The sequence below is a fragment of the Vigna unguiculata genome, chromosome 9, assembly GCF_037176805.1.
Source record: "Vigna unguiculata cultivar grain cowpea cultivar isolate G323 ecotype 2 chromosome 9, ASM3717680v1, whole genome shotgun sequence".
Lineage (NCBI taxonomy): Eukaryota > Viridiplantae > Streptophyta > Magnoliopsida > Fabales > Fabaceae > Vigna > Vigna unguiculata.
In genome coordinates, this window is record NC_140800.1 from 6,610,518 (window position 1) to 6,682,606 (window position 72,089).

Below are 72,089 nucleotides of genomic sequence, written 5' to 3' on the forward strand. Positions count from 1 at the left end.
TTTTCGTAGTGTTTGTTGCGGATGGTCCTCATTTTTATCAAATGTTTAAAATGGTCATCATTTTTGCAATTCGTGTTTAATTTAGTTCTTTTGTGTGACGCCGTTTAAATCAGTAACAGAGCGTTGTACATGTGACATTGTTTGTATTACGTTAAATTGTTGTTTATTAGGTGTACAGTATAGTTGGATTAATAACGTTAAAATTCAAATTTGAGGCAAACACTGTAATTAGGGATTCACGCTACAATTAATCGCACCTTGTAATTGGGATAACCCCAAATTTTTTTACCAATATTCTTTGGAGTTCTTGCCATCCTCAAAGTTGCCATCTCTCCACAGTTACAAATCATGGTTAATCCATTTCTCGTTGAACCACTAACATTGCAGGAAGTGCCACAATATTGTTGCCCCCAACGATTACAACCAGAGGTAAAAGAAGAAGATTGAGACCGTTACATACCTAGATAATAGGATTGTAGGAAGGCACCAACACGAATTGGGAATGGAGGAAGGAATACTGTCAAAATTTCTTCTTCCCAACAATTCATTTTCAAAACCCTAGCTCACATATTTATCCCTAACTATATAATTACTACAACTGTACTGTACACGTAAAAAACCACAATTCAACGTAATACAAACAATGTCATCTGTACAGTGCTTTGTTAGTGATTTAAATTGTGTCACACAAAAGGACTAAATTAAACACGAATTACGAAAATGAAGACCATTTTAAACATTTGATAAAAATGAGGACCATCCTCAACAAACACTACGAAAGTGAGAACGAAAAAGGTATTTAAGCCTAAAATTAAAGAACCAAAAATATATTTATCTTTTTTTTCTCTCTTAGATTTGCAAGAAAAAACAATCACCAATCACGGAGAAAAAATGTGACATATACTTAAATAGATAAAGTCTATAAACATGCCAACATATAATTAATAACAAACAATCTCGTAGTCAAAACAAGTGGTTGTTTTCTACATAATTTCAATAACACAACCTTCAAAAAAAAAAATAGTGTGGTTAACACAACCTTCTCCTATAAACATTATTGTTTTTTTGTTCCACTTTTCCTCATTCCCCTGTTTTTTCATTGTTCAAAATTTTTCGCTATTTTGTTCCTTCTGCTGTCTAGCTTCTTCCATTTTTTGACTCTGCCCATTGCTCTACTCCTCTCATAGTTTCATTTCTACAAGTATTACTCTTTTACTAAGTGTGTGATCATTGTAGGAGAAGCACAAAGGAACCATTACCACCTATTTTTGTTCAATTCATGGTTAAAAAGAAACTAAATTTAAAAGTTTGACATGTTCAACCTGATCTGATTCATAGTAAAATCCAAACACAAATTTAACACAATTCAGGACACGATACACATTAAGATCAGGATTCAAATAATTTTAAGAAGATTCTAATGATACAAGAGCAATTTGAATGTGAAAACGAGTGTTTTAACAATTTATGGTGTGGGCAAAGAATTGGATCACATTGTACAATTTAGATTGTGTATCGCATATAAAAATGTCAAATAAATCCCTTTCTTGTAGTTATCGTTCAAACTCCTTCCCTGTTTTGAAAGAAATTATTGTATTAAGTGGATATAGATACGAATATAAATAATATTCAATTTTTTCAATTGAATATAGATGATGATAGATTTGTACTATCCACTATGTCCTCGTCTTTATCCTCACCCTAATACTCATATTTTCCCTGTCCCAATTTAATTACTAAAATACTCATAATTTATTAGATAATATAACACACACACATCGTAGTCTTTAATTTTATACCCTTTCTTTCCTTTTAGCTACACATTTTTTCTTCTTTTTTAATTGTTTGGCTTATCATAATTTCAATTCAAATATTCAAGATACTTTCAATCTTATACCTTGGTGCACTTATGGTTAAATGATATATATAAACTAAGTATTTTTTATGTCTCAAATTTGAATATTTTTACTTCTTTTTTAATATTTTTTATTGTTTTTTTTTCTCATTAAAATGTTTAACTTTTAATTAAGTGCTCAATAGCTAAAATGGTTTATTTACTATTTTATTTATTGTTTATCTTTTTTCACATGAGAATGTTTAACATTTAAGTAAGTGTTCAATAGCTTAAATCGTTTATTTATTAGATAATATAAAAATTTTATTTTTTATTCTCTCACTTATACTTAATTTGTTTCATTTGATTTTTTTTTAAAGCAATTTTCATTATCTCTCGACACTTTGACTGGTTTGATATCTGAAAAGTTTTCTTAAATCTTTAAGGTATTTTTTATCTTATAATAATTTTAATTATACATTTGTTATCCTTTATACAATCTCAGGTATGGAATGATAAGTGCAAAAAATGAGTAATTTTCATATGAAATGAGGGCATTTATGTTCTTAATTTGTGTTTATATCATGATTGATTCTTCCTAAATCTAGAAAAGAATGAGCTTCCAAGTTTTTGTTGAAAAGAAGTCACTTGATCTCTGTTTTGTGTAAATTTCAGGTACAATAGAGTAGAGAGAGGAAAGAACTTAAGAGGAACAAAGGAGAAAGCAAGAAACAGAGAAAATAGGGAAGAAATGCTGTCAAGGTCGCTCAAACCAAAACATGCTCGCCCAAGCTAAAGCCATTGCCACCATTCTCGCCTAAGCGACGCAGGACCTCGCTTAAGCGAGCGTTCGTGCAGTGGAGACCATATTTTGCCGCCAATCTCGCCCAAGCGAGATCTGATGCTGTCAATCTCGCCTAAGCGAGATCCTTTCTTCAGCTCGAAGTACTCTTGCTCGCTTAAGCGAGATCTTGGCTTCAACACGTCTCGCCCAAGCGAGAGGCTTTCTTTACCATGAAGAATGTTGTCTCGCTCAAGCGAGACTCAGGTAGCTTGAGCGAGACCTTCGTGGAGTATAAATACTCCGTGAATCAGAAAGTGAAGAGCAACTTGGAATGTTGGAGAAGAAACTCACACTTGAAGATCTGGAGAGCTGCAACCACGAAAGCAGAACACAGTTTCTCATTTTCTTCTTCTTCTTCTTAGCTCATAGGATTTTGTTGGCTACCATGAGTGGCTAATCTCTTTCCTTGGGATTGAATGTAATCTACTCAAACTTGGATGTAATCTGGTGATATTTATATATATCATTTCTGTTTTACTCAATATTGGTATTATTGTTCTGCTCTTAATGCTTACTTCTATCTGATCAATAGAAGGTATTTTTGAATGATACTTGATATACTATGATGCTAGGAATAGATCTCAATATATCAATTGCTTTTAACAGTTGACTGTAATGCTGGATAGTTTGTTGAATATGTGAGGAATGACTAGTCTTATGAATTTTATACGCGAGGGATCGGTATAAATGATTTTTGAGTGTGCATCAATATTGATATTTTCAGATGTTATGTATTATATTCATCCAGATTACAGACAAGGGAGATAGGTGAAATTCAATCCCAGTTTTTCTTATTGATCTTTTATCTAATTTTCTTTTACTATATTTTGTTTATGCAATTTAATTTAACTATCCATGATCTATCAAATTAAAATTTCTGTATATATATGCTGATTGAGATAATTATTTATTTCAACTGACTCCGTTCCTCGTGGGTTCGACACTCTACTTTAAATCATTATACTACAGTTGACTTTTGGTACGCTTGCCAAGAGACCAACAAGTATTTTTGGCACCGTTGCCGGGGAACGGTGTTTTTTTGAAATTTTTAGTTATCTCATCCAGTTTTGTGTATATTTTTCTTTATTAGATAGCTTATTAAATTTCTCCTTTGTACTAATCCTTGCTTGAGCTGTTTTGATTTATGCTCTTAAGAGGTCAGATTCTTGAAGATCAATTAGCATTTGACCCGGAGATAGAAAAGACAGCTAGAAGGAATAGAGGTAGAAACAAAAAGAAGCAAGGAAAGACAAGGGAAGAATCTTCCAGTACTTCCATCACACCTCAATCAGAAAACATGGAGAATCAAAGACCAACTCCAACCAGAAAGACACTTGGATACTATGCTATGCAACAAGGGCCAAGATATTTTTCTAGCATAGCAATACCACCCACCACCAAAACTTTGGAGATGAAGCCAGCTTTCCTCAACTTAATCAGTTCTCATCAATTCACTGGAATGGATAATGAAGATCCATATACTCATCTTTCTACATTCTATGAATTGATAGGAACCATAGGCTTTCAAGAAGGAGATTTTGAGCATGTATACATGCGTTTATTACCTTTTTCTTTGGCAGGTAAAGCAAAGGAATGACTTAAGTCACATCCAAACCAGAGTTTGAATAGTTGGAAGGATGTTGAGGAGAAATTCTTGAACAGATTCTTTCCACCATCTCGCTACATCAAAGCCAAAGTTGATATTTCGACGTTTAGACAAGGACCAGATGAGCCATTCTGTGAAGCTTGGGAGTGGCTCAATTCTTTATTGTGGAAATGCCCAAATCACAGATTTGAAGATATTGCCCAGCTGAACATATTCTGTAACGGTCTGAGGCCTGATACCAAGATGATATTAGATGCAGCAGCAGGTGGAACAATGATGAGTGTAGATGCGGAGCAAGCAACAAGAATCATTGAGGCATTAGCATCCACAGATCATCAAGCTCAGCATAATAGGCAAACTGTTTAGAGGAAATGAGTGCTTGATCTTAGTACTAAAGATGCAATCTTAGCTCAAAATAAAATTTTGACTCAATAGATTGAAGCATTGACGAAGCAGATGTCTAAATTACCCAAGCAGTTGCAAGTTGTGCAATCATCTCCCAGTCAATAACCCATGAGATGTGACTTCTGTGGAGGCGATCATTCAAATGGTCATTGTTCATATCAGAGTAGCTCACAAGGAGAAGTTCAATATGTGAGTAACCAAGGAAGACCAGGAAATTTCTCCAACAATAATAACTTTTCACAGGGGTGGAGAAATAATCAAAATCAGAATTTTGGATGGAAGCAAGATGTTGGTCCTTCAAACAGACAACCTCCTTACCAACAACAACAATAGTATCCTTATGTGCATGACAGAACAACTAAACTGGAGGATACTCTAGAAAAGTTTATGCAAGCTTCTTTGACCAATCAGAAAAATACAGAAGCTTCAATCAGAAATCTTGAAACACAGGTTGGATAGTTGGCGAAATAATTATCAAATCAGCAGGCAGGTCAATTTTCAGCCAACACACAAACTAATCCCAAGGAGCATTGTAAATCAATTACCACCATAAGTGGTAAAGTTGTGGGAAGAGGGATTGGAGACAACCTGGGTGTAGAGGAGGAGGTGTTGGAGAAAAAAGAGAGAGAGAATGAAAAAAATGAGTGTGAGGGAGAGGAAGAACAAAATAAAAGAGAGTTTGTAAATAAAAGAGAAGAAAAAGAAGAAAAAAAATACAAGTGAGGATAAAAAGAGGGAGAAGGGTGAGAAACAGGTACCTCAGTTGAAGAGTCTACCATACCCTCAAAATCCCTCCAAAAAAGACAAGGAAAGGCAGTTTGCAAGATTCATGGACATTTTCAAGCGATTGCAGATTAATATTCCTTTTGTGGAGGCTATGGAGCAGATGTCGACATATGCAAAATTCATGAAAGAGCTCCTAACAAAAAAGAGAAGATTTTCTGAAGAGACAATGGAGCTTGAAGCAGGGTGCAGTGCTATAATTCAGAAATCATTACCTCAGAAATCCAAAGACCCTGGGAGCTTCACAATTCCAGTTACAATCGGAACATTACCAGTGGGAAAAGCATTGCTTGATCTGGGTGCCAGTATAAATTTGATGCCTTTGTCTATGCTACAAAGAATAGGAGATCTGGAAGTAAGGCCCACTATCGCAACCGGAATCGCAATGGGAAGGCGAACCGAAAAAGAAAACGGGTTTAAAAAAGATTTGGGAGTCGCCACCATAGTTATTCTGGAAAACTATGGAAAACCATAAAAATAAAACAAGTCTGCGAAAAACTAGATTTTGGATCCAGGAGTCGGTTACGCGTAGGGAAGGTGTTAGCACCCTACCGCGCCCGCCCGAGGGCGGTACCTTTAATTAAAAATGCAAAGTTGATGTGATTTTCAAAATATTAATTTTCCCCCAAAATAATAAGACAAAAATGCTAAAAGAAACAATATATTTTTTTTAATTTTTTGGGCCCGACAAGGATTGACCTTGGTCCTACGTATTCTCATTTAAAGTGAGAAATCAGGGTTATGTAGTTCTTGAAAAGATATTTGAAAAACAAATGAGAAAAAGATTTGATTTTTTTTAGAGGTGAACCTGACAAGGACTGGCCTTGCTCCTACGTATCTCACGGTGGAGAATCAAGGATCACGCAGTTCTATTCAAGGACTCTTTGTTTGAAAATGGTGATGTTTTTTTTTATATTTTGAAAATTTTATATTTTTTGTATTTTTTTGAATTACTTGAAAATACGTGTCACACGACGCGGGCGGTCGGATAAACATTAAAAGGGAAAGAAAACTATTTTTGGTATTTTTAAAAATGAGTGTCACACGGTGCGAGCAACTGAACAGACACAATAAAGTGAAAGAGAACATTTTTCATTTTTTAGATTTTTTCTATTTTTTTTTTTGTAATTCTTAATAATTTTCGAACATTTGGTTTTTTAGGAATAAAAAAATAAAATAAAAAAAAAACGAAAATAAATAAATAATAAAACAAAAATAAAACAAAATATAAATAAATAAATAAATAAATAAAAAGAAACAATTTAATTAAGAAGGATGAAAGTGGAAAGCAAAAATATGAGGGTACATGAGTAGTTAGTGGGGGTGCACAAAATAGATACAACAACGGGCCCAAAGACAATAAACAAAGACGAAGGAGGTGCAGGATTATCACATGTGGGAGTGCACAAAGTAAAAAAAAAAGGAAAAGTATGATGAGGTGTGTTTAGTAGAGATGGGAGTGCAACAAGTAGAATATAAAACAAGCCCAAAAGTGACAATAAAAATGCAGAGAGAGAGAGTGAGGTCAGCAAACATGATGGTGCAGGAAGTAAACAAAACTCAACAAAAAAAAGCGCACAATGACATAGGAGTGTGGGTTAGTAAAAATAGTGATGCCATCAGCAAGGAGGTGTATGTATAATAAAACAAGGGCTGAAAAAGTAACAACAGGGGTGTGAGAACATTAAAACAGTGGTGTAGAAAGTTAATAGAGTGTCCAACCCAAAATAACACTTAAACACAAAAAGCAAAACCCTAAAGAGAGTTTTTTCTCCTTCACACCACTCTCACTCACGGCCAGAGAGCCTCACCCACTCACAGCACCGACACCCACGTGCGCTACACCGTTCCGGCGGGCCAGGGACGCCGGCGACGACGCCGACCATCACTCATCGGCGACACATCTCTTTCTCCCTCTCCAACACGCACAAGACCCTTCCTTCTCGTCATCGCCCCCCATCTCTGCTTCAACACACCGTCGCGCAGCTGGCTTGCCGGTGACGCCAACCGGTGCCGGAGACGTTGACCTCCTTCGCGAGACGCAACGACTCCGTTCTCGCGCTCCACAGAACTAATCGGCTACTGCGACTTTCGCGGCTCTGACGATCAACCAACATCACTGCTACCAACTCCGTTCCACACCGGAGCCATCGCTGAACCGGCCACCGTGATTGGGACACGCGAGCACCATGGTAACCCAACCCCCTGGCCTTCGCGACCCTAATCGCCTCCGCTACGCCCCAAGCCTCTCGTTCTTCTTCTTGCGCGAGTCACCAAGGTTTGGAATCCGCATCACAGAGCCCCACTACAGTGCTCCCAACCGTGACGGAGCTGCCCTCATTCAGCCCATTCAAAGTCCGACTCTTTCTTCTCTGTTTCTCTGTTCTGGAATTTGGATTTTTTGGGTCTTAAGACGCAAGGGTTTGGTGTGTTGTGAAAACGTTGGAGCGATGGCTAAGGATAATGAATCTATTTTTTATTTTGGTTTTTTATGCAGGTGAATGCGAAAATGATGATGGAGGAATCTTGTGTTTGTGTTAAGTGCGATGGGAAGAAGGTGGTGATAAGTTTTCTGGTGAATTAATGATCCAAACTGTTTTAGGATGAACGAGTAAAAATGGTGAGAATCTGTTTGGTTATGTGGTGATGAATGATGGTGAAACAGAGAGGATGAAGGGGTAGTGGATGAAACTAGTTTGGAGATTATGCGTGCACAGTTGAGGGAGAATGGAGTGGTGAGAGCGTGAAGGTGGTGGATGAATGATGGTGAAAGGTGGTGACAAACCTTGTTAAAGGCTAGAGGTATGATGAGGGTGTGAGGATGACGAGGGTGATAATGGAGGATTCTTCAACAGTAATGTAGTAATGCCCACAACAGATTCAATGATTCAAATAAATGACACGCAAAATGCAATATACACAACTACATTTTATTCATTCTCAAGCACAACACAACATCATCAGTTTCATCTCAAACATTCAAGTATTCATATGGAAAACTTACCTCTTGCAGTCCCTATTGTCAAACGAAAGTTCCTTGATCAAATGGCTCTCTTCTGTTGTTTTTACTCTCTGTAATGCAATCTATTTTTTTTTCAGCATATGAATCTCCCCTTTTTGTTATGTAACTATCTCCTTTATTCTGTTCACTTTTCTCTACATCTCCAATCTCGAAATTTGGGATAAGGCTGAGAGCAGATGTTGCTTCCTGCTCCTTCAGTCCTCATGACCATGTTACAGGTCATTCCCAATACCAAACCATGATAGCATAGCAGGCATGGGTCTGATAACACAGAGACCTTACGTTACCTCTCTCTTTCCCTTTTTCCTTTTCTTTTTTTTGTTGTTTTCTTTTTGTTTCATTTTTTTTACATTTTTTTTATATACATATTTTTTTGAAAAAGGAATAAAACAAAATAAAATAAATAAAAATAAAAAATAAACAAAATATGATTAAAATCAAAATTAAAAAAATTAAATTTAAAAACAAAAATAAAAATAAAATAATAATAAGAATAAAACAAAATAAAAATAAAAATAAAAGCAAAATAAGATGAAATGACAAATCAAAATAAAAGTAAAATAAGATAAGAAGAAAAAGAAAAAAAAAAGGTATTATCCGAACAAAATTGGGTGTTGACACCTACACGGATGACATTACAACTAGCTGACAGATCCATGAAGTATCCCTATGGTGTGGCAGAGGATGTCTTAGTTAAGGTTGACAAATTTATGTTCCCAGTTGATTTTGTGGTGATGGATATTGAGGAAGACACTGAAGTTCCTCTAATACTGGGAAGACCTTTCATGAAGACAGCCAAGGTCATTATTGACATTGATGATGGCAAATTGAAAGTCAGGGTGCAAGATGATGAAGTCAACTTTAATGTATTTGAAGCAATGCAGCACCTAAAGGACAATCAACAATGCTTCAGGATGGATGTGATAGATGAAATTTTTTTGTCATCCAGAAAGCAATTGACAAAGGCAAGCCCATTGGAAAAAGCTTTGATTGGTGCTTGTGATGATCTGGAGGATGATGAAGAAAAGAAAGTTGATGAATACTTGACACATCTGAATTCAGCAAAAGAAATTGCATCAAATGATATACAACTTGAGAAATTGCAACAAGAAAATAGAACTGAAAGTCAGAAGCTGGAGCTAAAGGTATTACCTCCTCATTTAAAATATTTTTTTCTTGCAGATAGAGGTAACAAACCAGTGGTGATCAGTAGTGCTTTAACGGCTTTTGAAGAGGAAAAGTTGATTTCAGTTCTTAAGGCCAATAAAGGTGCAATAGGTTGGACTTTATCTGATCTCAAAGGAATTAGTCCATCCTACTGTATGCACAAAATTCACATGGAGCAAGATTACAAGCCTGTAGCACAACCTCAGTGGCGATTGAATCCAACCATGAAAGAGGTGGTCAAGAAAGAAGTAATGAAATTGCTTGATGCAGGTATGATCTATCCAATCTCTAACAGTGCCTGGGTCAGCCCGGTCCAGGTAGTTCCAAAAAAGGGAGGTATGATTGTTATTTGTAATGATAAAAATGAATTAATTCCTACTAGAATAGTCACAGGTTGGAGAATGTGTATAGATTATAGAAAATTAAATCAGGCCACTAGGAAAGGAAAATGATCTTTCTGGATGGATATTCTGGTTATAATCAAATTGCAGTAGATCCAGAAGACCAAGAAAAAATTGCTTTTACTTGTCCCTTTGGTGTGTTTTCTTACAGGAAAATGCCGTTTGGATTGTGTAATGCACCAGCAACTTTTCAATGATGTATGCTTGCAATTTTCTCTGACTTGGTGGAAAAATGCATAGAAGTCTTTATGGATGACTTCTCTGTATTTGAGGCTTCATTTGATCAATGCCTGGAAAACTTAAACATCTTACTGAAGCAGTGTGTTGATACCAATCTGGTTTTGAATTGGGAAAAGTGTCATTTTATGGTTACTAAAGGTGTGGTGTTGGGCCACAAAATCTCTGCTAAAGGTATTGAAGTTGACAAAGCTAAAGTGGAGATCATTGAAAAGCTACCACCACCCAAAAATGTGAAGGGTATCAGGAGTTTTCTAGGCCATGCTGGGTTCTACGATTCATCAAAGATTTCTCCAGAATTTCCAAACCACTCAGCAATCTGCTCAACAAGGATACACCTTTTAATTTTGATATTGAATGTTTGCATGCATTTGAATTGTTAAAACAGAAATTGGTTTTAGCTCCTGTGATAATTGCTCCTGATTGGAATTTAGGCTTTGAGTTAATGTGTGATGCAAGTGACTATGTCATAGGAGCAGTTTTAGGACAGAGAAAATCCAAATTTTTCCATGCTATACACTATGCTAGCAAAGTCCTTAATGAAGCTCAAATTAATTATGCAACAATTGAAAAGGAATTGCTAGCTATAGTTTATGCATTGGAAAAATTTAGAGCATATTTGATTGGTTCATCTGTCACTGTATATATTGATCATGCTGCAATTAAATATTTGTTAACCAAATCTGATTCAAAACCAAGACTAATTAGATGGATCTTATTGTTGCAGGAATTTGATTTGGTGATCAAGGACAAAAAGGGAAGTGAAAACTTTGTAGCTGATCATTTGTCTAGACTGGTGAATACTGAGGTGACCAACACTCAATCAGAGGTGTAGGAAGAGTTTCCTGATGAAAAATTGATGATGGTGCAAGAAAGGCCATGGTTTGCTAATATGGCCAATTTCAAAGCTGCAGGGGTCATACCTGAAGATTTTAATTGGCACCAGAAGAAGAAATTCCTGAGAGATGCACACCAATATGTGTGGGATGATCCTCATTCGTCAAAATTAGAGTTGAAAAACTATTGAGAAGGTATGTATCCAATGAAGAGGCAAAGAGCATTATGTGGCATTGTCATAGTTCCCCATATGGAGGGCATTTTAATGAAGAGATGACAGCTGCAAAAGTCCTCCAATCTAGATTTTATTGGCCCACCTTATTCAAAGGCGCACACAAATATGTGCAACACTGCAATAGCTGTCATAGAATAGGGGGAATCTCAAAAAGACATGAAATGCCACTGAATATCATTTTAGAGGTTGAGGTCTTTGATTGTTGGGGAATCGACTTTGTGGGACCACTGCCATCTTCTTTCTCAAATGAATACATTTTGGTGGCAGTTGATTATGTGACAAAGTGGGTGGAAGCAGTAGCAGCTCCTAAGGCCGATGCCAAAACCGTAATCAAATTTCTCAAGCGGAACATCTTTTGCAAGTTTGGTACTCCAAAAGTGTTGATTAGTGATGGTGGTTCACACTTTTGCAATGCTCAACTTCAGAAATGTGTGGAACATTATGGAGTGCGGCATAAAATTGCATCACCTTATCATCCACAGACCAATGGACAAGCGGAGGTGTCAAACAGGGAAATCAAGCGTATTCTAGAAAAGATAGTGGCATCTTCAAGAAAAGATTGGTCAATGAAGTTAGATGACGCACTCTGGGCCTACAGAACTGCTTATAAGTCTCCCACAAGTTTATCCCCATTCCAGCTGGTATATGGTAAGTCATGTCACTTACCGGTTGAACTAGAACACAAGGCATTCTAGGCCTTGAAATTTTTGAATTTTGATCCAAAGGCAGCAACATAAAAGAAAAAACTATAGCTGCAAGAATTGGAGGAAATGAGACTCAGCGTTTATGAGTCCTCTAAGCTCTACAAGGAAAAGATGAAAGCTTATCATGACAAGAAAATTCTCAAAAGAGAATTTTATCCTGGTCAATCAATGCTATTGTTCAACTCCAGGTTGAGATTATTCCCTGGAAAGCTAAAATCAAAGTGGTCAGGACCATTTCTTGTCAAAAATGTGAAACCTTATGGAGCGATTGAGTTAGAGGATCCTGAATCACAAAGAAGCTGGGTTGTAAATGGGCAAAGGTTGAAGCCCTATCTTAGTGGTGAGATTGATAGGCTCGCCACAATCATTCAACTGGACGAACCTTAAATGAAACAGGCGTCAGGCTTGTGACGTTAAACAAGCGCTTCCTGGGAGGCAACCCAGTGTTTTAATTATGTTTTTGCACTTCAAGTTCATCTATGTGATTAAATGTGTTTGTGTATGTAATTATGTGTTTGTGTTTATAGTTCTATGTTTGTGTGTAAAAAAGTAAGTTTTTAGCATCCAATCATCTCAATAAGGCAAACCATGCACTTTTGGTGTTTTCAAACAAAACTGGTATTTTAAGCATGGGAAGGAGTTTTGGTGCCAGAATTGAGATCATCAAATGCTAAAAATTGCCTTGTTTTAGCCAAATTGTGAAATTTGAGTTTGATAGCTTGATTTTTAGTTTAATGATATGAAACCTTTTGGAATGGTAGAGAATTGATTGAAGTATGGTTTGGTGTGTGTTTCTGAGTTATTTGAACTAAAAGGATCATGAATTGAGTGAGGTGCAACAAAGACAACATCTAGACTTCCCGCTACTGAACCTAACAAAGGGAAGAGGAGAAGATGTGCAAGTAGCCCTTCTCCTGAAAGGCCAAACAACAACCTGTTTAGAGACCCCGAAAGAGAAGAAAGATATGAAAAGATAAAGCACTGGGTCTTTATCAAAGAAAGAAAGGTGGTCCTACTCCCGGCCATTCTTGAATGGCCTTATCAAGAGGAATTGGATGAAGTTGGCTGACCCACTTCCCAAATTTGATCCAGAGATTGTCAGAGAGTTCTATGCGAATGCCTATTCTAAGGATAATGCTGGTGAAAAGAGGTCTAAAGTTAGGGGGAGGTCGGTAAATTATGATCGAGCAGCCATCAGTGAATTCCTTGGTAATCCACTACCTCTAGAACCAGGGCAACGCTGTGATTTCACAAGAAAAATGAGGAGTCATGAACCTTATGATGAAAATAAAGTGGCACTCCTTATATGCGCTGCCAACCGATCTTATCAAGTTGGACCCACTGGAAATCCTCTCAAAATTCTAAGAGGGGATATGAAGACCTTAGCCCAAGTCTGGACCACATTCTTACTTGCAAACATAGTGCCCATTGGCCACGTGTCAGACTTGAACGTCCCTAGATGTCATCTCCTTTATTGCATAATGAGGGAGGATCTTACTGTTGACATAGCCACCATTATCTCTGAAGAAATCCATAAATTTGTGAGGTATGAAGTCAACACTAGAAATGACAAGGCAAAAGGTGCTTTGGGTTTTTCGGCTTTAATCACAGCTCTTTGCCAAGATCAAAGGGTGGAGGTGGAGTTAACTGAAAAGATACGACCTTCAATTACCAAGAGATTCATTGAACATTTTTGTACCCACCCAGAGGACTTGAGCAACAAGAAGAGCCCCAACTGGACCAACAAGCTGAAGACCAACCAGCAATGGAAGAACAACAAACAGGACCCACACAGCAACCTCAGCTCAACATGAATAATGAATTGCTTGAGCAGATGAGATATCTGAGATTGCAGATGGAGCACACCCACCAGCAAAATGCTTCCATTCATAGAGGACAACTCCACCTTCAGGAGTACCTCTATCAGAATGTCCGCGGACCATACCCAGGCATGACTCCATCAGACTTCTTGACTTATCTACAGTGGCCTAGAGACAGTCCTATTTTCCCGGGGGTAAGTGGACCTACTGCAGGTGAGGGACCATCAGGAGCTGCGAACAGAGATGACTTTGTTGCTGACACAGATGGAGCAAACATTGAGGAGGAGATTGATTTTGGATTTTATGTGGTATAAACTTCACTTGGTTGGATTTTATGCATCAAATCAATATGAAAACACTAACAATATATTTTTAATTTCTGACTCTACATTCACACCACCATGTAATAAGTCCTAATATTTTAGAGATAAGTCTAAACTTATTAATAAGAACTCTAATGTCTTATACCTTTTCTCAATAAAAGTTGGATTAAGCCATAGGTTAAAAGTGACCAATGATGAACTCTATGTCTAAATACTAAATCTTGGTTTATTCTAATTTAGGTTATAATATCGTGTACAATGATTACATACTTACACATATGCAATCAAATAATCAATAATTATCATGCAGTTAGGATTGAGAATAGAACACAAGAGTATGAAAAGAAAATAAATATATTGAATAGCAGAAATCTCAAAAGAATTAAAATACATTACTTCCAACCCCATGGATACGGAGGTAAAATAGTTATCTATGTACATCGAAAAAGAATAATGTTGAATGCGTTCAACTTCCAGAATGTTCCTTTGCCTTGAAAGATTAAAAAAAAATTGAAAAATTTGTACTTGAATTTATATTTGAAGTAACCAACTCTATTGATAATTGATTATCGTAATAACTTCTAAAAAATTTAAGATTTTCATCTATTTGCAACATATAAATGAAATACTTATATTTCCTAATTTATTAAATAAAACATCAATTATCTAATAAAAAATAAAATACTTATATTTTCTAAAATTATTTAACAAACCTTTTTATTATTTAAAGAGATAATAATAAAAATATTAATAAAAGATAAAAAATAAACATAATAATAAAAAATATCATTTACTCTTAATCATATTTTAAAATAAAAAATTAAACTATACTACATGTATATTTCGACTCCATAACAGATTACAAACCACTCATATACTTTAATAATATAAATAATATACAACAGACCAGTTACTTATATGATTATTATTATTATTAACTTTCTTAACAAATGTAATTAAAATACTCTTTTCCATTAATCTTTATAAAAAGAACTATCCATGAGAGAGCATCGAGGGAGAGCACCATGAGTTAGAGACACTAGAATGAGAATAACCAATGAAAGAAATTTTTATAAATTTAATATTTTTAATATTTTATTTATTTAGGATCCATATATTAATTTCTTATGAAAAGAATGTCTTTATTTATATATAGATTTTAGATAATTACTAATTTGTTATTATACATGAAAAAAAATTCGTATATAATGTCCTTTTATATACTCGTACAAATATGTATATAAATGTAAAATTATCTACAAATTTAAATATGTAATTATTTGTAAATAATTTTAATTTTTTAGTGTACTACATATTAATTTCAACTCCATAACACGTTACAAACACTCTTATACTTTAATAATATAAATAATATACAACAGATCAGTTACTTATATAATATAATAATAATTATTATTATTATTAACTTTCTTAAAAAAAATGTAACTACAATACTCTTTTCCATTAATCTTTATAAAAAGAACTATCAACTTTTTTTATTTTATATAAAGTACAGGAGCAACTAACATATCAGGAAAAACAAAATAATCTGAACATATTTTTGTGAAAAGAGAGACCATGTCTTTATACACAGTTTTTATCCTATAAAATGTAAAAGGTGACCAAAACGATTCCCTCTAACTAGAAAAAATAACATGATATAAAGGAGAAAAAGTGATTATATAAACGAAATATGAATAGAATGAGCCTCGTATGCAGTGCTCACCTTCGTTCTTGCTTTATAAAAGTTTCACCCTCGCCACAGTACACATGCTTCTCCACAACCCTTCTGCACTTTCTTTTTTCTTTCCATTTAACACTGACATAACACAATTCCGCCACATTTTCCGTCTAAGAAACTGACACAACTTCTCTTTCCCTTAAACAATTTCTTTTATTTTCTCCTTTTCCTCTCATAACGCTGATTCTAAGCTTTGCACCAGAAGCAGAGACAAAGCAAGCACTTCTCAGTCTCTATATCTATGTGTATGTATGGAATCTCGCACCTTTCTTTATCACTCTCCAACCACCCCAAATGCTCCTTTCTGCAATTTTTTTCATTAATGTATATGTGGCGTTTCTTTTCCTGCTTCCCAGAAGATAAAAAGCCTTCATTGTTTCTTATCCTTTTAAATAATCAAAGTGGCACGCTTTCACCTCAAAACAAAACCCCTTCTTAGATCTCCTTTCTCGTTTAAAGCTCCTTTCTTAAAGGTAGTGAACACCATTTTCTGAAACTGCTGCATTTTCTTAATCTTTTATCCACCCTACAACTCTCAATTCTCCTTCTTTTCTTCTTCCTCTTGCTTATATACATTCCTTCTTCATAATTTCTTTGCAATTTCGTCCTGCATGCTGTTGTTCTCCCCTTTAATTAAAATCTCACCTTTCAGGTTTGTTCTTACCGCTGTAGATCTACAAGCTTTGTTCTGTTTCTAACTGCTTCATGTTTCTCCAAAAAAAGCCAAGAGAAAACTCTTGTTTTCTTTATACACCCTTTTGAATTCCATAAATGATGAATGTTTTTAGCCTCTCAAAACTAGTTCTTAAGTCCAAACATACACACAAAATTCAATCTTTTTTATGCTGCTATATCAGAAACAAATATCCATTTCTTACTGTCTGTGCCTCTGAATAGGGAGTTAGTTAGATATAGCAATAGCAAGCTTTTGTTGTGAAAATTTAGCATGATGGTAAACCAGAAGTAGTAGTAGTAGTTCATCATAATTCATATAGCAACAAAGAAACAAAAGTGTATGAGTGCATGTAGGCACTGTAGTGTATGAATACTTGTGTGTATTAATTAGATAGCAGGTAGGTGCAGTTGATGCATGTGTATAGTCTTAATTGAAAGGGTGCAGTAACAGTATTATACCTTTGTGTGCAGGGAGAATAGAAGAGGTAATGTGAAGGTTGAGTTCACATTATTTCATATTTAATAGAGTGATGATAGAGTTGGGTGGGAGCACAGTGACAGCAGAGAGGCATTAATACACACATACATAGCGTAAAGCAAAAGGTTTGCTTCCATTAACTGCTTCTCTTGTTCTGTCAAAAAAAGGTTCTGCATTTTTTTCAATTTTTCTCACTCTGCAAAAAGTCTATACCCCAGTTATTGTCATGTTTTATTATGTATGAAAATGTTTGTTGCTGTTGCTGTTGCTGTGTTTGATGGGTTGTTTTGTGTTTTTGGGTCTCACTTTGTCATGATTGCGATATGGGTTACCTTCACTGCTATTTTCGGCTATTTCCAGACTCATAAATACATCTCTAAAGAGAAAAAGCCACAAACACCATTCTGCAGAGAATAATTCAGGAAAAAAAATCATACCAAATCATGTCATGGCTAGTTTAATTATTCTATACACTAAAATAAAAAGTAATGTTAAATATATTTTGTTGAGTTTTAGTAATTTCAAAAGAGATTTGGTAATATTGGTGATTTCCTTGTGAGAGGTAGTAGATTGTTAGGGTTAACTGATTTTTTTTCAGTCTACCAATTTTAGTATTTAGATTTTTCATATTTATATTTAACTTTTTTACTTTTTGTAATTTATAAAATATTTGTCTTCGTTCCTTTATTGAAGTGTGATATGCTCAAGTGTTATTAAAATGGCTATTTAAAAAACAAAAACAATACTTGGAGGATATTTAGTAATAAAAATATAAAATTGAGGATTTTTAATGCATTTGTCACATAGGTTGTTTGAAATAGATATTAAAGTAACTTTTAAATTAAGAAGCAAACATTATAAATTCTGAATTTTGAAGATTAAAAAAATTGTTTCAAATTTAAGAGATAGAAGATTAATATAAAATTTTATTTACAGTGGTTACTTTTGTTTATTTACGTTCATTATTAATAATTTGTAACTTTAATTTCCGATAATACCTTCATTTATAGAAATGTTATATTAAATTTTAAACGAGTATATTCGTGGACACGTTACTGTTCTATGTTTCTTTTCCATAACCCTTAATTATTAACAGTTTTACTTTTCAATTTATTACTAAAGTCTTGTCTAAATTTATTATTAAATAATTAATTAATAGAAACTTTATAAGTTAAATAAAATTAATTTAGTGTGTGAAACTATACCTTTTTATCCCTTTTATATGTTTTCACTACAAATGACGGTTTCTCGTGTTCTCATTATTAAATATACAATTTAATATAAGTTAATTAATTAAAGCTGCGAACAGTTGAAAATATTAATTATACCTATTTGAGAAAGAGATATTAATGTAATAATAAATAAAATATTAAAGACTTCTCTATATTCCATATTCAGGTATAAGAACCAAGTTTGTGTTTTCGTGAGTTTTTTTGAATAAAATAATCAGAACTGTAAGGAATACTTAAAAACTAATATAAATATTTATTTAAGTTGAATATTGAAAAATAAATTCAACATTGAACAAAATTAGAAAGGATGATCAAAATGGGTTAAAAATATTTTTTCAATGTAATTAGAAAATATTTCCCCTATTGCATTTTTTTTTTTTGTAAACTAAAGTATAGAAATATAGACATTTGAAACATTTCATTTTGAAAATTTTAAACTTTGTTAATAAATGATTTTCTGAATTGAGTGTGACATGTAAGCTTTTGTTTACTTGATATTGACCATTACGTATTGCTGTAAAGAAAGATAATTGAACATCAATTTAAAACAAATAAAAGTTTTCATTAATTAATATAGTAAAAATGTACATACATACAGTTTAAAATTTTAAAAATATAAAATATAAAGATTCCAGAAACATTTGTTTTTAAAAATGCTAAAAGTAGTTTTGGTTAATCCTTTTAATAGTTTTAAAAATTATTTTTCCTTTAATCGGATAGTTTAACGGTGAAGACTTTTCACACCGACTCTTTAATTTAATTTAATTCTAATTATTTATTTACTAGCTTGAAATTACAATAAGAATAATTGTGTAGTATTAGCGGTGAAGACTTCTGATATCAACTCTTAAATTTTATTTTATTCTAATTTCTTATTTCATAGCTTGAAATTATAATTAAAATGGGTATATATTATAAGTTGGGTGAAAAACCCAACTATTGCATAATTGTTGAAAATAAACGGTCAAGATTTTCTTGCAGTATGTGAATTTTTTGTAATTATTTATAAAAAATATAAAAATATAATTTTAAAGAGTTTTGTTCTGGTGAAAAAATATTTAACAATTATTACAATGTTTACTAAAACTAAAAAATTTGTTTATTGTTGGTCATAATCTTAGTAGGGTCACCTTAGGTTATAGATAGATAGCTGAATTGGGTAAACAATTCAGATTATCTGATACACCAATTATCAATTCAATTGACTGTGACATTTTCACAACTGATTTTCCATTTTCTTTAAAAAAGACAACATTTTAGTACATCTCTCGTCCTATGCCGGAGGACTTTTTTTTTTTTTCTTTAAAGAAATAAATAGATTTTTAATACTGTTGCGATCTAAAAATACTTAAAGAAATGAAATATATATTTATTTTTAAAATTAAGGTAAAATAAATGAAATAATTTATTTTCGAATGTAATGACTTTATGAAATAAATTTTATAATATGTCTACGTTTTAACTTAAGGTAATATTACTTTATAAAATTGTAATTATTTTTTTTTTTTTCAAAATGAGCTCAAATATAAGATTTCATGTAAAACTCGTCAAGTGAATTAAAGTTAGTCTTTACGTCAAAATTGAAATTTATTTGTTTGGGTTTAGACTATAAATCTTTAAAAGTTGATCATGGAGACCTATATACAAAAATTGTACTATACTAAAATTGATATTTCTAACCTTTTTCGGTGCTTTTGGTATTAAAATTGATATTTCTAACCATTTTCGCTCTCATAATTCAAGAGCAACATTATATCGTGAAAAAAATTAAGTTACACCTCTTTTTTTTTTTTTTTCTTGTGACTTCTTATATATTTGTTGTCGTGTAGTTTAATTTATACATATTTACTACATTAAACTATCAAGAAATTATAAAAATCAGTATTTTTTATAGAAATTCATATTAAATCAAATACAATAAAACTGTGTAAAAAATTTGTATTGACAGTATATTTTAATTAAACTCTTTATTTCAAAAAAAATTAACTCCTAGTAATATCAATATCAGCAATGGATTTATAAGAAACCATTCAATGTATTCTTTTTTAAATAATTTTTTGTATTTATAATAAAAAAGAAAAATTAAACAATAATAAAAGGTAAAATTAAATAAGGGTTAAATATGATTTTTGTCCTTTAACTTTTAGTGAATTTTGAAATTAATTCATTTTAAAATTTTGGATCAATCTAATCCTTCATCTTTCGAAATACGTGAATATAGTCCTTTTAATCAAATTTTCTAAGTTTATTTGACATTTCAAGTGCGTTTGATAATAATATTTGATTTAACATTAAAACAAAAATATGTCAAAAAATATAAACAACTCAAATACAATCCTAAGTTTCGTATGAAATATTAGAGAAACCTAACAAAATTTGATTAAAATGATTAAAAACACGTATTTTAAAAAATAAATGACTAAATTGGTTCAAAATTTTAAAATGAACTAATTACAAAATTCATTATTAAAAAAGTTAATAAATTAAAAACATATTTAATACATTAAATAAATATAAAAAAAAAATTGCATGAAAAATTAGAGTTTTGAGGGATGATGTGTATGTTCCGTGAAAGGGACAGGACAAATGATTGTTCTTCGTGTTTTTATAAAGATCCGGAGTAGTCGATAAGCGTTGGCATGAATTATAGTTTTCGCGGCTCCACATTAGTTGGCATCCAAAAGACCGAAGGCAAAGAGAAGAGGGCCAAAATCTTTGTTTTTTCGGCCACGCATGATAAAGGTTGCAGTGCTTTAGCCTCGGTTGCGCGTACAACTGACACTGTTATTTGGTGATGGATTTCCAAGCACCACCAACCTCAGTCACTGCTTTTGGCCATGTTCTGTCGCTGTAGTTCAACTTGGCAAGAAGTTAAACCTTTTTTTGTGCTTTCTGCAAAACCCCTTCATACATACCTGTCCCTCCAAGAACTTGGAGTAGACTAAGTTTCAAAAACATCTCCTTTGGGACCACCACTTCAAACCATAAATGAAAAAAGCTTCTTTGCTTTTGCCTCTTCCTCTCAACTCTTTCTAGTACTACCCACATCCCAAATAATTCACCATACCACCACACACCCCTTTTCTTTCTACCTTATGCCTATCACCCTATGGACATGCAACCTATACTTCCACCCTAATGGCCCTTCTCAAAAATTTTCAATACCTCCACTCATTCAAACAAAATTTTACAATATCAATGTCTCTGTAAAAATGTTATATGTCAAAATCTAGATTTGTCACGTATCAAAATTTAGATCTTTCTTTACTCGAAAGATGTTATGTGTCAAAATTATAGGAGTTTGAAAATAGAAAATAGTCTAAATTTTGCTATGTAAATAACTCAGATTTTGATACATAAAATATCTAAAAGATGTTAACACTAATTTAGAGAAAGTGACCAAATTAATACTTTTTACAAAAATAAAAACTTAATTGAGTAAAACAATAGATATAAGGACCAAATAAATTAAATGTTCTAAATATAAGGACCAAATAAATTAAATGTAAAAATAGAAGGACCAAATTATTAATAATTTTTTTTAGAAGGAATTAAGAAAGCAAGTGAGCTTTTCAAAGACAATACATACATACTTTAATCTTATGATTCAATAGGACAAATTTAAATATTTAGACAATTTTACGCATGTAGGTGATGATGATTTTTTAGTTCTAAAGTCATACTTAGACTTTGTTTTTTCTTAATTTTATATACGTTAAATTTAAAAAATAAAATTGAGAATTTATTGTTGTTAGGAAAGTATATATATATAGATATAGGCTATTCCTGGTTTGCATGTATATATATAATATGCACGTCACTTTATTTATGATCCACATCTTTTCAGAGAATATACAGCACCTAGGGGAAGAGGAAAACACTGTCTGGATTTGATGTTATGCCATTCTCTCCTCCTCTTTTTCCCCTTCTTTTCAGCTTTTCAGCCGTTACAAAGTTTCATTTCTTTCCCACTCTTGTACTTTCTATTCTCTTCCATCAACACCATTGCATAAGCCATAAGCTTAGACATGCTTTGTTTCTGAGTGAAACCTCAAACTTGTTGTGCCATAAAAACCTTTTTCCCAGCTGGAATCTGTCTTTTTCCCACTTCCCCCTCTCCTCCTGACAGAAACATAAGACAAACTTGATTGTGTGTGTTTTCCACAGAACTACTCTTCCAAGTGAAAAATGAAGGATCCAGAGGAGCACCAAGTGAAGTCTAGAAGGCCTCTTTCAAAACCCACAGAACGTAGAAGAAGGTGCAGGAGAAGGAGCCAGTGCAAGCCAGAGAAATTCCAAGAAACAGAACTTGATCCACACCTTGCTTCCTCTGCCACTTCCAAGAGTCTTGTGTTTCATCAAAGGCCTGGCTATGGCCAACTCGGGACCAAGTGTCTCGTCAAAGCTAACCACTTCCTTGCTGATATATCAGTATCTGACTTGAGCCATTACAATGTAAGTTAACTCTAATCTTATATACTGCATGGATGGTTAAATTTAGAAAAGGTAATATTTTTTGCCACCCTCATGAGAGTGGTTAAAGAAAAGTACATTAATTCTTCCAAAATAATCAAATTGTCTTGCATCATCAAATTCAGGGGGTTGGCCTAAAACTGTTTTGACTCACTTTGTTGTGTTTGGTTTTTATTAAGGTTAAAATAACACCTGAAGTCACTTCTCGAAAAACAAGCAAGGCTATCATAGCAGAGTTGGTGAGGGTTCACAGGAACACTGACTTAGCCACGAGGCTCCCTGTGTATGATGGAGGAAGAAACTTTTACACTGCTGGTTTGCTTCCTTTTACATGCAAAGAATTCAGTGTAACATTGAGTGAGGATGATGATGCCACCAATGGTACCAGGTAATCTTTCAAGAGTACTGTATTTTGTTCATAATCATAAGTGATCCATCACTCTTTCTGAATTTGTATCCAATTTTTGGATTTTGTTTAATGAGAGTGTGTTAAGGAGTCTTAATTATTTTGTAACAGGGAAAGAGAGTTTAAGGTGGTAATCAAGTTCGCAACTCATGTTAGCATGTATCAGCTACGTGACCTTCTAAGTGGAAAGCAAGTGGACAATCCACAGGAAGCTCTAACTGTCTTTGATATTGTGTTAAGGGAGCTTGCGGCTCAGAGGTGCATTTGGGGTTGTTCTTTGAAAGTTGTATGTTGATTACTTTTGTACCATTGATTGTGATAATTTTTCATGTTTCTTATGGTTTCATGTGCATTTTTAGTTACGTGTCAATTGGGAGGTTTCTTTATTCTCCGGATGTAAGAAAACCTCAGCAATTGGGTGGTGGCCTTGAATCGTGGAGGGGCTTCTACCAGAGTATAAGGCCTACTCAGATGGGATTGTCACTTAACATTGGTTAGGCTTCCACCAACAATAACTAATAAGTTTCAATCCTTTGTTTTCCTTTGTCATTGGTGTTTCTTTATTCAGTTATGTTTGATTCATTCAGATATGTCATCAATGGCTTTCATTGAACCACTACCTGTGATTGATTTTGTTGCTCAAATTCTGGGAAAAGATGTGCACTCAAAGCCATTGTCGGATGCGGATCGTGTCAAGGTATGAATATTGTGTTTTGGAATCCCTGCAATCATTGTTAGATGAACACTATTAATGTTGTTTTTAGGAAACTCTGCAATCAATGTTCTGCTAACACTATGAATGTTGTTTTATGGAAAACCACAACTGCTAACACTATGAATGTCTCTAGTTCTCAAATTGAGATAAACGTTTAAGTAATATCTAACCAAAATATGTGTGGGCTGTCACTGGAAAACAGATAAAAAAGGCCCTAAGAGGTGTAAAAGTTGAAGTTACACATAGAGGAAATTTTCGAAGGAAGTATAGAATATCAGGACTGACTTCACAGCCTACAAGGGAGCTTATGTATGTCTTTTCTGACTTTAGAAGGTTGAAATTTACATTTTACACATATCCTCCTTTGAAATGACTGTCTCTTTTCCCACTGAACAGTTTCCCTCTTGATGAGCAAATGAACATGAAATCAGTAGTAGATTATTTTCAAGAAATGTATGGATTTACAATCAAATATTCTCATCTACCTTGCCTTCAAGTAGGAAGCCAAAGGAAGGTGAACTATTTGCCCATGGAGGTAATCCCTGCTTTCAATTTAATCAAATTAAACTATTCTATTCTACCTTTTTCCATAGAGAACTCATGTGAATCTTGTCCCAGGCATGCAAAATAGTTGAGGGCCAGAGATATACAAAAGGGCTAAATGAAAAGCAGATAACTTCTCTGCTGAAGTTCTCATGCCAAAGACCCCGTGAACAAGAGGCAGACATTTTACAGGTCACATTATCATGGATTCTTATCCTTCCCTTTTTGATACAATTTTCTTTTAGAGTCAATTGGACATTATGTAGTTTGAAATTGCAATCATAAACTTCATCCTTTATAGTCATGCAGCTCTTCCTCTTCTAACATGGTTTGTTTAGTTTGCTTTATTTATCTAGAGCTTATCTTTTTACTTGCAGACAATGCAACAAAACAATTACGACAATAATCCATATGCAAAAGAGTTTGGCATCAGCATAGATAGCAAGCTTGCATCTGTTGAGGCTCGGGTCCTTCCACCTCCTTGGGTAATTTTCCCATAATTAAATTGTTTACCAGTTGTTTACTTCTTTCATTGTGTTGATAATATATTTTGGCTCTTCTTTTTACCTATAGTTGAAATATCACGACACTGGAAGAGAAAAAGAATACTTGCCACAAGTTGGTCAGTGGAACATGATGAACAAGGTCAGCTCAGACGTGAACATATATTTTGGTGAAAGAAAAGGAAACCTACTTGTTCCTGACTGATTGGAATTCTGGTAATTTTAATGCAGAAAGTTATAAATGGAAGTACTGTAAGATATTGGGCATGTATCAATTTCTCTCGAAGTGTACAGGAAAGTACAGCTCGTGGATTTTGCCAACAGTTAGTTCAGATGTGCCAAATCTCAGGCATGGTAATGTTTCAAAAGTTGTCCAAGTCTTGTTGCTGAATTCTTTTTTAGGCACTATTTATTTGAACTGCACTCCATACTATTTCAAATTATAAATACTCATCTTTCATTATATATCATTGTCACTCCTAGTTACATTCATTGTCAAGATGTAATGTGTACCCATTCTTGTGTCACCCAATAGTTTTAGCTATCGTGGGTTATCGACCAATTGGTTTGAAGTTTGATCTTTGTCAGGAATTCAGTCAGGACCCTGTGATTCCTATATATTCTGCAAGACCAGATCAGGTAAAGAAGGCTTTGATTTATGTACATTCTGCTGCTATGGACAAGCTTTGTGGGAAAGAGCTAGAGTTACTGATTGCCATTCTTCCAGACAATAATGGCTCTCTGTACGGTATGATTCTAGGTCACTCTTCCATTTGTATTACTTCATAACTATAACTAAAGATGTTACTGGTTTATAATTATAGAAATGTTGAGGTTATAGTGACTTGATGTTTCTTCATTTTGACTTTTGTTTTTCATTTCTTATGCCTGTAATCTGGTAATGTAATGCCTCATTCCTCTCGAATATGTTTTTTCCCTGGTAGATTCCTTTGTAAACATGGTATAAAGAAAAAAAGAGATGCTAGCATTTCTCCATTATCTATATTTCAGTTTCTCTGTGGAGAAAATTATTTAACACTTACACTAAAGAAACAAACTCTTCGTTCAGGTGATCTCAAAAGGATTTGCGAAACAGATCTGGGGTTGATTTCTCAATGCTGCCTTACAAAACATGTATTCAAGATCAATAGACAATACCTTGCAAATGTGGCACTTAAAATCAATGTGAAGGTCTGCTACTGAATCTTCGATCATAGTTTACAATCCAAAAGTGACAGGGTGGCTACATGCTACTCTAAATCTTTCCTTTGATGTCTTTAAGTCTTCTTTTATATGTAATCATTATTTCCATTTCTTTTGCTTAATTAAACTATTTATTCTTGCAGATGGGAGGAAGAAACACAGTGCTTTTGGATGCTTTAAGTTGGAGGATTCCACTGGTCAGTGATATTCCAACAATAATATTTGGAGCTGATGTAACTCATCCAGAATCAGGAGAGGATTCTTGTCCATCAATTGCTGCTGTAAGCATTTCCAAACTTCTATATGCAACTAAAGGATGCCCTATGTTTGGTATGTACTTGAAAGGACTTAGAATGTTGTTTTCTTTGATGGAGCTTGCTGTGTGGCAGTAGGATCTTCTTCACCCTACTCTATTTCTTATTGCTTTTTGAGTAATATAGTACTGGAATTATCTCACATGTCCTGTTATTCTCCTATTTCATTTTTTCTGACCTCTTAACTGATTATGGTAATCCAGGTTGTAGCCTCCCAGGACTGGCCTGAAGTAACAAAGTATGCAGGGTTGGTCTGTGCTCAGCCTCATCGAGAAGAACTTATTCAAGACCTTTTCAGATCTTGGAAAGATCCACAGAGGGGTGTAACATATGGTGGTATGATCAGGTACTTAACTGCCATCTCTTTTAAATTTATCTCTTTGTAAATGTTTTCGCTTCAAATTCATATAGGGTCCCCTGTTGTATTTATCTGGTTTTTCTTTAATGGTCTTACAGTGTCTTTGCTTCACATTGCTCCACTTTGGAACTCGATAATTGACAACTAGGAAATCTTAATGTGTTTTTAGCGTTTATCATTTGATGTTATCCAACATCTGCATTCATATTAGTTCATGCTAATGTGTGAAACTGCAGGGAGCTTTTACTCTCATTCAAGAAGGCAACGGGGCAAAAACCATTAAGAATAATCTTTTACAGGTAGGATTGGATCTGTTCTGATGTTGTTATGGTAGAGGTAGTTAAGAATGTGGGCTATGCAGTTACTTTAACTACAATGTTATCTAATATGTAATCAGGGATGGGGTAAGTGAAGGACAGTTCTACCAGGTTTTGCTATATGAGCTTGATGCCATCCGCAAGGTACTTGGAGAAAACAACTCAGTATAGTTATAACTTTCATCAGTTTTCTATTCTCCAGTATTTATATTCTCTTTGTATATAGGCTTGTGCATCTTTGGAACCTAGTTACCAACCACCAGTAACATTTGTAGTGGTTCAAAAGCGGCATCACACTAGACTCTTTGCAAACAATCACGATGACAGAAATAGTACTGATAAGAGTGGGAATATCTTACCTGGTTAGTTTTCTTTTTGCTTCTACCAGCTGTTAGTTGTCACTATTTTAAGGATATCTGAATGCAAGTGTCTAAAGGGGATGAATTCAATTGAAGATATAAGAGATTATTTTGGCCTAAGAAAGTTTTATGGTAGTGTTACATTTTGACCTATGAAGGTGTCTTAAGTACCGAAGTTCGAAACGGACCAAATCTGGTCAATGGTTGAGACTAGCCGAATTAGGCCGAAGGTCGAGACTAGACTGCCCGGCTCAGGCCGGTCCTGGCCGAAAGTTGAGATGGGTCGGCTTGGCTCAAACTGAGATGGGTCAGTCTGAACTGAAAGTTGACCTTCACCAGTTTGGCTGAAAGTCGAGATAAGCCTATTCAAACTGAGAGTCGAGACGTATATTCAAACTAATAATATTTTTTCATGTTTAAAAAAAAAATGACTTGGTCTTGACCCAAGGGGTTTTTTGGACATTTTGGTCATGAGCCTTTTCAATGTGGGCTTTTTGACCCTGTAGGCTTTTTTGGGTCAGGGCCAAACCCTATGAGGTGGCCCAAATTGATAGCTCTGTATTGTATGGTGTGGTAGATTGTAAGATCTTTCACTCTTCTGCACATTCTCCAATTTCATCAACCTGTGTTGTAAACGTTCCCAATTGGACTGATTTTAATGTAGGTACTGTGGTAGATTCTAAGATCTGTCATCCTTCTGAATTCGACTTCTACTTATGCAGTCATGCAGGAATTCAGGTATGATAATGGTAACGCTATTGTTTCTGCCACATTGGTTAGGACATAGGACTGAAAACCTGCATAAATTTCTGCAATCACCATCTCATTGTTGTAAGCCATTAAAATATCTAGTATGTAGCAGCATCGATTTTACGTTTGTGATGGAAATTTACAGGGTACAAGTAGACCAGCACACTATCATGTCCTCTGGGACGAGAACAATTTCAGTGCAGATGAGATTCAGTCTCTTACCAACAATTTATGCTACACGTAAATGATTTTTCTATTCGTCATCTCAGCTTTATTATGCTATATTTTCTAAGATGACATAACCTTCCTTAACATTTTGGTTGCAGTTATGCGAGATGTACACGGTCTGTTTCTGTAGGTAATCATGCTAAACTCGACAGTATCTTTGGACAAACTTCTCAAAGTGGACTTCTAGAAAACAAAAAATAATGATATAAGCTTTCCAATAACTTAGTTTATGACCAAATTAAACAATAAATATTTATAGAAGTATGGTAAAAGTTTATACAAATTAACTTCTGCATGAACTTATTATTTATAAAGTTTATGTTGTGTGTGCAGTGCCTCCAGCATACTATGCTCATCTAGCAGCCTACAGGGCTCGATTCTACATGGAACCTGATGTTGTTGAGATTAATAAACTGCGAGGAACAAGATCGAAAGAAGGGCCAGTTCGGCCACTGCCTGCTCTGAAAGAGAAGGTGAAAAATGTTATGTTTTACTGTTGAATAGAGCAGGTGAGGAATGTAATGTTTTACTGTTGAATGAGATGCAATAAGAGGCTTCGCAGTTGAGAAACAGCAGCATATATAGTTAACAGAAACTAATTAGAGGTCACAAATTTGTCGATGTTGATATTATAAGCACTTCTGCATGGGAAATTTTGAGTATATCTTTATAGTCCTAGTTTTTTCTGCATAATTGATGAGTCCTACCATGGAGACGCAACAACAAACGGCTGAAGGTCTTACACAAACTTAGAAATGAAAAAATGGGGCATTTTTATCATAATTTTATTTAAAATTTATTTTTTGAAATTTATTAATAATTCTTTTCTTGAATATTAAAACAATTAGTATTAAAAAAAGGTATAAAGTATTTAGTATTAAAAAAAAAAATTGAGGCCTAAACAAGGGACTTTACTTGTTTAGGTCTTCAGCTTTAGACTAAAGGATTGATACCATTTTTTAAATTAAAGTAATATATCAAATGTTGCCATCGATAAACTAAACTCACGTGGGATTCATCTAAAAAAAATTAAACTTGTGACTTTACTTTTGGTTGGATTGAGAATTTACCTATAAACATATTTATAAGTATACTAAAATTATGTTAAGTTATAGATGGTTTAATAAGTGATAGGCAATTTTCTTCATCAAATAATACAATTTTCTTAAACAAGTGATACTAAATTTTGGAGACATAAATCATGACTTTTCAAAATGTGTATTAGGAAAATAAATTCATTATTAGAAAGTAAAATTGATTTACATAAATATCATCAAGTCACCCATATGGGTGTTCTTTAGACCACTAACAACAACACAACAGAGAAGTAAACATTATAATTTTAAAAAATGTTAAAATTTACAACTAGAAGTTAACCTCTATCGAAAATTTAATTATAACATTATCTCGGAATAGTTTTAAAGTAAAAAAAATTCCTCACCAACTTAAATCTTAAAAAGAGAGAGAGAGGGGTTTGGTTCAGATGTAGACATAGCTCGAGATTTCGATTGACTTTGATGAATAATCATGATGTCCTATTGAGTGGGATTTGAATTTGATTGAGCTCCTTTACTTTCCTTAATTAAGATTTGCATAAAACTGACCTTTTATGTTGAAGCTAATCACACATTTCTTCCTAATTCCCAACCCTTGGATATAATAATTAATAAACGGTCTTGCATCACTTTCAAATAATACGTTCCTGGAAAACAAAGAAATTTATGGATTCTATGATTTTTAATAAGGTTAAATATGTTTTTTGTTTTTAACTTTTATTGAAATTTGAAATTAGTTCATTTTTAAAATTTTGGACTAAGGTAGTCTTTCATCTTTAACCAACTTAAATACAATCATGAAATGTGTTTGAAATGTCAAATAAATTTAATAAAAATTTGGTTAAAGGACAAAATTCACACACATTTAAATTTTGTCTAAGTTTCGTAAAAAAACTATTTCCAATTTTCATTTAATCTTGAGGGACGAAAAACATATTTAACCCTTTTTAATATAACCACTCATAATAAAATTAATAAAATTAATTTATTATTATTTTTAAATATTACTAATATATAAAATTTAGGTTAAATAGTTTTTGTAGTCTTTTATTGCTATAATGATGTGATTATGAATGAAAAATAATTTAATAAAGAAAGAGAAAGTATCTACAAGAAGGTCAAATAGTCCTAACAACAACCACTGAGGAAGAAATAAGAAAAAAAAGAGTTATTATGAGTAAAACTTCAGAAAATTGTAGAAGGAATAAACATCACTAAAGTAAAAAATAATAAAATTATTTTAGCACTTAAAACAATATTTCAAGACATGATTTGGATAGTAACTATGAATCATCTTCAAACACAAAAGTTCTCTAGGAATGACTGAAAATTGGCCTTTTTTAACATTTGGCTTAAATATCTTTTTCATCTTCATTTTCGTAGTGTTTGTTGCGAATGGTCTTCATTTTGACAGAATATTTAAAATGGTCCTCATTTTCGCAATTCGTATTTTATTTGATCTGTGACGTCGTTTAAGTCAGTAACGGAGCACTGTATAGGTGGCACTGTTTGTATTACGTTGCATTGGGGTATGTTACGTGTACTGTACAGATGATTCCGTTACTGATTTAAACGGCGTCACAGAAAATGACCAAATAAAATACGAATTGCGAAAATGAGGATCATTTTAAACATTTGGTGAAAATAAGGACAATTTTAAAGATTTTGTCAAAATGAGGACCATCGGCAACAAATACTACAAAAATTAGGACGAAAAAGGTATTTAAGCCTTAACATTTCAACTAAATATATAATACAAAATATTACATATGTATATCAAATCCATTAATGACAAGTTGTTCAAACAAAAGACTAGCTTCGAAATATTATGTCATGCCAAATTCAGTTATAACAAAAGTAGCATCACCAAGCATAAAAGTATGTTACAAATTTAATTTTTTTAAAGGTTATAACTTTCCTCTCAATACTTTCAACCAACAAAAATATTAAAATAAAAATAGATAGATTGGATAGTAACATGCTACCTTTTAAATAAGCAAACACTCCTACAATTTTGATTCATCATATTCAAGCACGTAGCTTTGTCTAACCGATCAAATGCAAGCTTTATCAATTGTAAGTTTTCATTTAAGAAGGTCAAAAGTTGTACTTCTCAAAATTTAAGATTATACTATAATCATGAATCATAACCAATCAATGCAAAATAAATCATGATCACAAAAATAATCTACATCACAAATCTTGCTAATATTTGTATATTTTTAATTCAAATTATGATATTTACAATTATCAATTTTTTAAAAATCATACTTTAATTACTCTTTTAGGTTTCCTAAACTTTATCATTATACCTCTCAAGTCATAATGGTCTCACACCAATATAAATAATTGTTAGTAGGTTGTACAAACTTATAGATACAACGAATATATTACAATGACCTCTCTACCCGAAAATATAATGAAGAGGACAATCAATAAAAAAAGTGAGGTGTGTGATTTTTCTACTCAACTAATTATGCACATAAATTCAAGATAGTCATATCATCATCCAATATTTTCCTAAGTCTACCTGACCTCTATCCGGACTATATACCTAGTGTATCTTTATAATTATCCATACAATGCTTAAAATTCACCTAACATTACTACTTTCTTATTCATGTACCTTATTTACAGTCGCTATAATTATTGTAAATATCAATATCATATTTCATTTATAATCATCTTCCCATATTAGGTTTTCATACAATTCTTGAAATTTAAACTTATTCATAAAAACTTGAAATAAACAAAAAAAATTTGATAGCATAACCATTGCCTTTTTTACGTCTCAAAATTTTAAAATAGTCAAAAGTTATAAGGAAGGAAATACATATGTCAAATTATTAGTGTACTAGAAATTGGACATCTTCGAACTCAATCCAATTTGCAACAAAATTTCATCAAATTAACCTAACCGTAGGTTCTTATACCCCAAATATTCATTTTTGGACCTAGAATTTCCGAATTATATTCATTCATGTACAAAGTAAAATTAAGTATATTATACAGTTGGATAAAAATTGTCAAAATAAAAAGTCAGAGATTGTGATATTGACTCTTCTACCTTAACGAAGTAAATGACACTTTATGATTGAAATAGAGTGCTCAAAATAACATATTTTCCTATTTAAGTTGTTCTAGGTGAAGCTTTAAAAGATAGAAAATCAATGTTCATGATGTAGAACTTATAAGAATAGGAGGGAATAAATCTTGATTTTATTTTTAATTAAATGAAATTCAATGACCGAAAATTTAAATAACTAAGAAAAGAAGAGAAGAGGATAAGAAAGTTTACCTTTGACCTTTCTTTTCTGTTGTAGGAAATTATGAGGAAGATGTAGACATGTCAAAGTGAGCCAACCCGGCTCACACGGGTTGGCCACCACGAGCCGGGTTGAAAATGAGTGAACCCAACCCGGCTCACTTTCTAGTGAGCCAGAAATTTTGTAACCCAGCTCAACCAACCCACCTAAAAAAATTTTTTTTTTTTTTAGTATTCAAATATTTAAATAAATTTTTAAGTAACCCCTGAGATAACAATCATAGTAAAATCAAAAATCAATGTTTTGATCATGCTCACCACCAATATATTGAAGAATTATTTCCAAGAAAGTATCCATTAGTCTAAGAAAGCATGACTAATATTACAAATTTTCTGTCATGCTATTCAACAAAATATAAATAAAAAAACTATATATTTTTTTCATGCTAATTTAGAAAAAATTGTTTATAAGACGGTTACTTGAGTAATTTACTATAAAGATTATAGTTAAAGATTAAAGTAACAACACACACACACACACACACACATATATATATATATATATATATATATATATATATATATATATATATATATATATATATATATATATAACTTGACAATCAAATTAATTAAACATTCAAACTATTCAAATATAATTAAGCAACATTCTAGCATTTAAAATTATTAAATTGTGAATAAATATAAAAGAAGTAGTAAATAATTATTAAAAAAATTAAAAAAAAAATTAAAAAAAAAAATTGTAAAAAATTTTGGTGGGTTAAGTGGGTCAACCCACCATCAATCCGGCTCGAATCCGTTTAACCCGTGAGCCAGGTTGAGTTCAACCCACTTTTGAAAAAGTTAAATTTTTCTCAATCCAACCCGGCTTGAACCCATGGTGAGCCGGGTTGGCTCACGAGTTGAAACCCATTTTGACATCTTTAGGAAGATGTGAAAGACGTGATTTTATTTATAGGCAAGACTTTGCATTAAAGGACGGAGATAATTTGTAAAAAATAAAAGTATGTCTTAAATTTGGAAGGTTGCAATTGGGGGAGAAGAAAATGAAATCTACTCATTTACATTAAATTTGCCATATTATAGGAGTAAAAAATCCCTCTTACTTTGTACTTCTTAGAGATGTACCAAATTAGTGAAGAATTTTTCAACGAAATTATCGACAAAATTAATAATTAGTAAGAATTTAGTTAAGATATTTGTATAAATTAAATTCATAAAAAAATGAAATAAAGTTAATTGTAAACTTAATACTTATAAATCAAATGATTAACATTCATTGAACTTTTAAAATATTTACAAAAATCAACTTAATTAATTGATTGGAGGCCTAATTACAATTATTAAAAGTTGACTAAGAACTAAACTACAATTATTAAAAGTATGCTAGAACTAAGTTGCAAATAAATAAATAATTAAGGACAAGTTTTCAATTATTAAAAAATATTTAGAGGTTAATTTATAATTTTAAGAAATTTCATGGGCATATATGGAATTTTGGACAATGTTTTTGAAATTGATAAAGACACTCAATTTTGTTCTTTAAGAATGTAAAGTAAATTTTCAAGCCAAGAAGTCAAATATAAATAATAATAAATATTGCTTCTTATATTATGTAAAACAAAAAAGTATTCCTACCTCAAAGGTGAAGTTTCCATTTTCATTTGTTTGTGGTTTCTCATTATTGGACCCATGAGTCAAAGCCTCTAGCAATATAATTATCAAAATTAACTTTAACTTTAACATGAAAATGTTACTAAGAATAATTTATGTGTAGAAAATATTTATACCTTTACTTTCAAGCCATCATTAGCCCACATACACAAACCACAAAGATTGTATGAAATGAATTAATTTCATAGTTTTTACAACCACATAAATAAAACATCGAGAGTAGACACCAAATCTTGAATCTTATAAAACTTTATTATTCTTCTAGTAACATTTTTTTACTATACTATACCTAAAAATCCTATCCATTTAGAACAAAGTCAACACAACAGACAAGAAAAAACATAAGTGAACTTCTATGTTTTCTTCAAATTAAGGTATTGATCACAAAAGTACTCAAAGAAAGCTTCAACAATAATTTTTAAGCTCATATTAGACTCTTTCAATAAGTAAAAATGATTAAGAAAGAATGATTTTGATTTCTAGTAAATTGGTTTTGAAATGAGAGAGTTATGTAGAATTTAATTTGTTGGTTTAATGGATCAAAACTACATTTTAATATGTTAATTTCACTTATTAGTGAGAATCAATTAATAGGTTGCTATAACATATTAACATCGAAGGGTCAGTTTAAGAGATTTTAGTCTTAAAAGCTAGTTTTAACATACTAAAACAAAAAATATAGATCATATCATAGTTTTAAGTTATATAAACAATTAAAATGATTATCTAATAGGTTAAAATGTTTTTTTAGTCATTCTAGATCAACCAATATAATTTTAGTATAGATTACAATGTAGAATATACACACTTCTCACAAACTACACTAATATTATGTTTATTTGGAAAGATTTACTTTTCAGAGTGATAGAGAGGAATGAGAGTGACCATCGTGTTCGCTTCCTAGGATTTGAGAGCAAATGAAAAGAAGGAACTGCAGGATTTTTCTATTTTCTCATCTCTCCTTATATGTAATGATTTGAGGGTGATTAATAGTAGAATACCATTCACTAGTGCATTTTAGAGTTTTTACAGCGCTGTATATGCCTCGGTTTATGCGGACCCGCTGCATAAAAGCACGCGGTGGCAATTTTGTAATTAAATTCAACTTTTATGCCTCGGTTGTCATAATAACTGAGGCATATGGCTAAAAAAAATTTAACTCAACGCGTTGATCACTAATTTAATTTATTTATTTTTTTCACTGATGCAATATGCCTCGGTTCTCTCTTAACCGAGGCAGTAGAGACACGTAATTATTTTGACCACTGCGTTGACCCCTAATTTGAATTTTTTATTTTTTTTTACTGAAGGAATATGCCTCGGTTCTGTAATAACCGAGGCAGTAGTGGTAATATATGCCTCGGTTCAGCGCCTACCCGAGGCAGTAAGTGTATAATATGCCTCGGTTTCGAATAACCGAGGCAGTATCCCTTCGTAGGGTTAAAAAACCCCAATTTCTTCATTGTGCAGCGACATCTTCTCCGATTTCTCTGCGAGCTTCACCATCTCCGGCCAGCCTTCACCTTCGTCGCCGCTGTTGCCGACCCCCACCGTCACTCCTGTGAGGTCCGTCCCCGCAGCTCCCTTTCCGATCTCTTCAACCGCGACGACCTACGAAAATCCCGTTCGCGCAAACACGCCTCCGATGGCCACGGACATGACGACGCGATTGGCGTTGCAGAGGGCGAGGGCGAGGGCCAGCGTGGACACCACTTTGACTCTCTCTGAAGTGATGAACTCTGCGAAACTCGGTTGTGGCTGTTGGCTCTCCTCGGAGCTCGAGCTGAAGTGAGCGTCGTTGGAGGAAACACGAAGACGGGGAAGGGAACAGAGTGTGTGTGAAACTTCGACGAGAAGGGTTTGGCGGCGGAAGCAAAGGCGGAGGACAGCGCAGCCATGGCCGCAGACGGTGGAAGGTTTCAGTGTGTAACAGGAGGTTCTTCCGGTGCCGCTGCGTGTTTTTTTTTTGAATTTCTGATGCTCATTAGGCCTCGGTTCTGCGAGAACCGAGGCAGTAAAAATTAAATATGCCTCGGGTTGTAACCGAGGCATAAAATACTAGTTTTTTACCTCGGTCGTATATGCAGCGGTTGCGGACCCGAAGCCAAAAGCTGGAAATAACCGCTGTCATTTCCCTTCCCTGCACTAGTGATTACACCATTATCCTTACTCACATGCATGTTTTTCAATTATCAATGTAAGATGTAAAAATATGGCTTTTAAAATTATGCTCACAACAATGATTAATATTCCAAATTATTAAATTGTTTATAAAAAAATCAATATGTAAATATATTGTAATTTTTTTAAAATTTATTCATTTTAATATTTTTTATAAAATAAATCTAACTCATCTAAATATAATTTCGGTTATTTACAACATCAAGGGCAATTTTGATAATCTTGTTTTTTTTTTCAATTAAACTTAATTTTTAATCTATTGTATCAATCAAATTACTCACAAACTTTCACATACTTTATTTCTAAATCTACTCACTTTCATCCCTAAATTTTTTCAAAATAACAACACAAATTTCACCATCTAATATATTCAAATTCATCTTCTCCCTCCTTCTCAAATCAATCATCAAAAGTGAACATATCCTGATTGCTACGAAATTTTTAGAGTGAATTTATCAATAAGAATCAATAGTAAATTTGATATATAATTTGAGAGATTTATATTTGTTAATGTCTAAATCATTAATCAATCCAATAAAACCAATCTCAAATCAAAAGTCAACTCATATATAAAAAATTAATATTATTTTCATTCCAAAAATTTCTGAATATTTATTTTTATAACTTGCTCCTATTAAGATTTTTCACTCAACATTTAAATTTTTTACATAAATATAAAGGTGCTATTTAGAGAAAAATTAAAATTTTAATTAGTCCTCCATCTTAATGTGGGATATATTTAAAAAGCCCTCCCAATGTCTTAAAAACTCAAGAATAATTCATATTAATCTTTCTCTCTCAAATCACTTAAATGTGTTTTAAGGATACATCAAAATCCAAAATAAACCATAACTCAAATTCCGTTATTAACACTAGCCATGTCATCTTTCCGAATTGAGTTGGCAGAGCATTTAACATGCCTGGTACGACACCAGGGAAAAAACACAATCCAAAAGAAGTCCACATAGAAACCAGGAAGAGCAATGATTAAGGTCTTAAATGGAGATGTAATGTAACATAAGATGATTGTTCATGGCAAGGTAAGTCCAGAAGAGAAGCTTATTCCAGCCATGTTCCAACCCTTCATTTTGCAATCAGGGAGTGGCATCCATGTCCACTGCTTCCACTTCGTATCAAAACAGAGCCACGTCATATCCCAAACTCCGTCGCAATTAGAGACCAACGCCGCCGTCACGACGCCATTTTTCTCCTCCAAGCACCCCATCATCGCCGCATAAGGCTTCTCAAGCACACCACCAACCGTCGACACAAACTCCCACTTTCTTCCGTCAAAGCTAAGACCCCACAGTTCCACACCCTTCAAAACCCTCACGCTCCTATTCACCCCACCCTCTCCGGTTACCCTCGCACCCTCCGATTTCACGATCATCATATACCCATCACCGTACACGTGCAACCGGTCAATCACGTTCCCCCAGCTGAATCCAACCGTCAAATTACCGCCCACACCCCTCGGGTAGTTAAATCTCGGCCGTAGAACCACGGCCGCATCGCACTCCGGTGTCGACGCAACCAGGACGCTCTCTCTCGGCCCGTGAACCACGTTCAGAAAAACGTGGCCCCCGCCACGTGGCGAAAACTCGCTCGCGCCACTCTCCACTGCCTCCGTTGACTTCCACGTGTCAGTCCGGGAGTCGTACACGAACAAAACGGGGTGGTTCCCGACGAACTCCGCGAACATGAAACGAAAGTGACCCGACCCGGACGGTTCGGTTACGAGCTTCATACCGGATCGTCTCCACGAGGAGGTGCCACGTGGACCCAACGGGGAAGGGGGGATCTTTTTGACCGTCACGGAGACTAAATTAACAGCGACGACCTCGCGAACGGTGTTGGAGGCGAAGAGGAAGACGTTGTTGGAGGCGGCGAGGAAGTAGAGGTCCTCCCCGTGGAACTGAACCGGTTTGAGAAGGTCGGCGATGGGGATCCGGAACCAGCGATCGGAGCTCCGATCGGTGAAGGCGTGGAGGACGGCGTCACGGAGCCAGCGCTTTTTGTAGACGAAGAGCCAGGTGGTGGAAGTGGATAGAGTGTTGCACTGGCGAACGAAGGTGTGGTCGGAGATGATTCGGGAGAAGGATTTGTTGACGAGCTTTAAGCGAACGATCTCTGGTAGCACCAGTGAGAGGAAGATGTTTTGGATGAGTTCTTGTGGGAGAAGACAGAGGCCAATGGCGTTTTTTGGAGCTGGGTTTCGGTGATCGTCCATGTAAACACAGTGGAGTGTGTTGGATTTCAGGTGGGTGTGGTTGTTGTTGGATTCATGGATGAAGCTCTTATATCACAGAGTCGTTGTCTCAGTGTGGTTGGGTTTTGACAGGGATGTGTTTGATGATGAAGCTTTTTTTATTTGTAGGACAAGGACCTTTTCTTCCACTTAATCAATTTTTCAACACCCTATTCCTCTCCTTAACCAAAATTTACTCCTTTCTTTCCCTTCTTATCTATTCAAAAAGTTACCCCTACATTCTTTTGCACATGCTATATTATACATACTCGTGCTAATACTTTTTAATATTTTTCAAAATTTTAAATGAAAATTTAAATATACGGACAGTAAAATTTATATTTAAATGAAATTAATCTATTTACAAAAAGATAATATTTATATAAGTTTATATAATTAAAACTAAATAATACTTTATTGTTAATATTTTCCCTTTTAATAATCTTATTTCATCACTTAACTCTAAAATAAATATATAAATAAAAATCAGTAAGAAGAAAAAGTTACTGCTGTTAAAACTGGAATTAAATATTAAAAAAAAAATTACGAGTAATGGTAGAATATAAATTGTGTATATACGAGTGTTAATTACTAAAGGGAAGTTAAATATAATTTTTTTTCATCTATTTCGATAATAAATGGGTTCTTGTATCTATTGTTAGCATATCTTTTTACTATTTTTCTTTTTATACTTTCATATTTTCTTGTATTTGTACGCCCAATTTTTATTTTTATTTTTGAAAAAAACACCCTTTTCTTTTATTCTAATTTACAATTTCTTCAACTTTGGTATTCCTCATTGGTATCTTGTTCTTACTTTGAGCATTGTATTTGACAAAGAACATTATTGGAATAAAAGTTTTATAAAGGTTGAAGTTAGCTAGTTACTTTAGGTAAGGTAAGCATTTCGTTTTTTATAATGGATTCAAGCATGAGGTGTTATTAATTTGTGAATTATTTCTTGGACTATTCACAAGTCTTTTGGATCAAGCAATATGAAATAGAAAAATAACTTTATTCACTATAATTAATTATGGATTTTACAATGATAATTGTTGGATTTGGATTTTAAATTATATTGCATGCTTTTATTGTTTTGGTATGTCTTTTTTAGATGGAGTATTTATTATGGAGTGATTGTATAAATGTGATTTAAGTCCAACTCACATAAGAAATTAACATCATTATCAACCTAAAATCTCAAGGTAAGAGATTTATGACTTAAAAGTGACACTATTAATAGTCACCATTAAAAACAAGTTCGGTGAAATTGCATAACTATATATGATACTATTGTGTGCACTAGTAGATAAGGTTAAAACTAAATGTTCACAAAAAACTCAAACTAATAGATTTGTAGAAGTCAACAAAGGGTGAACTCATATTTTTAGCATGTGGGTTACATTCATTCTATGCAAGGAGAAGAAAAACTAAGGTTACCATGGACACTAAAGAAGTTCCTTTGCAATTCATGCTAACTCATAAATACATAATGTTATTGATGTGAATGTTGACTATCATTGTGGTTACCATTCAATGGTTGCGATGTTGGAAATTGGTGAAGACTCAAAACCTCTCTAAAGATTTGACTTATTTAAAGAAATTGGTCAATAACACACAAGAGTCCATATATATCCAACTACTGATTAGGTCAACATATTAATATATTTATACTTATTGTTATTTTATGATGTCATTTTATTAGATTTTAACTTAAATTCATGTTTTGTACATTTTTCTTACAATTTTATCTTTTCTTTGGTGTTTGCTTTTTTTTCTTTCAAAAAAATAGAAGATTTTGGTCCAAAATGGAATTCAAGATTCTCACTTAAGTGACACATTTTCTTACTTGAGTGGATGTTATTTTCTTAAGCATCCTAAGTGAAAGACTCTTGTATAAGTGAGAGGTAGATAGCTTTTACTCTCAAACTTGTAAAAATTAGAGATATGTGTACTCTATTCTCACAATCGACTCTACTGTTTAGCCTAAGCTCTAAGACCCCTAAATACTACGACACATATATCATAATTGTACTGTAGGGCCCATCAACATCCCTAACCGGACGACCCAAGGATAAGCGATCGAAGGTCGCTTGTTATAGGCAGATAATCTAAGTCGTGACTCGGTGATGTGACAATTTCTTCGGAGTGGTATTAAGAGCTCAACAACCAAATGACCCCAAGGATAAGCGGCCGAAGGCCATCTGCAACGGCCAGACGACTTTGGCAATAAGTAATTGAAAATCACATTGAAATTCTTCTTAATGTGAACGTCAACGACACCAACCATGACTTGTCATTCTAATCCAACTATTTGGACGCAAGGACACGACCGGTTGGAGCATGCACGTTCGACAACGTCAATCAGACGGATCCAAAAGATAAGATTTGTAGTTAAAGTAAAACATGTCAGTAATCATGTTTAAAAAACAATTGGGCCTTAATTAAGGAAACCTTAATCACGAACCCATATAAAAAACTATAAATAGGAACCCAAGGTAAGTTGGTAAAGACTTTTACTTCGCATTTATTATAGCATTAATTGCTTATCCCAAACGGACTTGAACTCACTTAAGCATCAGAGCCTAATCGACAATGACCTCCATCGTCTGGATAACCGAACAAGAGAAAGAAAGAACACCAAGCAAGAGGAGAAAAGAGGAATCAAGTGACAACAGACAAAAAGAAGGTTAAGCGAGTGTTTTAGATAGATGCTTATTTCCTATACCGAAACAATAATATTTATGTTCTCTAAGCTCATAGTCTTTAGTTTCATTTTCGTCTTTGTGTGTTAGTATGAAACCATGATATTAAACACTCTGATATTAGAGATAAATGTAGCTACCCCAATTTGTGCAATTTATCTTCCAACATTATTCACTTATTTAGTTGCTTTTACTATATTCTCAATGCTTATTTGACCTAGTTAACGAAATGATAATTTCATAATTTTAATTATGGTTGAAAAATCCCTTTAAAAATATATATAAGTTGTGGTACAACCTACAATTGGGAGCGGGAGTAGAAACTAAAGTAAGTTGTAAGTCCTTAATTTTGATGTTTGTTACTTATAATAAAGTTCAACAAGGAATTAAGTTCTCCCTCAACTAATCTGAGTATTTTCTCACCTAAGAAATGTGTTTAAATCAAATTCATTAATCATTGAATTAACTGTGTAATTGACCATGGTGTTGGGAAAAGTTTAAATGTGAGTCAAAAGTTTCACATTGGATAGAAAAAACAAAGTTAAACATTATATAAGAATAAAGACCCATAACACCATTATCTTAAGGTTTTGGAATAAAAATAGTATCAAATATCTTTTATATATATATATATATATATATATATATATATATATATATATATATATATATATATATAATCACAATACCATAACCATAACATATAAAACATAACCCATGACATGGATCGAAAAGTAAGAAATTATGAGGAAGAATGATGAAATCAATCTTGAACCCTTTTATCACACTACATTTTTTTTTCTTTATTACTATTTTTATTTCAAGTCATTTTGATTATTCTTTGTTATCTTATTCAAAATATGTAATTGTTTGTTTAAATGAAATAGTTTAAGAGCAAAATTTGTTTTTTGTGATTGTTTTTAGATATGATGAGTATTATTTGACGAAAAAATTAAAAGAAAATTAAAATTTTGGAGTTTTTAAAAATTCTTTTAATAACTAAAATAATATATTTTGAAATTAACTACCAATTATTTTTTGGTTATACAAACATATATTAAAAATTCGATTATAGAATATTATTTGAAAGTTAAAATTTGACTAATATTATTTTTTGTAAATTTTAATTTTAAATTTTTATATTTTAAAACAAGATATTTTATCTTAGAGAGAAATTCAATTACATTATGATTGTGATAATTGAAATGCAAGATGTTTCAATTACTCTATCCAAATAAATACATCTAGAAAAGAAAGAGGATTCAATTACAAGTAATTCAAATATGATGTATTTTAATTTCTCAAAATTGTTGAAATCTTTCCCAAACACAAGATAAATTTGTTACCTTTATCTTTTTTCTTTTATTATATAAAATGTTGTCTTTATCTTTTCTCTCTTTTTTTTAAAAAAACAATATCACTAATTTTCTTATAATAAATAATTATAAAGCAAATATTTGTGAATTTGATACTTGGACTTTTGCCCATTTATTATACTAGTGACAAATTGGTATGTTTGTCAAAGAGTTGTTTGTAGTCAACTTAGGCTCATGTGTTTACAATGGCATTGTTTGGTCTTTGTCGAGACACCATTATTCTCTAAGCCTAGTTGTTGCATCTAGAGTGACAAATGTCTAGAAATGTTCCATTATAAGAATGTGGAAGAGTGTAGACATATCCTCTGATGTGATAGTGATATCACCAACTAGCATATGGAAGTTGTTGGTCTATCTATGACAAGTAACTTTGTTCTTCTTCATCTCAAAACTATTGTTGTAGTAGCTAACATTTTGCACCCCAACCTTGATGCACTATTGTAAAACCTAAAATTTTGTTTAATTTTTGCTTGTATGACACCAACTTTAACTCATTCCAATCCCACACAAATAATATTTAAAATCATAGTACAAAGAAATTCATTTCTTAATACATAATAATCATAATAATTTAATAAATTTAGTTTTTTATCTGTTGAGAATTTAAGTGTGAGTCTAAGTCTCACATTAGGTAGAGATGAGAAAGTTGAACATCATATAAAGAAAAAGAAGACCCATAGACTCATTGTCTTAAAAGGTTTTGGATTGAAGGTGATGTCAAATTTCTTATGTTGGTTGAGTTGTCTCATTGTATTATGTCTTTCCTTCCAATAAATCTCCCTTGAAAGATGTTCATTAGTGATATCAAAGTTGAATGTTCATCTTGGTGTCAGGATTTAACACATATCTCATTAGTGTTATCTCTCTCCAGTAAATATGTATTACAAGTCTCTCAAGAAATTCTTCTTCATGCACCACTCTTCATTGGATTTAGATGGATTACCACTTGTCCTAATTATAAGTTTCCAAATTAAATAAACAATACAATATATAAGATAAAAAACATATTTCAAATTACACAATCTAAAATACATTTCCTATAATTTAAATTGCATAATATAAAAATCTTTCGCAAATTAAAAGTTTTATTTCAAATTATGCAATCTAAAATACAGACACAAATCCAAAATTACACATTGTAAAATCTAAAAATGTTTTCTAAACTTTTAATCTGATGAAAAAGACTTATTGATCTCACAATCTAAACAACTTTTTGCAAAGGTTACATGACATAGAATAAACTTATGGATTATACAACCTTGACAGTAAGACTGAATCCAAAAGTCTGCACATTGGTTGATGTCCATTGTGATTTTGGATTGACCTATCTGAAAATATTAGAAATGAATCACTATGAAATGTACCTCAGCAAATTAAAAACGTTAAAATGACAAAGCAAAAGATAAACTCACCTTAAAAGACAAAGGGTGGCGACACAGAAGACCACATCAGAAACACTCAAGTTGGCTGAGATGACAGTAATTTCCAAGGATAAAAAGATGAAGGTAACATAAATATATATTATAGATACAGGAAGTAACTGTAGCTAAAGAAAGTAAAAGGTTTATGATTTAAAGGTGTTTTTTCTTATTCTACAGAGAGCCACATGGGACAAGAGTCCAACAAGGATTCCAAAGTGAAGGGTACGTCATGGGCGGCGTTGAATGTAGCAGTGTGATGTGTTGAAGTGATGGGTGAGGTGGTGAGAACTTTAAATTGGTTTTAGGGAGTGTGGGTTAGTTTTGTAATATGGAATTATTGAATTAAGAATAAGTGATTGGTTGAAGATGAAAAAGAGAAGGAATATGAACCAATGGTAGTGGTGATGAGCACACCACGCGTGCACTGTGATATAGTGGTGGGGTCACTCATGCTGCCTAGTCAACACATACCAATCCTACTCAATCTCACCTTGCCTCTTCTTCTCACGACAATACCATTAATTAATTGCTAAACTTTAGCTCCAATTTCTTTACGATTTAATCCAAATTCAACTCTTTTTAACCTTATTTTCAAACATTTTTAATCTTTAAATTTTGATTCAAAATTATAAATTTTTTATATTTAAAACTTTGACATATTTTTTATTTTTAAATTTTAAAATGAATGAATATAATTATTTTAACCTAATTATATTTTTTTAGGTGTCGAATACATTTTACAACAGATATTGAATTGAAGATGTGTCAAACGGTGTAAACAATTTCAATACTAACATGAAACGCGTTCGACACGTAAAAAAAAGTTCACGTAATTAAGTTAAAAATACTATATTCATTATTTTTTTAAAGTTTAGAGACTAAAATATATCAAAGTTTCAAACATGAATGAATTTCAATTTGGGTCAAAGTTTAGGGACTGAAATTTATAAATAAAATTATATATAAGTGATTTAGAATTATTTTTATAATTTTTATTGAATGATTGAAAATATAGAAAAATTATTTATAAAAAAAATGAATAATACAATATATTTTGTATGAAAATAAATTTAATATATAAGGTGGAAAATAATTTATTTACATGGAGACTTTTTTCTTTTTAATAGTAATTTTAGAAGTAATAAATTTTTATTATAACCATAATAAATTATTATTTGTGTTACTAATTTTTATTATGTTGTTCTTTTCATAATAAGGAGGATAAGTATAAGTGAAGGGGTAATTTGATAAATTCGGCAGTGTCACCCTCTAGTCTCACTCTGGGTAATGGGATTGAATTTTCGGTGAATCCCTCTAACCATCTCCTCTCATCACCTTGTATCTCCTTAGAAAGAACATGTTACTCACTCACTAATCATCGCTTCTCATTTTTTATGAATAGCTCATTCACCCAAAAGAATACATCCTTAAATATATTTTGGAAGAGTTAAGTATGTCTTGAGTTTCTAAATTTAATTGTGAAATTGGAATTCGTTTTTCTTGAAAAAATTATATAAAATTCAATTCTATACTTTGTGATGCATGGAATACACCATTCTCATTGAACAACTTTAAATCTTTGCTTGAGCATCTAATAGTGATATTGATTAGATTGAAAAGTCTACACATGTGACCGACACATGGAGTGTCACATGTAATTTAAAAGAAAAAAAAACTGGTTATTTATTTTTTTATTTTTACATTTTTTTTCTCTTTCATCTCTTTCCACTAAGCCACAACTCGAATACCAAGGGTCAACTCCACCATCCAACCATATTCATTAGTGGCGGCCGACCACATCTGGAACACTCGTTAATTTTATAAGATTTTATAAAAATAGTACTTGTTCTTATGGGGACCAAATGTACTAAAATGGATAAATTTTCTATTGAGGTCGAGATATCTCAGGTCCACACTTGGTCCACTCTTTTGTCTATCCTATGAGTCATTAGTCTTCTTCACCACACTTGCCAAGATGTCCTTTTCCAATGAAAGTGTAGATACCACAACGGCAAGGAGCTTGCAAAGTCACTCTGATGTCCAAGTTAGTTAATGCAATAAATAAGGGGGTTGCAATAAATGAGATCAATCACTTACCTCGTGAACAATGTTATTTATACTACCTGAATGGACCTTAGTTGTTGGACCTAGGTGATGCAGGATTAGGCCATTTTAGGGTTTTGCTTAATGTGTTTATTTATCCTTAATCACTCCATGAATCTTGATTCATCCTTTTACCTAACTAAATCCGTATTACAAGTATTACAAGAGTGATATATGTGTTTGTTCTTTTATCTTATGCCGAAACATCCTCTACCTCTAAATTTTAGGATCGTACTTGGCCCATATATACAATATTCCTTAGTAACTTATCTATAATTATAAAGATAAAAGCTTATCATTACTTATTATTCAAAATCAAATACAAAATCTATTAAAATGTAGAAATGTTAGGTACTGGCATGTGTATACCACGAGCGATGATTTATTTCATTTTTTTCAATTAACATATTTTTCATGATATTTATGTACATCATATTTAAAATATCTCAACTCTTTAAAACTCTAAAATATTTGTTGAGACAACCTTTAGGTGTTTTCTTTATGAAAACACCCTTTAAAGATTTTTTAGAAGCAAAAAAAATTTACTTTAAAACAAATTTACCTATTGCTTTGTTTCGAGCAATTTAAAAATAAAATAAGAGCCAATAAATAATCTAACATTTTAACAAAGTCTTCATTGTTTTGTTTCTGAATGTAACTTTGAGTGAAAAGGTAAAAGAAACAAAATCTTCATTGTTTCTTTTATCATTTACATTATATTTCCATATCTTTGAAAAGCTTTACAAGAATATTTCGAAAATTGTTTTCCATCTAATATATGTTTTCACTAAATCATTTACCCGTATTTGTCTTCAAAAAAAAAAAAATCTAAAAGGTTTTCAAACTCTCTTGAACCTCCCTTCTAAAGCATAACATGATCGTGGAGACATCTATATATAATACTAATATTCCAAGAATTTGGAAAATAAAATGAGACAAGTTGTATTTGTTTCCTAAGTGGACTAAGTTTATGTTGAAAATACATTCTAACTTCTTAAAAGAAAAGGAATTGTTTATGCATTAACTTTCTTTCGCTTTTTCTCTTAGTTTTACCCTTTTTCTTCTTTCTTCCTTCTTTCTCGTTTTCTTTTATTTTGCCTTTCTCATTTTCCAAATAATAATGCCCTCAATTCAAATATTAAAGTTGTAAAATTCGTGGTGTCAACTCTGAAACTCACGTACACATGTGGACTACGTTGGTTCATGTTTCTCCAAATATTTGGTGTGTGGCCAGGATTCACTGTCTTCAGATTCCATACCAATGGCCACTTCCACCCTCTCCCACCAAACTTCACGGCCGTTCCCCACGGCGTGCGCCAGTTCCAGCCCACCAAGCACCGCCGTTAGCCTACGGCGGCACCTCCCACCTCCTCCCAAGCCCCGAAAACTTTCTCTCAGTGTGAAAAACAGCAACCGCTTCAAGTGGGTCATTCAGTCGAGCTTAGCGGAGCAAAGCCCACCCAAAACGTTCGACATTCAAGAACTCGTGAGATTTCTCTATGACGATCTCACACACCTCTTCGACGATCAAGGTATCGATAAAACGGCCTATGACGAACGTGTCTTCTTTCGAGACCCAATCACCAAACACGATACTTTGAGCGGCTACCTCTTCAACATTGCCCTTCTCAAAACAATATTCAATCCCCAGTTTCAGTTGCACTGGGTCAAACCGGTCGGTTTCAACTTTAACTTCTCTTGCTCTTATCTTCTTCGCTTTATTGTAGAGTTTGTTCTGTTGGACTGATGGAGTTGCTATAGACAGGACCGTACGAGATAACTACTAGGTGGACCATGGTTATGAAATTCGCTCTGCTTCCTTGGAAACCGGAGCTCATCTTTACTGGAACTTCCGTAATGGGCATTAACCCAGAAAATGGCAAGTTTTGTACCCACGTGGTAAGTTCCAAGTTCCACGTTCCAATTATCTAGTAGTGATGCTATGCTATCAAATTATGAGTTTTTAGATTAACAAATATTTCATGTTGCCATTGACCTTCTTATTTCTTAATTTTCCAGGACTTTTGGGATTCAATACAGAAAAATGACTATTTTTCTTTCGAAGGTCTGTTGGATGTAATCAGACAGGTATCCCTCATGTTTCACAATCAATCTATGTATGTTTTGGACCTTACATTCTCACAAAGTCGAAGTCTTCCGAAGTTATTCTAACTAGGAGGTCTTGTTTGCAGTTGAGGATTTATAAGACACCGGAATTAGAAACACCAAAATACCAAGTATTGAAAAGGACGGCAAATTATGAGGTCAATCGTGTCATTCATCAGTATAATTGTTTTTCATTGATAGTTTCATTTACTATCTTCATTTCTAATGTATTAGTCTGATTCATGATAAAATAGCGTGCCAATTTGTTTAAATGATTAATTTCTGATTAAATACAAGGGTACCAGATTGAATCTTTACTATTGTTATCTGATGCATTATATTTTTCATTTTTAATGATGAAACAGGTTAGACAGTATGAACCATTCATAGTAGTCGAAACAAATGGAGACAAGCTATCTGGGTCTACAGGCTTTAATGATGTTGCTGGGTAAGATTTAAAAAATTAAGTGAAGCTGTCGTTTGTTTGTTCTTAGAGTCAGCCTTAGGTTAATCAACCACATACATACACAGATATATATTTGGAAAGAATTCCACGATGCAGAAGATTCCAATGACTACCCCTGTATTCACTCAAAGCAATGATGCTGACCTGTCCAAAGTTTCAATCCAAATAGTTCTTCCATCAGACAAAGAAACAGAAAGGTATGTCTTCTGAGTTTTTCTTGTCAACAAGTTTTGTGCTGAGACATTCATGTCATAGCTTAATAGAGAAATGCAGTTTTGTGCAAAATAATATATGAACATAGAAAAAGTGTGATATCTTTAGTTGAATTTATAGGTTTGTGCTTCCTGTTTAATCTTGATCAGTTTACCAAGTCCTAATCAAGAAACAGTTCGCTTGAGGAAGAATGAGGGAGGCATTGCCGCAGTAATGAAGTTTAGTGGAAAACCCACAGAGGATGTTGTTTGTGAAAAGGAGAAAATCCTACGCTCCAACATCATTAAAGATGGTCTTAAACCTCAGATTGGTTGTTTGCTTGCACGATACAATGATCCGGGTCGAACATGGACCTTTACAATGGTATGCTACGAAACCTGCTTGATTATGTCTGTGGATTTCTGATATGTGTGCTTGCTCTGCTTATACTACTTCTCAGTGTAGATACCTGGTGTACACTTTGGATGAATTATTTAGCTATAGAGATTAGGTTTAACAATAATAACAAAGAAGGAAACAGGATTATCCCTATTATTGGATAATCCTAATCAAGACACAACTCGCACCACAACAATTATAACTATATAAATTTCCTCTATCTCCCAAAAGGAACACTATCACTTTCACACGGGAAAAATGTAGTTAAAACAATTATCTAAAAATTGCCTGCCAAACACTAAAGAGGCTTATTTATAACTCAGTTTCCCACTTGAACTGGGCATGTTAGGACTTTTACGTTGAGAAAAGATCAGAGAAACTTTAGGTGAAAAAGAGGTTAGTGATTGACTACAAACCTTTAAATCAATTCCTCAAAGATGATAAATTTCCTATACTCAGTCTCCTTGCCAATTCTACTCAAAGAATCCAACACTTTTCCAAAGTTTGATTTAAAACTTGGGCTTTAGCAATTAGGAATCCATCCCTCTGATAGGGGCAACACTGCCTTCTGTATTCCCAATGCCCAGTATCAGTGGACTGTACTTCCTTTTGGGTTTAAAGTAGCCTCCTCTTTGTTTCAAAAAGTAATGAACCAAATGTTTGAACCTCTCTTAGAACATGCAATCATATACATAGATGATATCTTGCTATTTTCCAAAATATGAAATCGCACAACGCTGTCCTAGAACAATTCTTTGAGCTAGTTAACCAGTTTGGCCTCATGTTTTGAGAAAAACAGATTCATTTGGCTCAACCGAAAATAGATTTCTGGATATGCATTTCTTCCAAGGAACATGCTAGCCTCAACCTCATAGCTGGAGAATTACTAAACTTCCCAGACGAATCTCTCATTGTTAAACAGATTCAACAATTTCTTGGGTTCTCACTTATATTCGAGATTTTATTCCTCATGCAGCTAAATATACTAATCTTCTATCCAAACTTTTGAAGAAAGATCCCCCACCTTGAAGCCTAGAAGAACAGACCCAAGCTGTCAATTGGAAACTTTCAAGATCTTTGCGAATACTATGGTATAAGCCATAACTTTTCTACTCCTAGGATACCAAATAGAATGTACATTAAACCCTTGATTAAAAAGACTCTCTATAAGTTGTGGAAAAACAAAAAGTCCAACATATATTAATCTCATGCTTGTTGGCATTCAATGCTTTATCCTTAATACCAAGGAAAGTTTGGGTAAGTTTGACTCCAAAAGATATAAAGGAATTTTACTTGGATATTTTGAAACGTCTTAAGGTTTATAGAATCTACAATTCTAGAACGTCTTTAGTAGAAGAAGTCATTCATGTAATTTTTAATGACCACAAACCTGATTAGGAATTATCAAAGCAAGACAAATCTCTTGGTTTTGATTTACATGATATACAGAGAAATCCCATTGCATCAGACAGTTTACAAGAGCCACTAGACAGTCCAACGGAAGAATGAGAACTAATTGAAAGGAATTGATTTATTCATGTTCCATGAATAACACTTTCCATGCTTCATTCACACTTGTCTTGCCTTTTCTTCTGCTTGATTTTTCTTTCCTTTGACTTGCATGTTTTGGCCAAAATCTTTGTGAGCTCAATAAAGATCTATTTTATCCTTTTGGAAGTTGTTACACTAACTTGATGTTGGTCGGCTTAATTAATGACAATTGATTCATTTGTTTTGTGGGTCATGACATGGAAGAGGAATGAAGTGCTGATATGGCTAAATGATTTCTCCTTGGATTAGCATCAATGCAGAAACCATAGCTGCTGTTATTGTCACTGCACACAACTAATTTTTCCATCATATATTTGTCTGAGTATATGAAAAATGTTGTTAAAAGTTCTGTGGTAAAGAATGAGAGATGTTTGGAACCAAAAGTAGGAAATATAATTTGGAAAAAAGTTAAATAGGAGATTATCAAAATTCATGTTTATTAGCAACAACTCATCAAGTTGTACGAGAACTATGAATGTTCTTTATTACATACAATTCATCAAAAGAAAAAGTGCTACTTCAATAAGTTCATCTTTGTTATTGAAGTGATTCAAGTTCATAACTTCTTTGATAATGAGCATATCTATATTCAAGACTCGGTAGAGCAACTGCTAATTCATTAAGGCAGTTTCTTCCTGCATCTCCATATAAAAAGACACCTCATTTTGTCTTTTTTGGATTGGATAATACGAAAGTTTTGTCTTTTTTAGATTGCACAATATAAAAGTCAAAAATGAATTACGAATTGCGTAATGTAGAAGTCAAAAATAATTATCAGAAGTTGAAGAGGGTTAAGAAAAAATATTTTCCAGATTGTATAATTTGAAAGTCATTTGACATCTAGAAATTATTTTTGGCTTTCGCATTTAACAATCTGAAAATATTTTTTACGAGAAAGAAAAACTTCTAAATTATATAATTCAAATTTATTTTTTTATTTTTAAATTATATAATTTGAAAATCATTTTTAACTTCTGCATTTACAATTCTAAAGAGCAATGGAGGAAGTAACTAAATGTATGAAAGTCATGAAAAGTTCTCAAAACATCATAGAATAACCTTTCAATAATGTTTGGTCCAGAATAATGGCTCTTTGCCATTCCAAACGCCAATGCTTTAGAACCATTGATGTCACCACCTGGCATAGGCCTATGTTTGGTAAAAAAGTGACTATAAATTGAAAATTTCCAAAACCAAGAGAAAATATATAAAAATTATTTTGATATATAAAAATATAACTATAAGAAGATAAAATTACAATTTTAAACAGAAAATATATAAAAATTATTTTGATAGGGGTTTTTGGGAATTTTTAGTTGCGGTCAACAGTTGAGAGAATTAAAGTTAAGAATAAATCTTCGCTTTATTTTCTGTCAATTCAACGGATCTAATAAAGAACTTATTTGTTATAGTTACATTAAATGAAAATAAAATTAATTAATGTATAAAGGGTAAGTTATTCTTGGATAAACACTCCTTGTTACAAAATCATGAGAAGGAAAAATTATGAATTAACTGTTTTAATAATGATTATAACATATTTACAAATTACAACATTCATCATCGCGTGTAGTGATAAATTCATGCTCACCCGTAGACAAGATGTAAAAATGAATAAAAACTTTAACATATATAAACTAAAAATAATTCAATGTTATAAATTATATTTAATACATAAATGATATCCTGAATAATCCTTTAAACTTTTACGCGTAAGCATTTAACCTATAAATATGTTACATTGTATTACTTATAATACAAGACGTGTTGCAAGAAGAGCATTTAACATTCACAAGTATATATAAAATAAGTATTCTTCGAATTTAAGTTATGCATCATCTATGTTAATCTATATGGTATTTGTTTATTATTTTATCAATTCTTGTCAAGTATTTTTCATTATAAAAAAAGGAGATTATTGAATCTAAGAAAATCTAATCCCCATAAACCTCTATTATAACAAAAGTTGAACATGTTATTATTACATGAAATTCTAAGTTATTGCCCATTAGACCATTTAGAGGTCACTAATAGTGTTAGATGATATGTTAACATTTACATATTAAAGTTAAAATATAATACGTAGCCAAAATCGTAATCATAAATGCTTTCAAAAGATAAAACGAATTAAGATTGATAATAAAGAAATAACCTATACTTTTTTATTGATTAAATAAAAGTTGCATTTTATATAAAAAGTTATATTCTATAACGTTCATATTAGAATATCAAAAAGGAAATAAAAGAAATACGTGATATGCAATATAATTGAATCATGCTTATATTACTTGTTTTTTAATTGTTTTCTTATGCAAAGAAGATAAAGTTACAAGTATCAAAGCTTTTCATGAAAGGTTCCGGTGAACAAACACAATGCGTGATCCACGTAGTTGACAAAGATGAGAGGAGAAAATTCAATCAAAGCAAAGATTGAAGAAACGGTCATCTTCAAGACCCTATATAAAGGTTTTTAAGGTTTCAAGATAAAGTTGAATGACATAAAAGTGCTTTATAAATTATAAGTTGGTAGTTATTATTTGTGGGTGAGTTAAGTCTTTGTATTTTATTCACCAAGTGCAATAACCCTATTAGCTTAAAATATCCTCTTTTTGAGAAACTTATTTGTTTTATACTTTTAATCTTAGGGAGAGATAAAGACAAGACAATTATGAGTGATTTGTATATTCATTGTAATAAAGAGTGATTGTATATTCGTTGTAACCATTAATTTGATTAGTGAAACCTTTTAAGAAGTGATCTTAAGAAGTTGTTCTAGATGTTCAACTTATCTTTAGGCAAAAGGCAAAGTAATGTCTTGTAGAATCTACACACATCTCTTAATAGTTAGCACCCCCTTGAGTTGACATTAGTATGAATTTTGTGTTTAGTCTTCCAAGAATTGGGAGGGTTTAATCTATCTTTGTAATAGTGGATCATTTTAGAAAAATGGCCCATTTTATATTGTGCCACAGGGGATATGATATTAGTTACATTAAGGATTTTCTTTAAAGTTGTCAAATTTCATAATTTACAAAAGATCATAATATTTGATAGGGATGTTAAAAGTTCTTGAGTTGATGGGAAAAAATGTGTCATTGTGAAGAACATCAATGTCTTTATCCCCGAGAATTACCCTATCGATAGAGAAATAAGATCAACACAAATAATATACCCCCGAGAATTACCCTATCGATAGAGAAATAAGATCAACACAAATAATATAACGTGAAAACTCCAAAACTAGAGGAAAACCATAATCGTTGACAACCATAGAATAACACAATGTAATTTTTTTTATAACACATAGACCGCTCTTATGCCCTTTGACCCCAAATACACTCACACTCTTCAAAGCAAGAATTTAACCCAAACCTCATACTCTACTACTAAAGTATAAGAAAAGTCAAATACAAGTCTAAAGTGTCTTTGTCTGGGCATCTGAAACCATGAACATAAAGTCTATTATATAGCCATTATCACCCATGCCATTGCTTATCTTATACGATGTGGGACTTTCCAAGTTGTATTATTTTCACCATCTCAACAATCTCGACCATGATTAAAATAAATACATCTTCATAGCTTATACCAACAATCATACTCCACCATAAAGAGTATACTCACTTGGAATTAAACCATTTCAAGAATTTCCTTTCATTTTACACCTGCATCAAAGCTAACCAATGTCCATATGTAATCACCACAAACCTTGCATCAATATTAGTCAATGCCCTTGCAAAATTACCATACACCTTGTATCCATGCTAACGAATGCCCGTGTATAATCACCACACATTGTGCATCAATATTAGCTAATGCCCGTGCATAAAAACCACACACCACATATCAATGCTAACCAATGCCCATGTATAATCACCACACACCCTCTATCAATATTAGCCAATACCCTTGCATAATTATCGTTAGAAAAGACTTATTCGAGCACTCACAACATGCTCAACCAAGAGTTGCCACATGTCACAGTCTTCCATTTTCAAATTTGATCAACTAGGAGATGCCATGTGTCGCAATCCTCCACTCTTAGAATTTGCCAATTAGAAGTTGCCACGTTAGCTCCTTTTTCCAGCAAATCTAGTATTGCTTCATGCTCATCGCACAACCACCACCGAAGCATCGATCCTCCCTACACTAGCCTTTGGTAGAACACATGTCCTCCACCAATGGTTTGACAGGCTCAAAACTACTTTCATTCAGTTTGGTTTTTGAGCTAGCAAATGTGATTCATCTTTTTTCATCTACAAGCATCAATCTCACACTCTTTTTCTTCTGATTTATGTGGATGATATCGTCATCATTGGCAACTTTTCCTCCCTCATCCAAAAACTTACCAATCAACTTAACTTTACTTTCTCTCTCAAAAACCTCAATATGCTAAAGTATTTATTGGGAATTGAACTCAAGCACTTACTTGACAAGTCTCTTTTCCTAACTCAAAGCAAATATATTTGAGACCTTCTTCATAAGACTAATGTGGTTGTGGCTCATCCTATTTCTTCTCCTATGGCCTCTTCCTGCAAATTTATGGTTATAGTGGTTGTGGTTTATTTTCGGATCCTACCCTCTACAAATTTGTGGTTGGTGTTTTATAGTATGCCACTTTTATTAGGCTTGATATTGTTTTATGGTCAATAAAGTTTGTCAATTTATGGCTAGTCCTCTTCATACACACTAAGTAGCAGTTAAAAGGATCTTAAGATATCTTAAGGGTACTCTATCTCACGGGCTTCTTATGCAATGAACTATTGTTGTGAAACCTTTCTCCATCACAACTATGTGTGATGCTAATTTCGCTTCTAATATTGATGATCAATGCTCAACCTCTGGCTCTGCTACTTTCTTAGGCTCTAATTTGATCTCTTTGTGATCTAGAAAGCAAACAGTAATTGTAGATCCAATACCAAGGTTGAATATTGCAATTTAGGTCAAACCTCAGTTGAGCTAACCTGGATTCAAGCTCTGTTACAAGAACTTCAAGTTCCTTTCCCTCTTCATCAACTTCTTTATGACAATCAAAGTGTCGTAGTTATTGTTCATAACTTTGTTTTTCATAGTAGAACCAAACACATGGAGATTGATGTCTTTTTTGTTAGAGAAAAGGTTCTATACAACAACTTCTCATTTCTCATATTCCAACTTTAGATCAATAGGCAAATATTTTGACAAAGCCTCTCTCTCCAACCAAATTTGCTTTTCTTCAAGGCAAACTCAATGTGTAGTGTTTTCTCCCAACCTTTAACCTTAACCTTAAGTTTGAGGGGGAACATTAGAATAGTCCCATTTAATTAATAAACATAATTAAAAGAAACGTCACATACAAATAGTATAACAGTGCAGTCCTGGGGTCTTAAACACAACCCTTACAATCCTAGGCACACCACAATGCCAAAAGTAAACCAGTTAAAAAGTCTAACAGAATATATAGGAATCAAAAGACGGACAGGTACATGGACCATATCCCTAAAGAAAAGCATTAAGAATATGAAGACCAACCCAGGTAGACTAAGAGCGGGATCATCTCTCATCTGTTGACCACGAGTATCTCTCACATCTGCTCCCATCAATAAATTGATGATCATCGCAAGAGTAGAAGAATAACATACAAGACATTCAAACAAGAAATGGTAAGCTAGAGCCAAAAAGATTTCATCAATGCAATCAGATATACTTTCACAGTCCAATATACATATATCAACCAAGCATGTTATAACCTTTCAATCAATACACTAAGACTTGACTCGACTCATCCGGATACATATAACCTGGTCGGATTCAGCGGATGCTTGCACTTGTGATGGATACCTCTGCTCACCCCCGAGCTATGTGTTACAAGTGTTACAATGAATCAATTCCCTCACACACAAGGTTAGCCCTTAATGAGTTTCAGGCCTCATGCTACTCTCACCACAAGAGTCTGTCTACTCTAAGTGAGACTAACTAACTCCTTAGAGTGTCAGGATGCAATCCTTACCTTGAATCCTTACCAAGTTATATAGATGGGGCACCACCATAGACACCCACTAAAAGGGCCATGAATTACGTCCCGACCACTGAAGCACGACCCTGAAATCTCACCTAGAGATTTCAAGGAATTACGCCCTGACCACACACCAAACATATTCACACAGCCAAGTAATATTCATCATGCATGTATATATATATATATATATATATATATATATATATATATATATTATGTCAACCTTTAAGGCCAATACCTTTCATGTTCCAAGTCAAACCCATTCCAACTCATTATACTCCATCCATGAATATAGAATTTCAACTCATCACGTTACCATGCCACTTTAATACCAACCATCTCATCAATATCACATGCTAAGCTCATACCAAACCCATTATTCACAAATCATTAATCACATCACTCATGCATAATCATTTGTCTCACACTTTTAACACAACACTTAAATCCAAGCAAGCATTCACCATTCAAGGTCAAGGAAACAATCAAACATCACACTGCCTCGCCCAGCTCCTCGCTCAGGCTGAAGGGTCTCGCTCAGGCGAGCCCCTTTCGCCTAGGCGAGAGCTCTAGAGATGGCAAATAAACCCGTGCCCGTGGGTATCACCCGAACCCGTCCCCGTTTTGACGGGGAATCCCCGCTTTGACTGGGTATGGGTATGGGTATGGGTAATACCCGAAATTTTCAACTGGGGATGGGGATGGGGATGGGGATATATATATACCCGCCCAAATACCCGTCCCCGCTTAAATTACTAAACTATTTATAATTTATTAAATAATCTAAAAAATATATATAAATAAATAATATATTTACACATAAAATATAATATAATATAATATAATATAATATAGTATATATACATATAAATAAAATATACTTTTATATATATATACATATATATATATATATATATATATATATATATTTACACATATACATGTAATATAATATAATATAATATAATATAATATACATATAATATATATACATAATAATATAATATAATATATATAATATATACGTATAAAACAAATTAATCATTTAACTAGTGAGATCTTTTATAAACAAATTTATAACATTACAAATTTATAAAAATTTAAAAGAAATATATATATATATATATATATATATATATATATATATATATATATATATATATATAAAAGCATAAAATATCTACGCACATACATATAATATATATACATAATATAATATATATTATTATATTTATATTATTATATAATATAATATAATATATACTTAAAATAAATATATATCTATAAAAAATATATATATATATATATATATATATATATATATATAAACATAAGATATCCACACATATAATATATATACATAGTAATAATAATATAATATATAATATAATATAATATATATAAATAATTATATATATATATATATATATATAAACATAAGATATCCACACATATAATATATATATACATAGTAATATAATATAATATATATATATATATATATATATATATATATATATATATATATATATAACATATTTCTCATTCTCTTTGTTTTTTGTTATACACTTTGTTTACTCTCTCAATTGTCTGGTTTGTTTTTCAAGATTTAATTTTGAAGGTAATTTTTCTTCTTCTTATTACATAATTTTTACTCTCTGTACATGGTTATGTTCAAATAGGTGTTCCTCAATTTCATTCTATGAAATAATTTTTAGGTTACACATTTGATTATCTTTATTTATTTATTTATTTTCATGAAAATGTTTGACTATTATTTTGTAGCTCTTCTTTTTGTTACTTTGGTTATACACTTTGGCTTGTTCTTTATGTTCAAATGGATATTCTCAAATTTGGGTCACACATTTAATTATCTTTACTCCTTTATGATAATTTTATTTATTATTTATTTTTTGTTTCATGATAATGTTTAATTCTCAATTTTAAGTGCTCAATTGCATAAATCCTTAATTTAATTCAAGATCAAAAGATGAAGAATCTATGTTTAAATTTGAATTATTATTAATTTAATTTTGTTATTTGTGCTATTTCGTTTAAGTGGTATAATATAAATTTTTAATAGTATAAAAAATATTTGAAATATTTTTAAACTTGATTATTGGTTTTCCTTTTATATTTTGTTAAAAAAGAAATTAACCTTTTTACTTTGTTTGATTTTTTTTTGTTACGTATGTTAGTTTCTAGAGAAAATGAGCACAGGAGATCAAGATTTGCAGGTACCAAGTCCACCACAGTGTTCACAACAACCAACTCCCTTTCAAAGTTCCAATAATGACAGTCAATCTCCATTGAATCCATCTACGCAAACACCTTCAGAAGTTCATGATGAAATACATTCAACAACACAAGTAGAGCCTGAGAAAGGGAAATTGAAAAGTGTTGTGTGGGAACACTTTGAAAAGATAAAAGTTGATGGAAAATACAAAGCTAAATGTAACTATTGCAAGAAACTGCTTGGTGGAGAAACAAAGAATGGAACAAAGCACTTGCACCATCATACAAACATATGTATTCAAAAGAAGGCTTTAGCAAAAGGAAAAGGGGGACAAAAAACACTTTTTTCTAAGATTTCAAGTGGCAAAAAGGAATTGGCTTGTGGAGCTTATAATGAAGAAAATGCCAAGAGGGAACTTGCAACAATGATTATATTGCATGAATATCCATTGTCAATAGTGGACCATATTGGTTTTATTAGATTCGTGACAACAATTCAACCATTATTTTAACTTCCTTCACGAAATACGATAAAGAAAGAGATACTTGGCATCTATGAACATGAAAAACAAGTTGTTATGAAGTTGATAGATACAAATAAAGGAAGAATAGCAATTACATCGGATATGTGGACTGCAAGCAATCAAAAGAAAGGGTATATGTCTATCACAGCTCACTATATTGATGACAATTGGACATTGCAAAATATAATTTTGAGGTACACCTTTTTTAATTTATAAATTTTCCAGTAATTTTTTTTATGCACCTCTAGAAAGATTATATGTCTTACAAAATATTGCTTAATTTATAGGTTCATTTATGTTCCCGCACCTCACACAGCTGATCGACTTTGCAATGTATTAGTTGATTGTTTATTCGATTGGAATATTGATACAAAATTGTCTACTATCACTTTAGACAACTGCAGCACAAATGATAGCATGATTGAAAAAATTAAGGATAAGTTGAAGTTGGACACACTCATTAAGAAAGGGTCTTTGCTTCATATGCGTTGTTCAGCACATATCCTTAATTTGATTGTGAAAGAAGGGTTAGCCGTCCTAAAAGAAGGGGTGGAAAAAATTCGAGAAAGTGTAGCATATTGGACAGCAACTCCTAAAAGAATGGAAAAATTTGAGGAAACAGCTAGACAATTGCGAATTTCTTTCACTAAAAAGTTAAGTTTGGATTGCCCAACTAGATGGAATTCTACTTACAAGATGCTTGATATTGCCATATGTTATAAGGATGTGTTTTTTAGGTTAAAGCAACGTGAAGCTCAATACACTTTCTTTGCCAACTGATATGCAGTGGGAATTTGCAAAGGATGTTTGTCGAAGGCTAAAATTATTTAATGACATCACAGAAATCATTTCTGGCTCCAAATACCCAACTGCCAACATCTTTTTCCCAAAGATTTGTGAGATCAAGATTGCAATAAATGATTGGGTTAAATCTCCTGAGATAACCATTCAAAATATGGCAATACAAATGTTAAAGAAATTTGAAAGTTACTGGAGTGTTATTCATGATATATTGGCAATTGCTTCAGTTTTAGATCCAAGGTACAAGATGGACATGTTAGAATATTATTTTTATAAATTGTATGGTAATGATTTTGATCTGAAACTTAGTAGGATTCGTCAAATGTGCTATGATTTGGTTTTGGAATATCAATCAAAAAAGAATGAAACTTCTTCTTATAGAGCTACATCATTGGAGTTGGGAAAGGATGTTGATAATGATGCGAATGAATTTTTAGAGTTTATGGCAAAAAAGAAAAAATCTAGAACTACAGTTATGAAAACAGAGTTGGATTATTACTTGGAAGAAGATAATTTGCCGGTTACACAAGAATTTGATATCCTATCATGGTGGAAAACAAATGGGTTAAAGTTTCCAACCCTTCAAGCAATTGCAAGGGATGTTTTAGCTATTCCAATAACAACTGTAGCTTCTGAATCTGCTTTTAGTACTGGTGGTCAGATATTAACTTCTCACCGTAGTCGACTTCATCATATTACTATAGAGGCTTTGATGTGTACAAGAAGTTGGATATGGAACTCAAACCATCTAGGTAAGTTACTCAAATTTATTAATATTTTTTGTTAGTATTTTTTGTGAATTCTCATCTAATATTCTACATTTGGTGTTTGTAGGTGTTAAAAAATTAAAAGGAAAAGATGTTCTCATGAGTGAAAATGAATCTGATGAAGAAGGTACATTATATTCTAGTAATTAAAATTTTCAATTTCAATTATTATATCATATCTAATTTTTCATTTTTTTTCTATGTGTAGGTGGATCGAATGCAAATGAAACCACTGATCATTTGTAAAATTAATAAATATTTTGGTTATTATAAAATTTTAGTAATGTGTAATTTTTTAGCTTTTATATAATTATTTGAATTTTATTTAGTTGTTATTTGATACTTTAATTTGAGATTTATACTATTATAATATTTTTCTTAATATTTGACATCATGAAAATCAAAAAGAGTATGTTATTTTAATATTGAATATTTTGATAGTATCATGATTCCGTTGGTGTGATTTTTAAATTTTTTTTATAAAAAATATTTAATTGATATATGGAACAATAAAAAAATGGGTATGGGTATGGGTATAAGAAAATACCCGTTACCCGGTGGGGATGGGGATAGGTCAAAAGTTGTATACCCGTTGGGTTTGAGGATGGGGATGGGGATGAATTTTTATTATGGGGATGGGGATGGGATCATGATACCCGTACCCGCCCCGCTCCATTGCCATCCCTACTATCACCCTTGTCATTGCTTATCTTAAATGATCTAAAACTTTTCAAGATGTATTATTTGTATCAACTCATATTTGTTAAATATTACGACAAAAACTAGAAACTAAGCTTTTTTTTTTTTTTTTCAAACATGTTATCCATTAACTCATGGACAAACAAAAGTAGTGAATATGTTTTTATATTATTAGAAACACTTATAAAAGTCAATGAATATTTTTGAAACAACTATCTTTTTCATATAAAACTTTTTTATAATTAAATAATTTATAAGGTTATTAATTGCTCCTTCTAAGGTCTTTAAGATTTTGATCCTATCACTTTTCTTTACTTACTGGAAAGACTAAAAAGTGTGTTGAATAAAATGAATTTTGAAGAAAGAAACTATGTTTAGCTTTATTTAAAAAAAAGAAAAGAAAAAAAAAAGGTTTCCATTTGAACTACTTTTTATTAGTTATTTAATATTTTCTAGAAACACAAGAAAAATATATAAAGTATTACATGTCTTTTTACGAATCCTTTTACTACCTTACAAGAAAAGTACTAAAAAAGGACAAAAATACTAGTCTTAAAAATATAAAATACATTCGACACTCACAACATAAAAAAAAAAAGGAAAATTAACAAAAAGTTATATATGACAGACAAGCTTAAAAGTATTAATTAATGAAAATAAAGTATATAATAAAAGAGGTCTAGAATAGGAAGTAAAGTAGGGTTGGAGACAGAAGAAATAATAGTATGATAACAACGGTTGGATTTAACGCCAGCGACCGTCTCTGATGCGAACGGTCAAAGTCGGACTGCGCCGCCCTTGAAAAACAACAACGTGAATTCATTGGCGACGCGTTCCAAAACCCGACATGCAGTTTTTGTTTTTGGGCTCAACCTTGGTTCTTTCGAACTTACTCCCCTCCCACCCTTCTTTCTGGTGCCTCCCTCTATATATAGATTCACCTTAGTATCAGATAATCTTGGAATGTAATATAGGCGCAACTTCGTTACTAACTCTCCTTGCATTTCGCCACCCACTCTCTCTCTCTCTAACAATTTTAACTTTACCTCGTTTTCAACCGCTGATTCAAATCTATTAAGTTTTTTCTCTCTCTCTAATCCGCTTCTCTCCATTTCACGGGCGACGCTGCTGCGTTCTCTGGTGTCTTTGGCCTTTCAAGGTACTAATTTTTTATTTGGGAACTGGGTTTTGTTGCACTATTGATTTTTTTTGTTTGTTTGTTTTTTTTTTCTAGCTCGATTTGTTGATGTGAATGTATGATAGTGTTTATGTATACCATCGGATACGTATATGTATTTCCCCGTTTCGTATAAATTCGGATCTGGGTTTACGTAATGGTTTGCTGTAGAAAAGGGATGTTTGAAAACTTGAGCTTTGGTTCTGTCGTTTCGATTTCGTTGACTTCAGTGAGAGCAACGAAATTGTTACCTGGGACTTTATTGTGTCTTGTGATTAGAAGTTGTGAAATTGTTTCACCTCTGTAATTTTGTTAGTGATGACAAATTTCTTGTCCGAAAATCTGTTATTTTTAGTGGGATTTTCGTTTAATTTGAATCCAAGATTTTGTTTTTGAGTTGTCCAAACCTTGCAGACATCTCTGTGTATAAATGGTCATATCAATCTCATTTTTTCATAGATTTGAGAAAAAAGAACCTTCTTTTGATTGACCCTTTTGTTTCAAGCAAAGTTTAGTCTAATGCATAAATGCTGAGTTTGACTGTATCAAGTTATCTAATATTACTGAATGTGTTCAAATGAAATTTAGAACAGGAAAAATGGCAGAGACAAAACCAGACACACCATTGATGCCACCGTCATCGCGGAACCTTCCAGATTTCAAGAAGTCCGTGAAATTGAAGTACGTGAAACTTGGTTACCATTACCTCATCACTCATGGCATGTACCTCTGTCTTTCCCCTCTGGTGGTGATCATTGCTGCACAGCTCTCAACCTTTTCCCTCAAAGATCTCCATGACATTTGGGAGAATCTACAATACAATTTGATATCCGTCATTCTTTGCTCCACCATGATTGTGTTTTTGTCCACACTATACATTATGACTCGTCCAAGACCCGTGTACCTTGTCAATTTCTCATGTTACAAGCCTGAAGAAGCTCGCAAATGCTCAAAGAAGATATTCATGGACCAGTCCAGGAGGAGTGGTTTTTTCACAGAGGAAAATCTTGAATTCCAGCGGAAGATTCTCGAGAGGGCTGGTCTTGGGGAAAGCACTTACTTTCCAGAAGCTGTTCTCAATGATCCTCCCAACCCTTCAATGCAAGAGGCAAGAAAAGAGGCTGAGCTTGTCATGTTTGGTGCAATTGATGAGCTTTTTGCTAAGACTTTTGTGAAGCCTAAGGACATTGGAATTCTGATTGTGAATTGCAGCCTCTTCTGCCCCACGCCCTCACTTTCTGCAATGATCATCAATCATTATAAGCTTAGAGGGAACATAAAAAGCCTCAACCTTGGAGGAATGGGATGCAGTGCAGGTCTCATTTCAATTGATCTTGCTAAGGACCTTCTCCAAGTCCACCCCAATTCCTATGCATTGGTAGTTAGCACAGAAAACATCACCTTGAATTGGTACCCTGGGAATGACCGATCCAAGCTTGTTTCCAATTGTTTGTTCCGTATGGGAGGTGCTGCCATTCTGCTTTCCAACAAAAGCTCTGATAAAAGAAGATCGAAATACCGGCTGGTTGACACAGTTCGCACTAACAAGGCTTCTGATGACAAGTGCTTCGGCTGTGTTATCCAAGAGGAAGATGCCAATGGCAAGGTTGGTGTCACTTTGTCAAAAGATTTGATGGCAGTTGCTGGTGATGCTTTGAAAACAAACATCACCACATTGGGGCCTCTTGTCCTTCCAATGTCCGAACAACTCCTATTCTTTGCCACATTGGTTGGGAAGAAGGTTTTCAAGATGAAGATCAAGCCTTATATTCCAGACTTCAAGCTGGCTTTTGAGCACTTTTGCATCCATGCCGGAGGCAGAGCTGTGTTAGATGAACTTGAGAAGAACTTGCAGCTTTCCACTTGGCACATGGAGCCATCAAGGATGACACTTTACCGTTTTGGAAACACCTCCAGCAGTTCTCTTTGGTATGAATTGGCTTACACAGAAGCCAAAGGGAGGATGAGGAAGGGTGATAGAACATGGCAGATAGCATTCGGGTCTGGATTCAAGTGCAACAGTGCAGTGTGGAAGGCTCTCAGGACCATCAACCCTGCCAAAGAGAAGAACCCTTGGATGGATGAGATCCACGATTTCCCAGTTGAAGTTCCAAGAATTTCATCCTTCTAGACAAGTGCAGTTTTGAGTATTTTTGGGTCAACATTAGGTGGTAGCTGTTGAAGTGGTGGAAGGGGATGAAGGTTAGGTCTTGCTTGGAGCATAGATTTTGTTTGATATTAAATCTATTTTAGTCAAGGGTTGAAGCAAGAGGTTTGGACTGTGGTAGTGCAATGTAATTAAAATCCTGTTCTGTATTTGTTTGATACATTTACAATTCTTTCCCATGTTGAAATGGAAAAAGAAAATTCATATATTCTTTAGGCATTAATATCTATTCGCTTCTTTACAATGGTCATGAGCTACTTGGTGTTTTTTCACTTCATACCATAATCACCTTTGCAAAGGTATGGTGCCAATAACCAGGGGAAGCTAGCCTTGTAATCTTCTAACCAGTTGCCACAGGGGACCCTTGATTTTGTTAGAGAGAAGTGTTAAAAAAGTTTTTAATATATTTTATAATATCAAGAACCAGTATATATTCAAAGCAAAATCATGGATTTATCTTGTTTCTTCAAACTGTGTGGAACACATGGATTAGAATTCTTCACTAAATGCATTGTCTGAAAATACAAATAGCTTCCTTACCTTGGAATATTCTTAAAGACACATCTTTAGACTCACTTTCAAAGTGTTTATATGGAAATACATTAAAGAAAAAGTTAATATTAGTAGAATATACACGACAAGTATTCAATGATAACCATAAGTATTCTATAAAATAAACATAATGTTTAAGAAGTAGGAGAGCGTGATATAAGTATTGGTCCTTTGGACAAAACGTTAAAGAAATTCGTTGTATGATTTTTTGACTCATTGATTATAAATTGGTCCTTCAGAGGAGACAAATTTATTCACAACTCTTTTAGGAGACGGAAATATGAAGAAAAAATAAAATGAATTTTTCTATAAACTAAAATTAGTATATACATAAACGAAAACTAGTTCATGTCTAAACTGAAACTAATTTAGGAATAAGCTAATTTCCACAAATTCTCTCTTATAATTTTCTTCATAAAATTTTATTTGAACTTGTACATTCGTTACTTTTGGTTTTATTTTATTTTAAATACCAAAAATCTTTTATATGTTATAAAATAAGGTAATAATAGAGAGAAGAAAAAAGACACAAGACAAAATGGAGAATAACTTTTCTATGTATCATATTACTAATAGGAAGATTCTTATTTATAAATATAAAATGTAACTCAAATGATACAATTCAATGGGATACGAGTTAATGCAAATCGTATTGTATGGGTCGATCGACCGTCTAATCGGTCGGTCGACCGCTGCGAGAGTGAGATTACTTCAAAGAAGGTTTGAAGTGATGCGATCAACAATCACTCGGTGACTGAACGAACCCTAATAGTTCCCGCAGTTGGACTGCCTCCAAAATTCCACCCTGGTATCCGTTTATGCAAGTTATATGTAACAGTCAACAAGTGCTCGATGACCAAGTGGATCCCTCACAGTACCAGCAACTGGATTGCCCCTAGGATTTTACCCTTGTGTCCATTTATACAAATCATGTGTTGCGTCGTTCGGACGGTTATGCTGAACGGAGTAGGGTGAATTAACTAGTTTGTAATTAGCGTAAACAAGTCAGTAATCAGGTTTAAAAAGCAATTGGGCCATGATTGGAAGTTTGTCGCACATGTTGAATTATAGACCTTAACCAAACACATTCACAACTTGTCTCGTGTAATGCTAAAATTTCTAAATGATTTGATGATGTAGCTGTTATGGTTTGTTTCACAAATCGCCATGAAATTGTTGTGCCACCGCATGTGAACAAATATCCTGTTTATGATCGATCACTGTAAGGATTTGATAAATAATCTACATCTGCATAACCCATTAGAACTGATTTTGAATCATTTGGATAAAATAAGCTCATATTCATAGTACCATTAAGGTAACAAAGTATAAGTTTTACTCCAATCCAAAGTCTTCTTGCAGGTGAAAAAATATGTCTTACTTAACAAATTTTTAAAATAAATGCAATATCAGGTTGAATATAATTAGCAAGATACATTAGTGCTCTTATAACACTGAGATACGATACTTCTGGACCAAGAAGTTCTTCATAGAGCCGTCAAAGTGGGTCAGAACCCGTGGGCCAACCTGGCCCACCATGGGTTTGGGCCGGGTTGGGTTGAAATTTTTTTACAAATGTTAGTACGAGTCAATTTTTGACCCGATCCACCAATTTTTAACTCCAAATAGATGGGGATAAAGAAGATGCTTCAAGAGATGAAAATGTTGTGGATTTATCCATTCAAGACTCTAACATTATGATTGGATAAGTGACAAGAATGCTTTGATCTTAGATAGTAATTTATTTTTATTTTTTTTGGTTTGTATTGGAGTTTAACATCATTTTGGATTGTACTTAGATTGTATTGAAGTTTATTTAAATTTTAATCTGAATTATAATTTATGACTTAAGAAAAAATTATATTTTATTTTAATTAAGTGGGCTAGTGAGCCAACCCGTTTAACCCATCAACCCGTGGTGGGCCGGGTCGGGTTCAAAGTTTTTCGGCTCGCTTATAAGTGAGTCGGGTTGGGTTGGCCCACCAAGTGGCCAACCCGTAGTGGGTCGGGCCGGGCGACCCATTTTGACAGCTCTAGTTCTTCGTCATTTTCTTAATGTCTAAAAGAGCCTTTATTAACATCTAACGACCTCACAACCATTAGAGTGCATAATGAATGTGACTTGTTCGTTTAGAACATTTTAAGCACATCATTATATAAGTCTCTTGATGTACAAAAACCCCTTTATTTAAATAATCAATTTATATTCTCAAACAAAACTTTGTCCTTCCAAAATCCTTCATCTCAAATTCTTTCTTTAAGCAATCAATTCCTTTTGTAAGCTCATTGAGAGTTCCAATGATGTTTATGTCATCTACATAAACAAAAATTCTGGAAAATTCATTTTCTATATTTTCATATAAATACAAGGATAAATAGGATCATTACTATACTATTCTTTTAACAAGTACTCACATACGTCCTGATTGCGTTAATCAATATAGAGACTTGTTCAATTTTATTGAATAATCCTCTTTAGAATTTACCTTGTTGGGCATATTAAATCCTTCAGGGATTTTTATAAAAATATCATTCTCAAAACAATCTTACAAATAAGTTATAACATCATCCATGAGATGTAAATGCAACCCTTCTTGTGCAACTAGGATAATCAAATATCGAAACATTATTGCATCTAATACAAGTGAATATGTTTCTTCACAAATCAATAATAGGTTTTCTGTGAAAAAACCTTGAGCAACTAATCATACTTTGTATTTAACAATTTCCCCATTCTTATTTTGTTTTTATGCAAAAAATCATTTGTACCCAACGGGTTTTACACCCTTAGGTGTGCGAACTACAAGTCTAAAAACCTTTCATTTAGCAAGCAAATCTAATTATGCTTCCATTGCCTCTTTTCATTTTAGTCAACAATTTCTTTGTCGACAATTTTCAATGATCATTGGTTCTTGATCCTCATTGTCACTTATAACATTAATCGCTATATATATATATATATATATATATATATATATATATATATATATATATATATATATATATATATATATATATATATATATATATATGCAAAAGTCTCATCAATGATGACTTCATTTTAGTTCCATATTATCTTATTCATGACATAATTTATTGAGATGTTATCATTTTCAACAATTTTAGGTATATATGTTCTTCTAGAAATAAATCATTAATCATGTCAACTAAATCTTTTGGGATTATCCACCTTTTCGATTAGGTCATGTTGCTTTTTAGCTCATTTTCTCATTCAAGAGTTTTAATCTTTGGAACCAATAGATCTATCATGCTTCAAGCGTGACTTTGCAACTAATAGGCCTACCATGCTTCAAGCATGTTATGAATTAATATCAATTCTATTTAGAGCATTAACAGCCGATATATATGAGCATTAACAGCCGATATATATGATTTAATTACCCTTTTTCTATCAATAAAAACATATGGTAATTGATTGACTAAATTATCCTTTGAACTTTCAATTCACATTCTTTTATACGAGGATCAAGACGAGATCATTAATTCATTCCAACCAATATTTTTTTTTCAATTGTTTTCTTTCTCCCCCTAATATTGAAAACACTTATTTATCAAAATGACAATCGACCAATTGAACTATAAATAAGTCATATTAATAGTTCAAGATACTTTATTGTTGACGGAGAATCATATCCAACACATACTCTCAATCTTCTCTGAAAACCCATTATAGTCCCTTTTGGTAAGGAAATTGGAACAAATACACCACACCCAAAAATTCTTAAATGAGAAATATTAGGTTACTGACCAAAAGCCAACTGCATAATAGAGTATTTGTTATAACTTATTGGTTTGATGCAAATCAATATCGTAGTATGCAAAATTGCATATCCCCAAGTAGCCATTGGAAAATTAGCTCTCATAAGTAATGATCTTGCAACCTTTTTTATACATTTTATTAATGATTCCACAAGTCCATTTTGAGTATGAAATGTGTTATTGGAATACTCATGAAAAACATGAGATGTAAATGCACTAGTATTATCAAGACCGATTTTCTTAATTCATCATGTAGAGACTTCTTCTGTCATTTTATAAATATATATATATATATATATATATATATATATATATATATATATATATATATATATATATATATATTAACACTCTCATCACCAATTAGGTGATAACTTAGTTGATTAGAGTGTTTATTATGTAGATAGATAAATATGTTAAAGATTGCTTTCATAGCTCAGTTGGTTAGAGCACCGCTTTAGTAAGCGGGAGGTCTTGAGTTCAACTCTCAATGAAAGCATAATGAATATGTTTTTCCGGTTTTCTTTAAGATTCTTTGGTGTACAATGATAACTTATATTGTCATCTTATTTGTCATTACTTTCATTTTTTTTTCTTTTTCACACTTTTGATGATAAAATTTCTCTTATATTAATAAGAGATAGTGCGACATTCACTCTTAGGAAAATGGACATAACTAGTTATGGATTGCTTTCATAGCTCAGTTGGTTAGAGCACCTGTTTAGTAAGCGGGAGGTCTTGAGTTCAACTCTCAATGAAAGCATTTTATAAATATGCTTGTGTTTTATTTTTTTTTTTTCTGAAAGTTTCTTTATGACCATGAAAATATTAATAAGAGATATTGCTACATTCACTTTTGGGAATGGCGTCAAACCAGTTGGGTTAGTCTCATGATTTTTCACCTAAAGCTCATTCTATTGTTCAACTATATAAAAAGACATGAAATAAATTCAAAACATTTGTGAAATTCATTTTCACGATATTTTTGTTGTAGGAGCAAATTAGTTGTTTAGATTTTTATTTTATTTCTTTAATGACATCACTGTTAAGACTTTGGTAAGTGTATCAAGTCATGCAAGTAATAAAAATGGTAAGTCCAAGTATTGTTTTCCCACGAGAATTGTGTTTGTTTAGTTAATTAGGCGTACTAACTAATTTAAGCATTGAATGTAATCATAGATTAATTCGAAACAAGTGAAAACATAGATATTTCTAAACTTGAAAGTGATAAAATAATCAAGGCAAAGACTCATTGAGGTTGGAATTCATGACCATAACTCTAAGCAATCATCTCACACTATATATCTCTAATCTACTTAAGCATTGACATCAAAGGTATTCAAGCCCTAATCCCTTAGGGGCATGTTTTGAACTTTTATGTAAAAATACTAATCCCTTAGATGTTTAAACACAATAGACACATTAAAAACGATGTCTAGAATGACCAAAAGCTTTGGTCTATGTCTAGAACCAAACCTCTAGGTTGTTCTATTCATGTCTAGGGTTCCAAAACACTTTCAATTGATTAGATACCACAAAAATGCATAGATATTTCATCATGCACGAAAATAATGTAGATAGAACACAAAAGCAGTGAAAGAAATTCTATTGCATAGATGAAACTATAATGAGTTCAGGTACATTATATCCAACCCCAATGAAATGGAGTTTAGCTACTCCTATACATCTAGAGCACAAATGGAGTTGGAATGGTAGAATGAATGAAAAAAGATGAATCATTTAAGCCCAGAAGTGTCTCAGCCTCTGTCTTGAGTTCCAGTCGTGTTCCCCAAACCAAAATTGTGTTTTTTCTTTGAGTCTCGACACTTTTAATGTTTAAGCAAAAAGTGATATTCATTGGGCCAGTAAACATTCACGTTGGGCGAACAAGCCTTCCTCGCTGGGCTAGTGAGTCTTGGTCGCCGGACGAGCACGTCTAGGTAGCTGGGCGAGTGACTCCATGCAGCTACTAGTGATTTTTCTTCAATCTTCCATTCTTTTCTACAAAAGTCCATAAACATCAAAGTAAACCTATTTTTTGAAATAAAATAACAAAATCCTAAATTCTTTCATGGGATTAACACAAAATACATTAATAAAAGACAATTAAGAG

The 72,089-nt window shown here is 32.8% G+C and overlaps 3 protein-coding genes, 1 long non-coding RNA gene, 3 other non-coding genes and 1 pseudogene across 12 annotated transcripts; 6 read left to right on the forward strand and 2 right to left on the reverse strand.

Annotated features, from left to right (window-relative positions):
* Nucleotides 1-4,367: 4,367 nt before the first annotated feature.
* Nucleotides 4,368-4,472, reverse strand: LOC114164921 (small nucleolar RNA R71). Its single transcript, XR_003599656.1, has one exon. It is a non-coding gene; the product is annotated as a small nucleolar RNA R71 (small nucleolar RNA).
* Nucleotides 4,473-7,205: 2,733 nt separating this feature from the next.
* Nucleotides 7,206-8,573, forward strand: LOC114162410 (uncharacterized). Its single transcript, XR_003599194.2, has 2 exons — nt 7,206-7,827; nt 7,970-8,573. It is a non-coding gene; the product is annotated as an uncharacterized LOC114162410 (long non-coding RNA).
* A 7,369-nt stretch (nt 8,574-15,942) lies between these two features.
* Nucleotides 15,943-29,177, forward strand: LOC114162374 (protein argonaute PNH1-like). 4 transcript variants are annotated; one of them, XM_085667053.1, is made up of 24 exons: nt 15,943-16,208; nt 17,106-17,237; nt 22,512-22,799; nt 22,997-23,205; nt 23,335-23,481; nt 23,583-23,716; nt 23,811-23,920; nt 24,141-24,247; nt 24,335-24,473; nt 24,557-24,673; nt 24,859-24,966; nt 25,055-25,126; nt 25,216-25,338; nt 25,573-25,732; nt 26,054-26,175; nt 26,331-26,468; nt 26,705-26,847; nt 27,096-27,158; nt 27,257-27,320; nt 27,403-27,538; nt 28,200-28,273; nt 28,431-28,525; nt 28,612-28,643; nt 28,847-29,177. In XM_085667053.1, exons 3-24 carry the CDS (start codon nt 22,533-22,535, stop codon nt 29,011-29,013), a joined length of 2,727 nt encoding a protein of 908 aa, XP_085523179.1. In that variant the 5' UTR covers nt 15,943-16,208; nt 17,106-17,237; nt 22,512-22,532; the 3' UTR covers nt 29,014-29,177. The 4 variants fall into 4 exon arrangements, with proteins under 4 accessions (XP_085523179.1, XP_027902047.1, XP_027902046.1 ...); XM_028046246.2 differs by having other exon boundaries at nt 15,943-16,204; XM_028046245.2 differs by lacking the exon at nt 15,943-16,208 and adding an exon at nt 16,247-16,432.
* Nucleotides 29,178-37,467: 8,290 nt separating this feature from the next.
* Nucleotides 37,468-39,138, reverse strand: LOC114162274 (GRAS family transcription factor family protein). The gene has a single exon (XM_028046100.2). The coding sequence runs from the start codon at nt 38,937-38,939 to the stop codon at nt 37,740-37,742; it is 1,200 nt and encodes a 399-aa protein (XP_027901901.1). The 5' UTR covers nt 38,940-39,138; the 3' UTR covers nt 37,468-37,739.
* An 8,593-nt stretch (nt 39,139-47,731) lies between these two features.
* On the forward strand, nt 47,732-51,802 carry HBP5 (SOUL heme-binding family protein). Its single transcript, XM_028046368.2, has 8 exons — nt 47,732-48,237; nt 48,324-48,461; nt 48,582-48,650; nt 48,755-48,826; nt 49,034-49,116; nt 49,200-49,331; nt 49,497-49,710; nt 51,481-51,802. The coding sequence occupies exons 1-8, from the start codon at nt 47,824-47,826 to the stop codon at nt 51,523-51,525; spliced, it is 1,167 nt and encodes a 388-aa protein (XP_027902169.1). The 5' UTR covers nt 47,732-47,823; the 3' UTR covers nt 51,526-51,802.
* Nucleotides 51,803-63,012: 11,210 nt separating this feature from the next.
* Nucleotides 63,013-65,852, forward strand: LOC114163245 (3-ketoacyl-CoA synthase 11 pseudogene; annotated as a pseudogene). 2 transcript variants are annotated; one of them, XR_014984623.1, is made up of 2 exons: nt 63,013-63,459; nt 64,071-65,852. The product of XR_014984623.1 is annotated as a 3-ketoacyl-CoA synthase 11 pseudogene, transcript variant X2 (transcript). The 2 variants fall into 2 exon arrangements; XR_014984622.1 differs by having other exon boundaries at nt 63,014-63,459; nt 64,066-65,852.
* A 4,549-nt stretch (nt 65,853-70,401) lies between these two features.
* On the forward strand, nt 70,402-70,475 carry TRNAT-AGU (transfer RNA threonine (anticodon AGU)). Its single transcript has one exon. It is a non-coding gene; the product is annotated as a tRNA-Thr (tRNA).
* Nucleotides 70,476-70,665: 190 nt separating this feature from the next.
* On the forward strand, nt 70,666-70,739 carry TRNAT-AGU (transfer RNA threonine (anticodon AGU)). The gene has a single exon. It is a non-coding gene; the product is annotated as a tRNA-Thr (tRNA).
* Nucleotides 70,740-72,089: the final 1,350 nt, after the last annotated feature.

Excerpts from the sequence above, each read along its gene's own strand:
- HBP5 (XM_028046368.2), top strand. The coding sequence starts at position 47,824 with ATGGCCACTTCCACCCTCTCCCACCAAACTTCACGGCCGTTCCCCACG. Across the intron at positions 48,462-48,581 it reads GCAAGTTTTGTACCCACGTG|GACTTTTGGGATTCAATACA; the intron begins GTAAGTTCCAAG and ends TTAATTTTCCAG. Across the intron at positions 48,827-49,033 it reads AAAGGACGGCAAATTATGAG|GTTAGACAGTATGAACCATT; the intron begins GTCAATCGTGTC and ends ATGATGAAACAG.
- LOC114162374 (XM_085667053.1), top strand. The coding sequence starts at position 22,533 with ATGAAGGATCCAGAGGAGCACCAAGTGAAGTCTAGAAGGCCTCTTTCA. Across the intron at positions 27,321-27,402 it reads AGCTTGATGCCATCCGCAAG|GCTTGTGCATCTTTGGAACC; the intron begins GTACTTGGAGAA and ends CTTTGTATATAG. Across the intron at positions 28,526-28,611 it reads ACCAACAATTTATGCTACAC|TTATGCGAGATGTACACGGT; the intron begins GTAAATGATTTT and ends TTTTGGTTGCAG.
- LOC114162274 (XM_028046100.2), bottom strand. The coding sequence starts at position 38,939 with ATGGACGATCACCGAAACCCAGCTCCAAAAAACGCCATTGGCCTCTGT.